Source organism: Trachypithecus francoisi, unplaced genomic scaffold (assembly GCF_009764315.1).
Source record: "Trachypithecus francoisi isolate TF-2019V2 unplaced genomic scaffold, Tfra_2.0 Lachesis_group6, whole genome shotgun sequence".
In the NCBI taxonomy this organism is placed as follows: Eukaryota; Metazoa; Chordata; class Mammalia; order Primates; family Cercopithecidae; genus Trachypithecus; species Trachypithecus francoisi.
The window spans coordinates 85,474,677-85,546,765 of NW_022681471.1; the positions used below are offsets into that span (position 1 = coordinate 85,474,677).

A 72,089-nucleotide genomic window follows, 5' to 3' on the forward strand; every position below is an offset into this window, starting at 1 on the left:
GAGATGTTTCAGTCATGGAGGCCGATCTCTCATGGTTCAGTACTATCTTTGCAATAGTGAGTGAGTTACTGGGAAATCTGGTCGATGAAAAGTATGTGGCACCCCAACTCCCCACTCTCCTTTGCTCCTGCTTTCACCATGTGACACGCCTGCTTCCCCTTTGCCTTCTGCCATAATTGTAAGCTACCTTAGGCCTCTCTAGAAGCCAACCAGATGCCAGCACCCTGCTTTCTGTAAAACCTACAGAACCTTGACCAACTAAACCTCTTTTCTGTATGAATTTCCTAGTCTCAGGTAGTTCTTGGTAGCAATGCAAGAATGGCCTAATACAAACCCAATCTTTCTTGGACCCCATATCTTCCTCTTTCTTAGTTTACTCCCTTGTAGTGGACATTGTAGTTGTTCTGCAGCATCCATTCCACTCCTCTCCCGCTGTGTAACAACTATGGGATGTGAGTGGGATTGACCCCACCACCAGCTCTAGGTGTAGGCCTTTATTGGTATAAACTGATCTGAGTAATTTCACCCTTCTAGCCACAGTGATGACTGGTTCAGGGATGACCCAATCACAATGAGGCTTAGGACTTTTATTCAGCTTTTGAGGAGGAGATGACCTATTCCCTTGGATAAGAACAAAGAAGCATGTAGCCTGGTGGCTGCTGTTAGCCATCTTGTGAACATGTGGAGGCCTACCTGAGGGTGGAGCTGAAAAATGGAGGAGGCAGAGCCAGGAGAATCACAGAAATGGAACCATATTCCGGATCATGCCATGCCTGAAGTCTCCCTGCCCGTGGACTCTTCAGTTAAGTGAGCCAATGAATTGTATGTACTATTCAAGATGGCTTGAGTTGGGTTTTCTATTGCTTGCCCCTGAAAGCATTCTAATTTATGTTTTTGGTTTTTTCACTCTGGAAAGGGGATGGGTGCATGTTTGGTTTATATGAGGTATATTTACACTGTATTCAGTGGAAACATTTTTTCAAAGTGTAAGTATGGGAGGAAGAGTATGTGTGGATGTTAGACAACCAAAGGAATGAACTCTAGTGCTCCCGAACATCCTTTTATCCTGTTTTGGGGGATTTCCCTCTAGAGTCTTGGTGAGAGGCGGGATCCCACTTCCTACTATGGAAAATGATGGTGGTCAGATACTTACTTTCCCTGACCACAAGGCAACAAGGACTGACTAATCTTTTCACGGCTTTGAATCTGGAGCCAGCAATACAAATAAACCAGAAATATTACAAAATTAACAGAAGGATGATAGATTAGGAGAATATGTTTGTGATATGCAAACCTGACAAAAAAACAATAAATAGAAAAAGAAGATAGTAAATGCAATAGGAAAATGGGCATAGGATATGAAGAGTAAGTTACAGAAGGGGAAACTTGAGTTTACACAAGGGGAGATTTGAATATATTAAGAGATTTTTATCCCTACTAATAATTTGAGAAATGAAAATTAAAATAATAGTGAGAAGTCACTACAGCAATGGTAACATGTAGAAGGTCAGATATTATCAAGGGCTGATGAGGATGTGAGGAAAAGGGCAACTGTGAGTTGGAATGTAAACTGGTACGGGTATTCCAGAGAGAGTTTGGCAGCACCCATGAAATTAAGTATGTGAATACCCTACAACCCAGCAATCCTGCTTCTGGGCATATATTCCAGAGAAATTCTCACACAAGTCCTAAGGAAATATAGTTGAGGTTGTTCATTGCAGCACTGTTTGTGGTAGTGAGGAATTGGAAGCAATCCAGGTGTTCATCACCATGGGATGGGGTAAGCAAACTGTCGTATATTCATAGAATGGAAAATTACCAAACAATTAAAAGTAATAAGCTAGATTTACATAGAGCCACATGGATAGGTCTCCAAAACCCAGTACTGAGTGAAAAAAGTGAGAAACACCGTGATACTTGTAGCATAATTCTCTTTATGAAAATGTAAAACGACACTGTGTATTTTAATGGATATACACATAAATAAACATATGAAAGGTGGGTTGAAGGTATACATATATTAATTAAACTAAGAGGCTAAGTGTAATTAAGTTGGGCAGGAGAATGAGAGTGAGGATAGGGACTGATGGGGAAGAAGAAGAATAAAACAAATAAGGTAAAAGAGCAGCCTTCAGTGAACTGGTGATAATGTGCCGTGAATTGCAGATTATGATTAACTCAACTCTGAAGTCCACAACAAATAAACCAAAACAACAGATGTCAGGACAATTAGAGCTCCTTTGCAGTGCCATGTGCTGGTAGGATAAGGTTCACTGGTAGGAGCAGTGGGGGTACCAGTACCAGCAGCAGCCTTCTAACCAGGCTGTTTCTACGGTGGGCCCTTAGCTGTGGTTCTTCCTGCCTATCTTCCCAGCTCCCACTCTGTGTTTTCAGCCTGATTCTCCAGACTTCTGTGAGCTGATAACTTCATAATAAATCCCTTTTCTGCATAAGTTAACTAGAGTCCGCTTCTGTTACTTGAATCCAAGAACTGTGACTGATGCATCATGCATTTTGTTGGAGAACATCTTTAAGTAACTTCTCTTCTTTTTCCTGTACATACATACCTATGATAAAGTAACTTCTTAACTCATTTATGCCTGAGGTTGCATTTTTAAAATTTTTGCCATCAGACTTTGGCAATGAGCTTCAACAGTACAATATAAATAATTCTCACATGCTTAGTGTTCCAAAAACGGAACACTAGGCATAAAGAAAGGTAAATTTGGGGTTCTTTGCATGTCTGAAAATATAGTTGTTATTTGACCTTCATAAGGACAGTTTAGCTTTACAATTCTATGTTTAAAATATTCTTTCATCTGAATTTTGAAGATAACGCTTTTAGTGTGCGTTGTCATCACTGTTGATTAGAACTCAGATGTTAATATTATTGTTATTGTCATTCCTTTCTTGGCAACTTGTTTTCCCCACTTCTGAAAGCTTAACATTTTTCTTGACACCTAATGTTTTGAAATGTCACAATGACCTACTCAGAACTTGGATGTTTTTTCCATTATCTGTTTTGCTGAGCACTTGGTGGGTGGACTCTTTTTATCTGAAATTCATGTCTCTACTCTGTGAAATCACTGTTTTATTTGTTTGATAATTTCCTTCCTTTTATTTACCCTGTTCTCTTTTCTAGAATTCCTATTAATGTATAATTATATACATTTAGTGTATATAATGTTTAATTATATATATTTATGTATATTAAACTGTATAATTCTGTTTTTCCTCTTTTTTTCTCATATTTTCCATGTCTTTGTGGAGGTTTTTAAAAAATTTATTGAGATAATTGTAGATTCACATTCACAGCCAGTTGCAAGAAATAATACACTTTACCCAGTTTTCTCAATAACATTTTGCAAAACCTTAATATGATATCACTACTAGAATAGTTTTTAAATTAATAGGCTTTACTTTTTGAACAGTTTTATGTTTACAGAAAAATTAAGTGGGAGGAACGAAAGGGTCGAGTGAATACAGCACCTTCAACTGAAATACCCAGGTTCTCCCATTGGGACTGATTAGGGAAATAACTGGACCCACGGAGAACGAAGAAAAGCAGGGTGGGGCGACAGCCCAACCGGGAGCAACACCCCCACACCCAGTCAAGGAAAGCGGTGAGTGATTGTGCGACCCTGGAAACCATGCTTCTCCCATGGATCTTTGCAACCTGTGGTTCAGAAGATGCCCTTGTGAGCCCACGCTTCCAGGGCCTTGGGTCTGACACACACAGCTGAGTCTGGGCAGAGCAGCCGCTCAGGCACGCACAGACCCAGGAGCTTTACATACTCCGGCCCAGGATCTCCAACAAACATGTCTGCAACTCAGACATGAGGCAGGAGACAAGGCCGGAGGTCCCCCACATACCCCTAGGAAGGGGGCAGAATCCAGGGAGCTGAGTGGCACCTCTCTCTCTTTTTTTTTTTTTTTTTTTGAGACAGAGTCTCACTCTGTTGTCCAGGCTGGAGTGCAGTGGCGGCATCTCCTCTCACTGCAACCTCTGCCTCCCGGGTTTGAGCAATTCTCCGGCCTCAGCCTTCTAAGTAGCTGGGATTACAGGCTCCTGCCACCACGCCGGCCTCATTTTTGTATTATTAGTAGGGCCAAGGTTTCGCCATGTTGGCCAGGATGGTCTCGAATTCCTGACCTCAAGTGATCCACCCACCTCCGCCTCCCAAAGTGCTGGGATTACAGGTGTGAGCCACAGCGCTCAGCCTGAGTGGCGTCTTTCTGGAGGCCCCACTTCCACTGCACCTCACAAGGTAATACTCACTGGCTTGGAATTCCAGCCAGCTACTGGCAACAGGGTGGAGCCTACCTGAGACCAGACTGAACCTTCTTGAGGATAGGCAGGCGTCATCTCTGTTGTTTGGTCGACTCAGCTGTTTCAACCTGTGGGCTTTGGAAAGCCCAAACGGCCCAGACAAGGAAGAGTCCCCAGAACAGAGCACCACAGCAGCGTTGCCAGATCGTGACCAGACTGCTTCTTTATGTGGCGCCGGATCCATTCTTCTTCACTGGGTGGGACCTCCCAGCCAGGCTCTCCAGCCACATCCACCCGCACATATTAGGGACAGAACCCTGATCTCTCCCTGGGACGGAGTGCCTGAGGGAGGGGAAGGCCGCCACCTGTGTTGGTTGAATGACTCAGCCATTCCAGCTTGCAGGCTTTGGAGAGTCCAAATGGTCCAGAGGAGGAAGGGTACCCCCAGCAGCGCGGCACAGCAGCCCTGCCAAATTGTGGCCAGACTTCCTCTTTAAGCAGGGCCCCATCCATTCCTCCTCACTGAGTGGGACCTCCCAGCCAGGCACTCCAGCCACACCCGTCCTCACGTGTTAGGCACAGAGCTCTGATTTCTCCCTGAGAAGGAGTGCCTGGGGGAGGGGAGGGCTGCCACCTGGGTTGGTTGGAGGAGGACTTAGCCCTTCCAGCCTGAGCGCTTTGGAGAGTCTAAGGTGACAGGGGCAGAGGCAGTTCCCCACCACAACATAGCTGTTTTGTCAAGGTGTGGCCAGGCTGCTTCTTTAAGTGGGACCCTGATCCACTCCTCCTCGCAGGGCAGGTCCTCCCAGCCGGGTCCTCCCAGCCGGGGCCTCTGGCCACCCCCACTCACGTTCTACAGGGCCAACAGAGCTCTAATTTCTCCGTGGGATGGAGTGCCTGAGGGGCAGGGCAGGCCACCACCTTGGCCGTCTGGGCTTCTCAGCTGGTCCAGTTTGTGGGCCTTCGAGAGCCCAAACCATTTGGGGACTGAAGGGATCCCTAACACAGCACAGGTGCCTTACCAAAAAGCAGCCAGACTGCCTCTTTAAGCAAGCCCCTGATCCTGTTCCTCCTGACTAGATGAGACCTCCCAACCGGGGTCTCCTGCCACCTCCTACAGGTGTGTTATGGCTGGCAATAGGCCAGTACACTCCTGGGACAGAGCTTCCAGAGGAAGGGACAGGGTGCCATCTTTCTTGTTTCACCAGTGATACCTCCAGGTACAGGAAAAACCAAGGCAACTAGGGTCTGGAGTGGAGCCCCAGCAAACCACAGCAGCCCTGTGGAAGAGTGGGAAGACTCTAAAAAGAAAAACAAACAGAAAACAACAACAACAGACACAAAAACCCAATCCAAAGGTCAACAACCTCAAAGACTGAAGGTAAATAAACCCACAAAGATGAGAATCAGTGCAAAAACACTGAAAACTCAAAAGGCCAGAGTGTCCGCTTTCCTCCAAATGACTGAAACACCTCTCCAGCAAGGGCTTAGAACTGGGCTCCTATTCAAAACAGCATTGGAAGTTCTGGCCAGGGCAATGAGGCAAGAGAAAGAAATAAAGGTATTCAGATAGGAAGAGAGGAAGTCAAACTATCTGTGTTTGCAAGTAACATGATCCTATATCTAGAAAACCCCATTGTCTCAGCCCCAAAGTTTCTTAACCTGATAAGCAACTTCAGCAAAGTCTCAGGATACAAAAATCAGTGTGCAAAAATTGCAGGCATTTCTATACACCAACAACAGGCAAGCAGAGAGTCACATCATGAACGAACTCCCATTCACAATTGCTATGAAAAGAATAAAATACCTAGGAATACAGCCAACAAGGGAAATGAAGGACCTCTACAAGGAGAACTACAAAACACTGCTTAAGGAAATCAGAAAGGACACAAACAAGTGGAGGCTGATTGATGAAATCACATGGACACATGGTGGGTAGCAAAACACACTGGGGGCTGCCAGAGGGTGGGAAGTGAGAGGAAGGAGAGCATAAGGAAGAATAGCTAATGGATTATGGGCTTAATACTTAGGTGATGGAATGATCTGTGCAGCAAACCACCATAACACACGTTTACCTATGTAACAAACCTGCACATCCTGCACATGTACTCCTGTACTTAAAATAAAAGTTGGAAATTAAAAAAAAGAAAAATTGAGTGGAAAGTATAGAAAGTTCCCATATACCACCTCACTCTGCTTATTTTTCCTGTTATTAACATCTTGAGTTAGTGTGGTATATTGTTAGAATTGATGAATCGATATGGATATATTATTATTAATTAAAATACGTAATTTACATTAGGGTTGATTCCATGTTGTACCTTCTATGGGTTATGATAAATGTAATGTGTAATGACATGTGTCCACCATTATAGTATCAAACCCTAAATATTATCTGTGTTTCACCTACTCTCTCCCTACTACCACTTCTGAATCTCTCTGAACCACTGAGCTTTTTACTGTCTTCATAGTTTTGCCCTTTCTAGAATATCATATAGTTGGAATCCCAGTATGTGGCCTTCTCAGATTGGCTTCCTTCACTTAGCAATCTGAAGTTAAGATTCATCCTTTTTTTATGGCTTTATAGCTCATTTCTTTTTAGTATTGAATAGTATTCCCTTGTATGAATGTACCAACAGCTTGTTTATCACTATTGAAGGACATCTTGCTTGCATCCAAGTTTTGGCAATTACGAATAAAGCTGCTATAAAAAAATCACATGTGAGGGTTTTCGTATGGATGGAAGTTTAGAACTCACTAGGGTAAATACCAAAGGGTGTGATTATAGCATCATATCATAAGAGTATGTTTAGTTTCATAAAAAACTGCCAAACTGTATTCCAAAGTGGTTGTAACATTTTACATTCCCACCAGCAATGAATGAGAGTTCCTGTTGCTTCACATCCCCAGCAGCAATTGGTGTTGTCAGTGTTTTGGATTTTAGCCCTTATAATAGGTATGTAGTGGTAATTGCATATTAAAATAACAATCAGAAACCACTACACATATATTAGAATTGGTCTATATGTCTGTTTTTATGTCAGTACCACACTGTTTTGATTACTGTAGCTATGCAATATGTTTTTGTTTTGTTTTGTTTTGTTTTGTTTTGTTTTTGAGACAGAGTCTAGCTCTGTCACCCAGGCTGGAGTGCAGTGGCATGATCTTGGCTCACTGCAAGCTCCGCCTCCCAGGTTCACGCCATTCTCCTGCCTCAGCCTCCCGAGTAGCTGGGACTACAGGCACCTGCCACCATGCCTGGCTAATTTTTTTGTATTTTTAGTAGAGACGGGGTTTCACTGTGTTAGCCAAAATGGTCTCGATCTCCTGACCTCATGATCCACCTGCCTCGGCCTCCCAAAGTGCTGGGATTACAGGTGTGAGCCACCACACCTGGCTGCTATGTAAAATGCTTTGAAATCAGGAAGTGGGAAAAAAACAACTTTGTTCTTTTTTAAAAGATTGTTTGGGGTATTTGGGATCCCTTGAAATATTAATTTCAGGATACGTTTTTCTATTTCTGCAAAAAATACTATTGTGACTTTGATACTGATTGCAATAAATCTGTAGATCACTTTGTGTACTATTGACATTTTAACAATATTATTTTCCAATCCATGAACACAGTTCAGTTCAGTTTTCTTCAGCAACACTTTGTAGTATTTGTAGTATCTGTTGCCCAGGCTAGAGTGCAGTGGCACAATCTTGGCTCACTGCAACCTCTGCCTCCCGGGTTCAAGCTATTCTCCTGCCTCAGACTCCCGAGTAGCTGGGATTACAGGTATGCCCCACCACGCCTGGCTAATTTTTGTATTTTTAGGAGAGACAGGGTTTTGCCATGTTGGCCAGGCTAGTCTCAAACTCCTGACCTCAGGTGATCTGCTCGCCTCAGCCTCCCAAAGCGCTGGGATTACAGGTGTGAGCCACTGTGCCTGGCCTTTTGATGCTATTCTAAATAGAATTTTAAAATTAATTTCCTTTTCTTTTTTTTTTTTTGAGACGGAGTCTCGCTCTGTCCCCCAGGCTGGAGTGCAGTGGCCGGATCTTGGCTCACTGCAAGCTCCACCTCCTGGGTTCACGCCATTCTCCTGCCTCAGCCTCCCGAGTAGCTGGGACTATAGGTGCCCGCCACCTCGCCCGGCTAGTTTTTTGTATTTTTAGTAGAGACGGGGTTTCACTGAGTTAGCCAGGATGGTCTCGATCTCCTGACCTCGTGATCTGCCCGTCTCGGCCTCCCAAAGTGCTGGGATTACAGGCTTGAGCCACCGCGCCCGGCCTTTAATTTCCTTTTCAAATTGTTCATTGTTAGAGAAATGAAACTGATTTTTGTGTGTTGATTCTGTATTCTGCAACTTCACTAAATTTATTTTTTAGTTCTAACAGGTATGTGTGTGTCTCTCTGTGTGTGTCTGTATGTGTAATCTTTATGATTGTCTGCATATAAGATCATATCATTAGACATAACTATTTCTTCCTTTCTAATTTGGATGCCTCTTATTTCTTTTTATTTTCTAATTGCTCTGGCTAGAACTTCCAATACCATGTTGAATAGAAGTGATGATAGTGCAAATCCTTGTTTGTTTCTCATCTTATAGGAAACGTTTTGAATCTTCCACTGTTAAGTATGATGTTAGCTGTGGGCTTTTCATATATGGCCTTTAGTATCTTGAGGTATTTTCCTGCTATTCATTCCTACTTTATAGAGTGTTTTTATCGTAAGTGGCTGTTAAATTTTGTCAAATGTTTTTCTGTGTTAGTTGAGGTGATAATGTGGACTTTTTCCATTATTCTGTTAATGTGGTTTATTACATTGATTGATTTTCATATGTTGAACCAACCTTGCATTTCAGTAATAAATCCACTTGTCATGATGTATAATTCTCTTAATGTGCTGTTGAACTCTGTTTGCTATTATTTTGTTGAACATTTTTGAATCAATGTTTATCAGAGATATTGGTCTATAGTTTTCTTGTAGTGCCTTTGTCTGGCTTTGGTATCAGAATGCTAGTCTCATTAAATGAGTTTAGAAGTTTTCCCTCCTCTTCAATTTTTTTTTGGAAGAGTTTCAGGGATATTTGTGTTCTTCTTTAAATGCTTTGTAGAATCCATGAGTGAACCCATAGGGTCCTGAGGTTTTCTTTTGGGAGGTTTTTGATAGCTGATTCAGTGTCCTTGCTAATTATAGATTTGTTCAGATTTTCTATTTCCGCATGATTCCGTTTTGGTGGGTTTGTTTTCTGGGAATTTGTCCCTTTCATCTAGGTTATCCAATTTGTTGACCTATAATTATTCACAGCAGTCTCTTAAGATCCTTTATATTTCTGTAAAATTGTTTTTTTTCTTGCTATGAATTTTAAATTTTTTATTTTTGTTCTGGAAATTTGATGTTTACTTAATCCTTATATGTAATAGAACATAATCCATTGAGCCTTTGGATAAACAAAATTTTCAGCGTTTACTCATAATATATTCTTCAAATTATCCCACACAAAACTGCTTAGAAAGAATGTGTTAAACTAGGCTGGGCGAGGTGGCTCACGCCTGTAATCCCAGCACTTTGGGAGGATGAGGCGGGCGGATCATAAGATCAGGAGATCCAGACCATCTTGGCTAACAGGGTGAAACTCTGTTTCTGCTAAAAATACAAAAAATTAGCCGGGCACGTTGTCAGGCGCCTGTAGTCCCAGCTACTCGGGAGGCTGAGACAGGAGAATGGCGTGAACCCGGGAGGCGGAGCTTGCAGTGAGGCGAGATCGCGCCACTGCACTCCAGCCTGGGTGATGAGCAAGACTCCATCTCAAAAAAAAAAAAAAAAAAAACAAGAATGTGTTAAACTATACTGATAATTAAAAAACAAGCACAACAACATAAAGAATCTTCCTCTATTTCAGGAGAAATGATTTACTGTGAAGTTATCCTTTTAACATCTTTGGTGTCAATTCTGGGTGAACCAAGATGGTCGCTTTCTGTCTCGTTCAATGATCCTCTTGCCCTGATCTTGTTCAGACGGTGTCTCTCCCGTGTACAGCACCATAGTCTCTATGGTGGGAGCCTAAAAAGGCCCCCCTTCTTGTTTCCCTATCTGTCGTCTGATTTCTGCAGTCTCCTTGTGCACTTTCTCATAGCAGTAGCCACAAAGGACATATTTCTGTTTCAGGTGACCACATTCAGGACAAACATCTGTATTGTTCTTTTTTTTTCATTTTCTTTTTGAGACAAAGTCTGGCTCTGTCACCTAGGCTGGAGTGCAGTGGCGCGACCTCGGCTCACTGCAACCTCCGCGTCCCGGGTTCAAGTGATTCTTCTGCCTCAGCCTCCCGAGTAGCTGGGACTACAGGCACATGCCACCACGCCCGGCTAATTTTTTGTATTTTTAGTAGAGACGGGGTTTCACGATACTGGTCAGGCTGGTCTCGATCTCCTGACGTCGTAATCTGCCCACCTCGGCCTCCCAAAGTGCTGGGATTGCAGGTGTGAGCCTCCGCGCCCGCCTATACTGTTCTTAACTTTAATAAGCTTCTGAGAGTTTCTTCTCCTACACAAGTTAACTTCAGTGGTGCGTCTGTTTTTGGGAGCTGCAATCCAAAAGATACTATACAAAAGGCTGGAATTCTCATTATTTCCACTGGTATCATTTGCTGGCTCTGTAAATATGCTGGGCCCTGTACTGCTAATGCTGGTCCCCACGGAGGACTAGGAAAGCCCAGCCGACTCTGTGGAAGCTTCCGCAGTAGTCGCTCCCAGTAGTTTCGAAGCAGTCCCTGGGCTGCAGGCCACAGCGGAACCGTAAAATTGGTTTTAACGTCCACTGTTTATTTCTGATTTTAGTTATTTGGGTCTTCTCTTTTTTTTTCTTAGTTAATCTGGCTAACAATTTGTCAATTTTGTTAATCTTCTCAAAGAAGCAACTCTTGATATTCTTGATTTTCTCGATTATTTTTCTATTTACTATTTCATTTTTCTCTGCTCCATTGTTTCCTTCCTTCTTCTAGCTTTCGGTTGTTTTGTTTTTATTTTTCTAGAGCCTTACAGTGTAAAGTTAGATTGTTTATTTGAGATCTTTCTTTTTTTTAGTATAAGTGATTACAGCTATAAAGTTCCCTTTCCAGTGCAGTTGCCACATCCTACAAGTTTTGGTAAGTTGTATTTTCATTTTCTTTTTCTTTTTCTTTTCTTTTTTATTTTCTTTTCTTTTCTTTTTTTTTTTTTTTGAAACGGAGTCTTGCTCTGTCATCCAGGCTGGAGTGCAGTGGTGCGATCTCACCTCACTGCCACTTTCATCTCCCGGGTTCAAGCGATTCTCCTGCCTCAGCCTCCCAAGTAGCTGGGATTACAGGTGTGTGCCACCAAGCCCGGCTAATTTTTGTATTCTTTGTAGAGACGGGGTTTCGCCATGTTGGCCAGGCTGCTCTTGAACTCCTGACTTCAGGTGATCCGCCCACCCTGGCCTCCCAAAGTGCTGGGATTAAAGGCGTGAGCCACCGCACCCAGCCTGTATTTTCATTTTCATTCATCTCAAGATATTTCCTAATTTCCCTGGTGATTTCTTCTTTGATCCATTGGTTGTTTACAATTGACTTGTTCAATTTCCACATGTTTGGTAATTTTCCAGTTTTCCTTCTGCTGCTGATTTCTGGTTTCATTCCACTGTGATTAGAAAAGATGCCGGGCGTGGTGGCTCATGTCTGTAATCCGAGCACTTTGAGTAGCTGAGGTGGGCAGATCACTTGAGCTCAGGAGTTTGAGACCAACCTGGCCAACATGGTGAAACCTCACCTCTCCTGAAAATACAAAAATTAGCTGGGCATGGTGGTGTGTGCCTGTACTCCTAGCTACTCAGGAGGCTGCGACAGGAGAATCACTTGAACCCGGGAGGTGGAGGTTGCAGTGAGCTGAGATCGCGACCCTGCACTCCAGCCTGGGGGACAGAGGGAGACCCTGTCTCAAAAAAAAAAAAAAGGAAAAGAAAAGAAAAAGAAAAAGATACTTTGTATGTTTTCAATATTTTTAGATTTATTGACTTGTTTTGTGGCTTAACATATGGTCTATCCTAGAGAATGTTCCATGTGTACTTGAGAAATATGTGTATTCTGCTATTGGTGGGTAAGTGTTCTGTTTTATGTCTGTTGTATCTAATTGGCCTATAGTGTGTACAAGTCCTCTATTTTTTTATTGATCTTCCATATGGTTGTTTTTTCCATATGAATGTGTAGTCTTGGAGCCCCCTACTATTATTGTAGTTCTGTTTATTTCTCTGTTCAATTCTTTTTTCTTTCTTCTTTTCTTTTTTGAGACAGTCTCACTCTGTCGCCCAAGCTAGAGTGCAATGGTGCGATCTCAGCTCACTGCAACCTCTGCCTCCTGGGTTCAAGCAATTCTCCTGCCTCAGCCTCCCAAGTAGCTGGGATTACAGGTGCACACCACCATGCCCAGCTAATTTTTTGTATTTTCAGGAGAGATAGGGTTTCACCATGTTGGCCAGGCTGGTCTTGAACTCCTGACCTCAGGTAATCCACCGCCTTGGCCTCCCAAAGTGCTGGGATTACAGGCGTGAGCCGCCACGCCCGGCCTTCTCCGTTCAAGTCTGTCAGTGTTTATTTTTTGTATTTAGGAGATCTGATATTTAATGAACATATTGATAATTGTTCTACTTTTTGGTGCACTGACCATTTTATCATTATTTAATGTCCTTCTTTGTCTCTTGTAACAGTTATTGCCTTAATGTCTATTTTGCCTTATATTTGTATAGCCATCTCTCTCTGCTCTCCTTTGGTTAGTCTTTGCATGAAATATCTTTCTAAAAAAAATCATTATAGTAAAAACACAGCATGAGATCTACTTTCAACAAATTTTAAGTTTACAAAATTTACAATATTGTTAACTATAGGCATGACATATAACATATCTCTACAACTTATTCATCTTGCATAACTGACACTTGATACCCATTGAATAGCAACTCCTCATTTCCCCTTTTTCCCAATCCCTGGCCGCTACCATTCTATTATCTGGTTTTATGATTTTGATTATCTTAAATACCTCATCTAAGTAGAATCACACAGTATTTGTTCTATCACTGGCTTATTTTACTTAGCATAATGTCCTCAAAGTTCATTCACGTTGTCATATGTGGCAAGATTTCCTCCATTTTTAACACTGAATAATATTCCATCATATGTACATACCACAGTTTATTCATTCATCGATTGATGGACATTTAGGTTGTTTCCATATCTTGGTTGTGAATAATGATGTGATGAACATAGGAGTGCAAATATCTCTCCAAGTTCCTTATTTCAAATCTTTTGAATAAATAGCCAGAGATGGACTTGCTGGATTATATGGTAGTTCTATTTTCACTGTGAGTATGTTTGTTGTGGGCTTTTCATTATGACCTTTATTACGTTGAGGTATTTTTCTTCTATTCCTAGTTTGCTGAAAGATTTCATCATGAAAATGTATTAAATTTTCTTTTTAATTTTTTTAAATTTTATTTTAGATCCAGAGGGTACATGCACTTGTTTGTTACATGGGTATTACATGAGTAATAGTGGGGGTTGGGCTTCTAGTGTACCCATCATCCAAATATTGGAACTTATATCTAATAGGTAATTTTTCAACCCTCACCCCCTCTCAGCCTCCCCCTTTTTGAAGTCCTCAGAGTCTATTTTCTCCATCTTTATGTCCATGTGTACCCTTTGTTTAGCTCCCATTTAATAAATGAGAAATGCAATATTTGATTTTCTGTTTCTATGTGAGTTCACTTAGGATAATCGCCTCCACTGCATCCATGTTGCTGCAAAGGAAATGATTTCATTGTTTTTTTATGATTGCATAGTATTCCATGATGTATCTATATCACATTTTCTCTTTTTAAACATTTATTTATTTATCTTGTAATTTATTTTTTGAGATAGAGTTTCACTCGTTGCCCAGGCTGGAATGCAGTGGTGTATCTCGGCTCACTGCAACCTCTGCCTCCTGGGTTCAAGTGATTCTCCTGCCTCAGTCTCCCAAGTAGCTGGAATTATAGGTGCTCGCCACTACGCCCAGCTAACTTTTGTATTTTTTAGTAGAGACAGGGTTTCACTATGTTGGCCAGGCTGGTCTTGAACTCCTGACCTCAGATGATCCACCCACCTCGGCCTCCCAAAGTGCTGGGATTACAGGCGTGAGCCACTGCGCCCAGCCCTTAACTTTTAAGTTCAGGGGTATGTGTGCAGGTTTGTTAGATAGGTAAACATGTGTCACAGGTGTTTGTTGTACAGATTATTTCATCACCCAGGTATTAAGCCTAGTACCCATTAGTTATTTTTGCTGGTCCTCTCCCTCCTCCCATCCTCCACCCTTCAGTAGGCCGCAGTGTCTGTTGTTCCCCTCTATGTGTTCATGTGTTCTCATTTAACTCCAACTTGTAAATGAGAACATGCAGTATTTGGTTTTTTGTTCCTGTATTAGTTTGCTAAGGATGATGGCCTCCAGCTCCATCCATGTTCCTGCAAGGAACATGATCTTGTTCTTTGTTATGGTTGCATAGTATTCCATGGTGTATATGTACCACGTTTTCTTTATCCAGTCTACTATCACTGATGGGCATTTAAGTTGATTCCATGTCTTTGCTGTTGTGAATAGTGCTGCAATGAACATACATGTGCATGTGTCTTTATGATAGAATGATTTATATTCTTTTGGAAATATACCCAGTAATGGGATTTCTGGGTTTTGTTTTGTTTTTTGTTTGTTTGTTTTGTTTGTTTTTGAGACAGTCTCGCTCTTTCACCCAGCCTGGAGTGCAGTGGCGTGATCTCGGCTCACTGCAACCTCTGACTCCTGGGTTCAAGCGATTCTCCTACCTCAGCCTCCCGAGTAGCTGGGACTATGCACCACCATGCCCGGGTAATTTTTGTATTTTTAGTAGAGACGGGGTTTCACCATGTTGGCCAGGCTGGTCTTGAACCCCTGACCTCGTGATCCTCCCACCTCAGCCTCCCAAAGTGCTGGGATTATAGGCGTGAGCCACTGCACCCGGCCAGTAGTTCTGTTTTTAGCTCTTTGAGGAATTGCCCCACTGCTTTTTACAGTGGTTGAACTACTTTATACTCCCACCAACAGGATATAAGCAATCCTTTTTCTCTACAACCTTGCCAGCACTTGTTATTTTTTGACTTTTTAATAATAGCCATTCTGACTGATGTGAGATGGTATCTCATTGCGGTTTTGATTTGCATTTCTCTAATGATCAACGATGCTAAACTTTTTTTTCATATGCTTATTGGCCACATGTATGACTTCTTTTGAGAAGCGTCTGTTCATGTCCTTTGCCCACTTTTTAATGGGGTTGTTCTTCTTCTTGTAAATTTGTTTAAGTTCCCTATAGATGCTAGATAGTAGACCTTTGTTGGATGCATAATTTGGAAACATTTTCTCCCATTCTGTTAGGTTGTCTGTTTACTCTGTTGATAGTTTCTTTTGCTGTGCAGAAGCTCTTTAGTTTAATTAGCTCCCATTTGTAAACTTTTGCTTTTGTTGCAATTAATTTTGGTATCTTTGTCATGAAATCTTTGCCCATTTCTATGTCCAGAATATGCCACATTTTCTTGATCCACTCCATTACTGGTGCATGCTTAGGTTGGTTTCATGACTTTACTATTGTAAATAGTGCTGCAATAAACATACAAGTTCTGGTTGTCTTTCTAATATAATGATTTATTTTCCTTTGGGGGATACCCAGTAGGTGGGATTGCTGGGTCAAATGATAGTTCTATTTTCAGTTCTTTGAGATATCTCCACACTGTTTTCTACAGAGGTTGAACTAATTTACATTCCCACCAGCAGTGTATGAGTGTTCCTTTTTCTCTACATCCATGCCAACATGTGCTGGTTTTTAACTTTTTAATAAAAGTCTTTCTGGCTTATGTAAGATGGTATCTCAGTGTGGTTTTAATTTGCAATTTTCTTAAATGCTTTTTGTGCATCTGTTGAGATAATTATGTGATTTTTTTAGCTTTTATTCTACTAATGTGGTGTATCGCATTAATTGATTTTCATCGTTAAAACATCTTTGATACATTGGTGTTGTGTGGGAAGTAAAATTTAGAAATCCTTACATCCCAGGGATAAATCCCACTTGGACATGGTGTATAATCCTTTTAATGTGCTGTCTGATTCAGTTTTGTAGTATTTTATTGAGGATTTTTACGTCTATATTCATCAGAGATATTGGCCTGTTGTTTTCTTTTATAGTAATGTCTGGCTTTGTATCAGGGTAATGCTGGTCCCATAAAATGGGTTTTAAGCATTCCCTCTTCTTCATTTTTTGGACGAGTTTGAGAAGAATTGGCATTAATTCTTCTTTAATTTTTATTAGGATTCACCAGTGAAGCCATCTAGTTCTGGGCTTTTCTTTGTTGGGAGGTTTTTTTATTACTGACTCAAAGTCCTTACTAACTATAGTTCTGCTCAGATTTTCTATTTCTTCATGCTTTAGTCTTAGTAGGTTGTACATTTGTAGGAATTTATCCATTAAATAAACTCTTCCTCTAGTTTATCCAGTTTTCTGGCATATAATTGTTCACAGTAGTCTCTTATGATCCTTTTTATTTCTGTTGTGTTTATTTTATTTCTGTTGTAATGTCTCTTCTTTCATTTATGATTTTATTTATTTGAGTCTTCAATCATTTTTAGTCAATTTTGCTTATCTTTAAAAAAATTTTTAGTTTTGTTCATTTTTTCTGTTGATTTTCTCTTTTCCAGTTTGTTTATTTCTGCTCCAATTATTGTTATTTCTTTCCTTTTCCTAACTTTGGGCATAGTTTGTTCTTTTTTTTTCTAGCTCCTTGAGTTGAAAGACAGGTTGTTTACTTGAGATATTTTTTCTTTTCTAATGTAAGCATTTCTTCCTATAAGCTTCTCTCTCAGTACTGCTTTCGCTACATTCCATTAGTTTGGATATGTTTTGTTCTCATTTTCATTTGACTTGTGGTACCTTCTCATTTCCTTTTTGATTTCTTTGACCTAATGGCTGTTCCAAAAGAATGTTGTTTAATTTCCACATATTTGAAAATTTTCAGTTTTCCTTCTGCTATTGATTTTTAGTTTTATTTCACTATCATCAGAAAACTTATCTGGTACGATTTCCTTTTTTTTTTTTTTTTTTTTTTTGAGACGGAGTCTCGCTCTGTAGCCCGGCTCCCGGGTTCACGCCATTCTCCTGCCTCAGCCTCCCGAGTAGCTGGGACTACAGGCGCCCGCCACCTCACCCGGCTAGATTTTTGTATTTTTTAGTAGAGACGGGGTTTCACCGTGTTAGCCAGGATGGTCTCAATCTCCTGACCTTGTGATCCGCCCGTCTCGGCCTCCCAAAGTGCTGGGATTACAGGCTTGAACCACCGCGCCCGGCCACTTATCTGGTATTATTTCAATCTTAAATTTGCTAAGAAATGTTTTTGACCTAACATGTGGTCTATCTTCGAGATTCTTCCATGTGCACTTAAAAAAATGTGTATTCTGGCCGGGCGCGGTGGCTCAAGCCTGTAATCCCAGCACTTTGGGAGGCCGAGGCGGGTGGATCACGAGGTCAGGAGATCGAGACCCTCCTGGCTAACACGGTGAAACCCCGTCTCTACTAAAAATACGAAAAACTAGCCGGGCGTGGTGGCGGGCGCCTGTAGTCCCAGCTACTCGGAGGCTGAGGCAGGAGAATGGCGGGAACCCGGGAGGCGGAGCTTGCAGTGAGCCGAGATTGCGCCACTGCACTCCAGCCTGGGTGACAGAGCAAGACTCTGTCTCAAAAAAAAAAAAAAAATATGTATTCTACTGTTGTTGGGTGGAATATTCTGTATGTGTCTCTTACGTCCATTTGGTCTATGGTGTTATTTAAGTCCTCTCTTTCCCTATTGATCTTCCATCTGGGTGTTTTATACATTATGAAAGTGGGATATTGAAGTATCCTACTATTATTGTATTGCTGTCTATTTCTTCCTGTCAATGTTTGCTTTATGAAATTAAGTGAACTGATGTTAGGTGCATATGTATTTGTAACGATGATATCTTTCTGGAAGATTAGTCTTTTTATCATTATATAATGTTCTTCCTTGTCACTTGTGACAATTTTTGACTAAATTATTATTTGTCTGATATGAGTATTGCCACCCCTTCTTTCTTTTGTTTACCATTTGCATGAGATTTTTTTCCATGCCATTACTTTCAGCCTCTGTGTGTCCTTAAATCTAAAGCGAGTTTCTTTTAAACAGCATGTAGTTTGCTCTTTTCTTTTTTAATATGTTCAGTTACTGTATGCTTTTCCACTTGGGAGTTTAGTTCATTTGCATTAAGGTAATTATTGATGAAGAATTTACAATTGCCACTTCGTTAATTGTTTTGTGTTAGTCCTATAGTTCTTTTGTCTGTCTTTTCTTCTCTTGTTGTATTCCTTTTTGTTTGTTTGTTTTATTTTTTGTATTGATATGATTTGATTCCTTTCTCTTTTCCTTTTGTGTTTCCTGTACAGGTATTTTTTGTGGTTGTCATTACCTTGGAATTTATATTAAAAATTTTATAACAGCCTATTTTAAGCTGATAACAACTTCAATTCAACTGCATACATATATGCTGCATTGTAACTTTTCCACCCCATACATTTTATTGTCTTATTGTCAAGATTTTCACCTACTCACATTGTGTACATTTAAATATATTTTAGTTATTATTTTTAATATTTTAATCTTTCAACTCATACTGGAATTAAAAGTGGTTAAGCCACCATCATTACAGTAGTATAATTTTCTGTATTTGTCTATATATTTACCTTTATCAATGAGTTTCATACTTTCTTATGCTATCATGTTTATGTTTAGCATCCTTTTGTTTCAACTTGAATAACTCTCTTTAGCATTTCTTGTAAGGAAGATCTGGTACTGATGAAATTTCTCAGCTTTTTTTTTTTTTTTGAGATGGAGTCTCGCTCTGTCGCCCAGGCTGGAGTGCAGTGGCCGGATCTCAGCTCACTGCAAGCTCCGCCTCCCGGGTTTATGCCATTCTCCTGCCTCAGCCTCCCGAGTAGCTGGGACTACAGGTGCCCGCCACCTCGCCCGGCCAGTTTTCTGTATTTTTCAATAGAGACGGGGTTTCACCGTGTTAGCCAGGATGGTCTCGATCTCCTGACCTCGTGATCCACCCGTCTCGGCCTCCCAAAGTGCTGGGATTATAGGCTTGAGCCACCGCGCCCAGCCGAAATTTCTCAGCTTTTATTTGTGTGAGAAAGTCTTCATTTCTCCTTCGTTTTTGAAGGACTATATTGCAAGATATAGTATTCTTGGTTGGAAGATTTTTTGTTTTTTTTTTCAACACTTTGTGTATAGTATCTCATTCCTTTCTGGGCTACATAATTTCCTTTTTATTTAAACTTTTAAATTATTAGTTGAAAAATTAGAATTGTATATATTTATGAGGTACAATATGATGTTATAATATATGTATACAGTGTGAAGTAATTAGATCAAGTGAATTGACATATCCATCACCTCAAATACTTATCAATTTTTGTAGTGAGAAAATTTGAAATTTGCTCTCTTAGCAATTTTGAAATATGCAATACATTATTATTATTAACTATACTCACCATGCTGTGCAATAGATCTCAAAAAAATTTATTCCTCCTGTCTAACTGAATTTTGTATCTGTTGACCAACATCTTTCAATTCCCCTTAACCCCTGGCCCCTGGTAACCACTATGCTGTTCTCTGCTTCTATAAGTTTGATTAACAGGTATATTAAGCTTGATTAACAGGTATATTAAGTTTTAGATTCCAAATATAAGTGAGCTCATGCAGTACTTGACTTTCTGTACCTAGCATATTTTATGTAGCATAATATCCTCCAGGTTCATCTTTTTTGTTGCAAATGGCGGGATTTCCTTCTTTTGAAATACTAAATAGTATTTCATTGTGAATGTATACATTTTCTTAATCCATTCATTTGTTAATGGACATTTAGGGTGATTCCGTATCTTGGCTATTGTGAATAATGTTGCAATAAATATGGAAGTGCAGATATCTCTTTGACATACTGATTTCAAATCCTTCGGCTGTATATCCAGTAGTGGGATTTCTAGATCATGTGGTAGTTATATTTTTAGTTTGTAGAACGTCCACACAATTTTCCATGATGACTCTACTAATTTACACTCCCATCAACAGCATACAAGGGTTGCCTTTTCTCTGCATCCTTGTCAACACTTGTTATTTTTTGTCTTTTTGATACTAGCCTTCCTGACAGGTGTGAGGTGATGCCTCATTCTGGTTTTAATTAACATTTACATAATGATTAATGATTTTGTTCATTTTTTCACGTGTCTGTTGGCCATTTGTATGCACACACATCTCTCAAGAACACATAATGATTTTCAGCAAGTCTAGTCCAAATCTGTTGGGGATAAAAAATAAATTAACTCAGTGGAAGCATAATATTGTTAGAGTACACCCAGATTTCGTCACTACACAGAACATTTAACTTATTGTTGTTTTTTTTTTGAGACGGAGTTTTGCTCTTGTTGCCCAGACTGGAGTGCAATGGCATCATCTTGGCTCCCTACAACCTGCCCCTCCCAGGTTCAAGCGATTCTCCTTTCTCAGCCTCCCGAGTAGCTGAGATTACAGGCATGCGCCACCACGCCCAGCTAATTTTGTGTTTTTAGTAGAGACGGAGTTTCTCCATTTGGTCAGGCTGGTCTTGAACTCCCAACCTCAGGTGGGAGTTCCTTGGCCTCCCAAAGTGCTGGGATTACAGGAGTGAGCCACCGCGCTCGGTCCAAAACATTTAACAATTTTTTTTTTTTTGAGACGGAGTCTCGCTCTGTAGCCCAGGCTGGAGTGCAGTGGCCGGATCTCAGCTCACTGCAAGCTCCGCCTCCCGGGTTTACGCCATTCTCCTGCCTCAGCCTCCCGAGGAGCTGGGACTACAGGCGCCCGCCATCTCGCCCGGCTAGTTTTTTTTGTATTTTTTTTAGTAGAAACGGGGTTTCACCGTGTAGACCAGGATGGTCTCTATCCCTGACCTCGTGATCCACCCGTCTCGGCCTCCCAAAGTGCTGGGATTACAGGCTTGAGCCACTGCGCCCGGCCACATTTAACATTTTAATCATAGTAGGTAATATTTTCTGAGTGCTTACTCTGTATTGGGCACTAGAATTATCTTCATTTCATAAAAAAAGGAAAGTAAGGCTTCCAGGTGTCATTCACTCAGGGTCACAAAGCTAATAAATGGAATAGGAAATGGCACCAGGACTGTCTAACCACAGTCAACCCACATAACTACATCACAGAGCTGTCCTGGTTTCCACCAGTCACATTTAGATTAATAGTGATAGCACAACTTTCTCTAAGATCAGTGGGAGTACCTGAGAGACCTTAGTTTAAGTAAAAAGACTATTCTGGTAAGTTTGCTTCCACGGTGAATTGACATCGTTTCCTCTGGAGACAGAAAACTTCTACCAGCTTTTATTTTTAAAAAATTTTTTTCATAAAACCATAACACTTAATTTTTTTTTTTTTTTTTTTTTGAGACAGTCTCGCTCTGTCGCCCAGGCTGGAGTGCAGTGGTGCAATCTTGGCTCACTGCAATCTCCGCCTCCCAGGTTCAAGTGATTCTCCTGCCTCAGCCTCCTGAGTAGCTGGGATTACAGTTGTGTGCTACTATGCCTGGCTAATTTTTGTATTTTTAGTAGAGACGGGGTTTCACCATGTTAGTCAGGCTGGTTTCGACTCCTGACCTCGTGATCCACCGCCCTTGGCCTCCCAAAGTGCTGGGATTACAGGTGTGAGCCACCCTGCCCAGCCAACACTTAAATTTTAGTTTTTATCAAAGTAATATATGTGCATCATTAAAAGAAATAAAATGCTACTAACGGGCACATAACAAAACCTAGCAATATCCTGTAGCACTTCTTCCCACTGTACGTCCTGCAGGAAACGACTTTCAACACTTTTAACTGTCTCTTCAGAATTTACCATTCCCAAATCCCTTCTCCTTTGCCACCTCCAATTCAGAGGCTAAACAACCAGCTGTTTGCTTTCTTAGTTTCCTTTGTAGCTAAGGATGGCTGTATTATCCAACTGTAGCCAATGAGATGTTTGCTGGGGGCCTTTTACTTCCTGAACAAAGACACTTACACAGCTAATGCCATCCCCTTCCTTATTTCTGCTTTGAATATAGTCGTGCTGTCTGGAGCTATAACAACCATCTTGTGACCTTGTAGGGATTAGCATGAGGATGAAGACAACATGTTAAGGAAGAAAGTCAGAAAGAGCCTGATTTCTTGATAACATCATCGAGCAGCTGAACCCATGCCACCCTTCCTGTTAACTGAAAAATAAATAAATAAATAAATAAATAAATGAATAAATAGAGCCATATGTGTTTAAGACACTGTCAGTTGGGTGTTTTTTGTTTGTTTGTTTGTTTGTTTTTACTTATGGCTGAAAGGAGTTTTAAGTGATGGACCACCATGATTCTTCATAATATTCTTCATAATACACTTATATTACTATTTTTATAACTTAGCAATTTGAGACATTATCTTTTGACATCTCCTTATGGTAGAAGAGGATTTATCTCTTTTTTATCCCCTATTTTCCCTCCATTTACTCTTTTAATAGGTTTATATTCCAATTCCTAGTAAATCAGTAGTCACTACAAAGTCAAGACACGTAGTGTAATTACCTTTAATTTTTTTAATGTTTCTGGTTTTAATAATTGCTTGATTTTTTTCCACTTGAATGTGCCTAGCCTTTGTTTTTCACATTTGCTTCATCAGTTCATTTATAAACCTATGAGCATATTTTTTCATAAATGTGCAAACATATCAGCCCACTGATTTAAGAAGAACACAATAAAATGCTGACTTGGAGCTCTGTGTAAGGGGAAGGTGCTTGTCAAGTCTACTATTGGACTTTAAGGTGACTGGATGGAGACTTGCACAATCTGTCAGAGGACCACTAAATACAGAACATGGAGGCCATTGCTCTGGGACTGTTTGATTTCTTTGGTGAACTCTCTGATATTTTGCTGGAGTGTAGATACTTGGCTCTTGTGATTTCTACCCATGAAGTAAGGGAAGGTGGAGGGAGATCAACTGTTCCAATATACACTTTCTTTTTTTTTTTTTTTTTTTTTTGAGACGGAGTCTCGCTCTGTCGCCCAGACTGGAGTGCAGTGGCCGGATCTCAGCTCACTGCAAGCTCCGCCTCCCGGGTTCACGCCATTCTCCTGCCTCAGCCTCCCGAGTAGCTGGGACTACAGGCGCCCGCCACCTCGCCCGGCTACCAATATACACTTTCAATTATCCCCTGGTTGAGCCTTTATGTCTTGCTCCCACCATCAGGATACCTTTACTGTGCCTCTCCAGGATTTGGCAGGTAGATGAGCTCTCTCCTGGTGGATCTCTTCCCACATGTGGACTCTGCTCATTCCTTCCCCTGCCCTGCTTTCTCCGTTACCACCCCCCCACCCCTTTCTGCTTGCCAGAAAGTTATTGAAATCTCTTCACCACTGATGGGAACTCCTCCAGCTTTCTTTGGAGTTGTGAGATTATACATTTGATTCCTTTGCTCTTAATTTTTAGGATCTCGAGAGTTAGAGGAGATAAATGCATTCAGTCTTCTTGAATGGAAACCCAAATCTGCCACAGACTATTTGCATATGTCAGGTCTGTAGAGCAACATCTGTGAACCACTGACAATGGAAACAGCATGTGTTTGGGAATCTTATGGATTTGAGTTTGAATTCTTACTCTCTGACCTCTTTACTCAACTCACTTGTATCCATGGACCTTAATGTTCTCCTTTGTAAAGTGAGAATAATAATGTCTAATAATAATGTCTACTTGCTGGAGTTCTGGGAAGATTTCTGCAGGTACTATATATAAAGCATTCAACAAAAGACATGGTAGATGTAGGTTTCAAAAAAACAGAAGTGATCATTTTTAATGGAAGCAAGTGATTGGAAAGATTTAAATCAAGTTTTGTGAGGGGTGGGGGGCTTGGATGCCAGGATTTTACTATTCTTGACATTGAGGAGCCTTGGCAGGCTTCTGAGCTAGAGAATGACTTGGTCCCAAATAATTTTTTGGATTTTCCCTCATCTGGTCTAAGGAGGAAGCAAGAAGCCCTTGGCCCAGCAGCTCTTGGTTAAAATCTTCATCTGCATCTGAGTTATTTGTAATGTTGTCATAGCAACCAGTTTGGCAATTGAGCCAGTGCTGCAAGCTCCTGACAGTCTGGAGTGGAGGGCAGTGAAAAAAGATGGAAGATTCAGAACTGGAGTTATCTGTAACTAGCATCTCACTTTTATTATTTATCTGAAGCTTCCAGGTTAAGATGAGGGTGAGAGTCCTTCAGGGAACATCATTGGATGTTAGAGACTCTCCTGTCCAATCAGGAGATTAGAGATACTTCTGATGTGAAAATAAGCTCTGAGAGGTCCAGCAGCTGACTCAAGGACACAACAAAGTAGGAATGGAGACAGGACTAGACTTTTAAAAAAGGGCTTAGGGTCACGGAACTGAAGCAAAATAAACCGGGAGGGGACCTTTGGAAATGTTTCGTCCACCTCCCCACCAACACACACATGCCTTTTTGTGTTGTTCATATGAGGAACCTGGACCCAGAGTGGTTCAGAACAGACTTAGCTTCACACAGCAATTCTGGTGGTGACTTGGGATCAAAACCCAGAGGACTTGGGCCTTGCAGACCTGGGTATTTCCTGGGGAATTGGTAGTCTAGGAGTCACAGTCCAAAGAAGCCCCTCTCTGCTGACTTCCAAGACAGGGCCTCCCAGGGTAACACTGATTTGACTGCCTTGGCTTCTGACTGCCTTGGCCTTTGAGCTCCTCAAATCCAGCATGCAAGTGTCCAGGTCACATTTCCCCTCACCCACGCACTCTTTTGTCTGCATGTATGTGTGTCCTCCTGCCTGTGGCATTGCTGTTGCCCAAATGGCAGCCCAGCCCCACCCCACCCTGAACCAAGCACATCCGCCACATGCTTCCCATCCATATTGCCTACAGGGCTAGACATTCCTTGAATATTCTCTTATATAATTCATTCCTCACAATTATCATTCTCCATCTCCCAGTTTAGCAGGTGGAAACCTAAAGGACCAGAGAAAGATAGTGACTGGCCCAAAGTCACACAGTGAGTCTTAGCCCGAATCCCTCCTCCTCATAATGATACTCCTCATTTTACATGTTTCTGCCCATTCTATCCCACACTGATTTCTCAGCGCTCAGAGTTCCTCTGGCACTTATTTTTGTCTTAATCACCCCCTTAAACTTGTGCAATTTCCTCTGTGTTCTCTGCCTTATGTGCAGCCTAAAATCCTCCTGTTTCCTCATAGCTAATCCACCAAGTCTAGTTGACCTTCTCCGTTCTGCCTTTCAAATCCACCTTCTTTCCTCATCCTATGCCACTTTCCTGTTTCAATCTCAAAAACCCTCAAATGAACAACCTCAAGTCCACTCTCTAGCCCCCTGCTTCCAGACTGGCCATTCACTGCATGAATTCAGGTGCATAAATGGTTGGATGATGAATGAAATTTGGATTCAGCTCTGTAATTGTGCATTGTTGCTTAAGAGAGCCTCCTTGACATCACTTGTTGCCTGCCAGTTTTCCCTCTGCTCCAGGATGTGAATTCTCTAGAAGGGGGTTTGGGTCAGTTAATTCAGAGTAATGTGACCCAACAGTCCAAATTAGATCAAGTTAGATCTTGAGCAATGAGGTGTGGTGGAAGAAAAGGCATACAGGATGGAAATTGAGAGGGCTTATGAAGCAGGTGCTATTGTTTCCCCTCGCCATTATAGGTAAGGAAACTGAGGCCCGGGGAGACAGTTCTAAGAGGAAAGTTTATAACAGTGAACACATACATGAAGAAAAAAGAAACATCTCAAATAAACAACCTAACCTTACACCACAAGGAACTAGAAGAGCAAACTAATTCCAAGGTTAGCATAAGGAAGGAAATAACAAAGATCAGAGGATAAAGGAAATAGAGCCTAGAAAAGCAATAGAAAAAAATCAATACAACTAAGAGTTAGTTTTTTGAGAATACAAATAAAATCAAATCTTTAGCTAGACGAAGAAAAAACAAAGTAGACTGGGTGCGGTGGATCATGCCTGTAATCCCAGCAATTTGGAAGGCAGAGGTGGGCAGATCACCTGAGATCAGGAGTTCGAGACCAGCCTAACCAACATGGTAAAACCCCATCTCTACTAAAAATACAAAATTTGCTGGGCATGGTGGTGCATGCTGGTAGTCCCAGCTACTTGGGAGGCTGAGGCAGGAGAATCACTTGAACCGGGGAGGTGGAGGTTGTGGTGAGCCGAGGTCGTGCCATTGCACTCCAGCCTGAGAAACAAGAGTGAAACTCCGTCTCAAAAAAAAAAAAGAAAGAGAAAAAGAAAAAGAAAGCAGAAAGAATATACATATAAAATCAGAAATGAAAGAGGAAACGTTACAACTGATACCAAAGAAATATAATGGATTATAAGAGACTTCTGTGCACAATTATATGCCAACAATTTGGATAACCTAGAAGAAACTGATAAATTTCTACAAACATACAACCTATTAAAACTGGGCTGTGAAAAAGTAGAAAATCTGAACAGACCAATAACAAGTAAGGCAATTGAATCAGTAATCAAAAATCTCCCAAAGAAGAAAAACCCAGGATCTGATTGCTTCACTGGTAAATTCTACCAAACATTTAAAGAATAATTAATACCAATTCTTCTCAAACTCTTCCAAAAAATGGAGGAAGAGGAAACACTTCCTAACCCTTTAACAAGACCAGCATTATCCTGGTACCAAAACCAGACAAAGACACCTTAAGAAAAGAAAACTGACCAGGCACAGTGGCTCACACCTGTAATCCCAGCACTTTGGGAGGCCGAGGCAGGTGAATCACCAGAAGTCAGGAGTTTGAGACCAGCCTGGCCAACATGGTGAAACCCTGTCTCTACTAAAAATACGAAAATTAGCCGGGCGTGGTGGCAGGTGCCTGTAATCCCAACACTTTGGGAGGCTGAGGTGGACGGATTACAGGTCAGGCGATAGAGACTATCCTGGCCAACATGGCGAAATCTCGTCTCTACTAAAAAATACAAAAATCAGCTGAGCGTGGTGGTGGGCACCTGTAGTCCCAGCTACTCTGGAGGCTGAGGCAGGAAAATCACTTGAACCCAGGAGGCAGAAGTTGCAGTGAGCCGAGATCGTGCCACTGCACTCCAGCCTGGCAACAGAGTGAGACTCCAAAAAAAAAAAAAAAAAAGACAAATACTGCATGGTCTGATTTATATGTGTAATCTAAAAAAGATGAACTTGTAGAAAAAGAGTGCAGAAGTATAGTACCAGGGACCAGGGACCAGGAGCTGAGGGAACCAGGGAGATATTGGTGAAAGGATGTAAACTTTCAGTTAAAGATGAATAAGTTCTGGGGACCTAATGCACACAACCTGATGACTACAGTCAATAATGATGTATCATATACTTGAAATTTTCTAGGAGAGTAAATGTTAAGTATTTTTTACCACAAAAAATAACTATGTGAGGTCATAGATATGTTATTAGCTTGATCATGATAATCATTTCACTTTGTATATGTTCATCAAAACATCACATTGTGCATCTTTATATATATATAAAAATTAATAAATGGATGAGTGAATGAATTGACTTAAAATTTTAAGAAAAAGAAAATTTGGGGCCAGGTGCAGTGGCCCACTCCTGTAATCCCAGCAATTTGGGAGGCCAAGGCGGGCGGGTCACTTGAGGTCAGGAGTTGAAGACCAGCCTGACCAACATGGAGAAACCCCGTCTCTACCAAAAATACAAAATTAGCCAGGCATGGTGGTGCATGCCTGTAATCCCAGTTACTTGGGAGGCTAAGGCAGGAAAATTGCTTGAACCCAGGAGGTGGAGGATGCAGTGAGCTGCGATTGTGCTACTACACTCCAGCCTGGGTGATAGAATGAGACTCTGTCTCGAAAAAGAAAGAAAGAAAAAGAAAAAGAAAATTTGGGGAAAACCACATCCTATCTACCACCCAAACATGACCAGTGTTAGCACCTTGGTGTATTTAGTCTGTATTCTAGACCTTAACAAATAAACAGAACATAGTTGGGATCGGTCTGTACAGTCAATTTTATGCTGCAATTTGCATGTAAACATTTTTCCATTAGAATTCTTTATAAACATTATTTAAATGACTTCAAAAATACATCACTGAATAGATATACTTATGGAATTCCTTCCTGTGTGGGTTTCGGCATTTCTTTCTTTCTTTCTTTTTTTTTAATTTGTTTGACCATGTTTTAGGTTTGATTTTCTGTGTCTTATATTGGAGGTAATGTAAAGAAGGATTGTTGTTTGAAAGAGGTTAGGAACACTACGTAGGCTTTTTGGAAACAGTAGTATTTGAGGGGAACTTTGGAGTGTGTAATACACGCACAGGATAACCTTTCAGACAACATAGGAAAGTATACAGTGAAAATTAAGTTCCTTTTTCACTGCTCACCCTCAGGTCCCCAGTTCTCCACTGGGGATCACCACTGTTACCACTTCGTATGGCCTTTGTGTGGCTACTCTAAGCCCATACAAGTATGTGTGTGTGTTTTCTTTTATATACGTATTTTGAAAATTTCAGGCTTACTCAAAATTTCTAAGAAAAGCACAAGGAACTCCTGTGTACACTTCACTCAGATTCCCTAAATTTTAACATTTTCTCACATTTGCTTTATCCTACTCCATTTATCCCTCTCTCTCATATATGTGTCTGTGTTTGTATGTTTACTTCTTTTTTTCCCCTCAACAAGCTGAAAATCAGTTGCAGACATTAGTACTCCATTACCCTTAAATACTTCTGGGTATATTTTCTAAATCAAGGGATTATCTTATGTAAACAGAGTAATTATCAAAATCAGAAAACTAAAAAATATGTAATACTATTAAATATATAATCTACAGACCTTATCAGAACTAGCCAATTTCCTCAGCAACATTCTTTATAGCAAAAGAAAAAAACAAATCATGTGCATTTAGTTGTCATATCTCTTTAGTCTCCTACAAACTGGAAAAGATCCTTGGGTCTTCTTTTTTTTTTTTTCAGATGGAGTTTTGCTCTTGTTGCCCAGTCTGGAGTGTAATGGCGCGATCTTGGCTCACTGCAACCTCCGCCTCCCTGGTTCAAGCTATTCTCCTGCTTCAGCCTCCCAAGTAGCTGGGATTACAGGCATGTGCCACCATGCCCGGCTAATTTTGTATTTTTAGTAAAGACAGGGTTTCACCATGTTGGTCAGGCTGGTCTTGAACTCCTGACCTCACGTAATCCATTCACTTTGGCCTCCCAAAGCACTGGGATTACAGGTGTGAGCCACTGCACCCGGCCTCGGTCTTTCTTTATGATTCATAACATTGTCATTTTTGGAGTTCAGGCTAGTTATTTGTAGGCTGTCCCTTAATATAAGCTTGTCTGATGTTTCCTCATGATTACACTCAGGTGATGAATTGTTTTTTTTTTTTTTTTTTTTTGAGACGGAGTCTCGCTCTGTTGCCCAGGCTGGAATACAGTGGCATGATCTTGGCTCACTGCAACCTCTGCCTCCCAGGTTCAAGTGATTGTCCTGCCTCACCCTCCTCAGTAGCTGGGATTACAGGCACCCATGACCACGCCAGGCTAATTTTTGTATTTTTAGTGGAGACAGGGTTTCACCATGTTGGCCAGGCTGGTCTCGAACTCCTGACCTCAGGTGATCTGCCAGCCTTGGGCTCCCAAAGTGCTGGGATTACAGGCGTGAGCCACCGCACCTGCCCAGGTTATGCAGTTTAATGGGACTATAACAGAAGTGATGCTGTGTCCTTTTCAGTGCATTGTGTCAGGAGACACATGATGTCTAATAGTCCTATTAATTTTGATCCTAACTTTGATCACTTGGGTAATATAGTGTCCACCATGTTTCTCCACTGTCAAGTTAATTAATAAGTATCTTGTGGATAGATGCATTGTGCTTATGTAAATATACTGTTACTCAAACATCTACCCACCGGTTTTAACATTCACTGATGATTCTCTCTGGAAACAATTATTATAGTCATGGTTGCCAAATGGAGATTTTCTTTAAAAAAAATTTTTTTTTAATTTTTGTTTTAATTTTTTTTTTTTTCCAAGACAAAGTCTTGCTCTTTCTCCCAGGCTGGAGTGCAGTGGTGTGATCTCGGCTCACTGCAACCTCTGCCTTCCATGTTCAAGCAATTCTCCTGCCTCAGCCTCCTGAGTAGCTGGGATTACAGATGCACCTACCACGCCTGGCTAATTTTTGTATTTTTAGTAGAGGCGGGGTTGTCTATTTTACAACTTCACCATGAAGTCACCATGTTTGTCAGGCTGATCTTGAATGCCTGACCCTGTGATATGCCCGCCTCAGCCTCCCAAAGTGCTGGGATTACAGGAATGAGCCACCGCGCCCAGCCAGAGATTTTCAAATGTATTCTTTTGACATGTATTAGTTAACTTTCCAGTGTAAGGGAGCACTTTCCCTTCTACATTTATTTATTTATATCCTCATGAGCTCATGGTTGTTGACTTAGTTCATTTTGTGTTGCTATAACAGAATCCCCAAGGCTGGGTAATTTATAAAGAAAAGAGGCTTACTTAGCTCCTGAATCTGCAGGCTGGAAGTTCCATGGCGTAGCCCTGGCTTCTGATGAGGGCTTTTGTGCTGTGTCATAATGTGGCAGAGAAGGTCGAAGAAGAGGTGGACATATGCAAAGAGACAAAATATGAAGGGGTGTCCTGGCTTTATAACAACCCTTTCTTGGGATAATTAATCCATTCCGGTGAGAACTCACCCAGTCTTGCCAGAGTGAGAACTCACTCACTACCTCCAAAACAGCACCAAGCGATTCATGAGGAATCTGCCCCCATTGCACAAACACCTCCCACTAGGCCTCACCTCCCAACATTGCCGCACTGGGGATCAAAATTCAACATGAGTTGTGGTAGGAACAAACAAACCATATCCAAACCGCAGCAGTTGTCTATTTTACTCAATGGGTTATAACACATTAATAAATATTGTTCTTTATTCTGATGTTCAAATACCCTATATTTGACCAGTAGGAAGCCCTCCAAACTCCTGTGTCCTTTGGCATGTCTCCATCTTACTTTGAGCACCTCCTTGATTTCTGGTACCACAAGATGCTCTAGGTTGATCTTGTATTTTAACTACCACAGTCCTGGAATCAGCCATTTTTTCAAAGAGTCCTGATTCTTTTCGGTAAAGAATAGAATTTTTAAAAAAGAGCAGGAGTAGCTATACTTATTTTAGACAAAATAGATTTCAAGACAAAAACTGTAAGAAGAGACAAAAAAAAGTCACTATATAATGATAAAGGGGTCAATTCAGCAGGAGAATATGACAATTTTAAGTATATATGCACCCAGAACTGGAGCACCCAGATATATAAAACAAATATTATTAGACCTAAGAGAGAGATAGGCCCTGATATAACAGCTGGAGACTTCAGCACCCCATTTTCAGCATTGAACAGATCTTCCAAACAGAAAATCAACAAAGAAACATCACACTTAATCTGTACTATAGGCTAAATGAATCTAATAGATATTTACAGAACATTTCATCCAATGGCTCCAGAACACATATTCTTTTCCTCAGCACATGCATCATTCTGAAAGATAGATCATATGTTAGGTCACAAAACAAATCTTAAAATGTTGAAAAAAATTGAAATAATATCAAGTACCTTCTCTGACCACAATGGAATAAAACTAGAAATTAATAACAAGAGAATTTTTGGAACTATAAGAATACATGGAAATTAAACAATATGCTCCAGAATGACCAGTGGGTCAATGAAGAAATTAAGAAGGAAATGAAAAAAAATTCTTGAAACAAATGATAATGGAAACACAAAAAACCACCAAAGCCTATGGGATACAGCAAAAGTAGTACTAAGAAGAAAGTTTATAGCTATAAATGCCTACATCAAAAAAAGAGGAAAAACTTCAAATAATCTGATGATGCATCTTAAAGAACTAGAAAAACAAGAGTAAATCAAACCCCAAATTAGTAGAAGAAAATAAACAATAAAGATCAGAGGAGAAATAAATGAAATTGAAATGAAAAAAAAATGCAAAAGATCAATGAAACAATGTTGATTTCTTGAAAAGTTAAACATAATTGACAAACCTTTAGCCAGACTAAGAAAAAAGGGAGAAGATACAAATTAATAAAATCAGAAATGAAAAAGGAGACATTTCAACTGATACTGCTGCAATTCAAAGGATCATCCGTGATTACTACGAGCAACTCTATGCCAATAAATTGGAAAATCTAGAAGAAATGGGCAAATTCCTAGATACACATAACCTGTCAAGATTGAACCAGGAAAAAATCCAAAATCTGAACAGACCAAAAACAAATAACAAGATTGAAACCATAACAAAAAGTCTCCCAGTAAAGACAAGCTCAGGACCTGATGGCTTTCCTACTGAGCTCTACCAAACATTTAAGGAAGAAGTAATACCAGTCCTACTCAAACTATTCCAAAAATTAGAAGAGGAAAGGCTGGGTGCAGTGGCTCACACCTGTAATCCCACCACTTTGGGAGGCCGAGGTGGGTGGATCACCTGAGGTCGGGAGTTCGAGACCAGCCTGACCAACATGAAGAAACCCCATCTCTACTAAAAATACAAAAATTAGCCAGACGTGGTGGTGCATGCCTATAATCCCAGCTACTCAGGAGGATGAGGCAGGAGAATCTCTTGAACCTGGGAGGCAGAGGTTGCGGTGAGCTGAGAGCACACCATTGCACTCCAACCTGCGCAACAAGAGTGAAACTCCGTCTAAAAAAAAAAAAAACAGGAAAGAATACTTTCCAAATTCATTCTACAAGTCAGTATTACCCAGATACCAAAACCAGACAAAGACACATCAAAAAAAGAAAACTACAGGCCAATATCTCTGATGAATATTGATGCAAAAATCCTCAACAAAATACTAGCAGACTGAATTCGACAATACATTAGAAAGATCATTCATCATGACCAAGTGGGATTTATCCCTGGGATGCAAGGATGGTTCAACATACGCAAATCAATTAATGTGATACATAATGTCAACAGAATGAAGGATAAAAACCATATGATCATTTAAATTGATGCTGACAAAGTATTTGATAAAATTCAACATCTGTTCATGATTTTAAAAACCCTCAAAGACTTGGTATAGAAGGAATATAACTCAACATAATAAAAGCCATATATGACAGATCCACAGCTAGTATCATACTGAATGGGGAAAAACTGAAAGCTCTTCCTCCAAGATCTGGAACATGAAAAAGATGCCCACTTTCACCAGTGTTATTTAATAGTACTGGAAGTCCTAGCTAGAGGCATCAGATAAAAGAAAGATATAAAGAAAAAAGACCCAGACCACAAAAGACCCAGAACAGCCAAAGCTATCCTAGGCAAAAATAACAAAGCTGGAGGAATCACAGTACCTGACTTCAATTTATACTACGGAGCTATAGTAACCAAAACAGCATGACACTGGCATAGCAACAGACACATAAACCAGTGGAACAGAATAGAGAGCCCAGAAACAAATCCTCACATCTACAGTGAACTCACTTTCGACAAAGGTGCTAAGAACATACACTGGGGAAAAGACAGTCTCTTAAATAAATGGTTCTGGGAAAACTGGATAGCCATATGCAGAACAATGAAAGTAGACCCCTATCTCTTGACATATAAAAAAATCAAATCAAAATGGATTAAAGACTTAAAACTAAGACCTCAAACTGTGAAACTACTACAAGAAAACATTAGGGGAAGATCTCCAGGACATTGAGCTGGGCAAAAAATTCTTGAACACAACAACTCACAAGCACAAGCAACCAAAGCAAAAATGGGCAAATGGGATCACATCAAGTTAAAAGGCTTCTGCACAGCAAAGGATACAATTAGCAAAGTTGAAAAGGCAAGTCACAGAATGAGAGAAAATATTTGCAAACTACCCATCTGACAAGGGAATAGTAACCAGAATATAGCCGGGCACAATGGTTCACACCTGTAATCCCAGCACTCTGGGAGGCTGAGGCAGGTGGATCACATGAGGTCAGGAGTGCGAGACCAGCCTGGCCAACATGGTGAGACCCCCCGTCTCTACTAAAAATACAAAATTAGCCGGGCGTTGTGGTGCATGCTTGTAATCCCAGCTACTCAGAAGAATCGCTCGAACCTGGGAGGTGGAGGTTGCGGTGAGCTGAGATTGCGCCATTGTACTCCAGCCTAGGTGACAAGAGCGAAACTCTGTCCCAAAAAATAAAAACCAGAATATATAAGGAGCTCAAAAAATGGGCAAAAGATTTGCATAGACATTTCTTAAAAGAAGATATACCAATGGCAAACAGGTATATGAAAAGGTGATCATCAGAGAAATGCAAATCAGAACTATAATGAGGTATCATTTCACCCCAGTTAAAAAGGCAGGCGAAAAACAGGCAGTAACAAATGCTAGCGAGGATGTGGAGAAAAGGGAACCCTCATACACAGTTATTAGGAATGTAAATTAGTACAACCACTATGAAGAACAGTTTAGAGTTTCCTTAAAAAACTAAAAATTGAGCTATCATATGACCCAGCAATCCTACTCTGGGTATATATCCAAAAGAAAAGAAATCATCATATCAGAGAGATATCTGCACTCCTGTGTTTGTTGCAGTACTGTTTAAAATAGCTAAGATTTGGAAGTGACCTAAATGTCCATCAACAGATGAGGGGATAAAGACAATGTGGTACATGTACACAATGGGATACTATTCAGCCATAAAACAGAATGAGATTGACTGGGCGTGGTGGCTCACACCTGTAATCCCAGCACTTTGGGAGGCCGAGGCAGGTGGATCGCAAGGTCAGGAGTTCGAGACCATCGTGGCCAATATGGTGAAACTCCGTCTCTACTAAACATACAAAAATTAGACAGGTGTAGTGGCATGCGCCTGTAGTTCCAGCAACTTGGGAGGCTGAGGCAGGAGAATCACTTGAACATGGGTGGCAGAGGTTGCAGTGAGCCAAGATGGCACCACTGCACACCAGCCTGGCGACAGAACAAGACCCCGTCTTAGAAAAAGTCTTAAAAAAAAAAAAAAAAGAGATCCTATCATTTGCAACAACATAGATGGAACTAGAGATCATTGTTAAGTGAAATAAGCCAGACACAGAAAGACAAACAAACATTGCACATTCTCACTTATTTGTGGGATCTAAAAATCAAAACAATTGAACTCATGGACATAGAGAGTAGGATGGTTACCAGAGGCTGGGAAGGGTAGTGACGAGGGAGGAAATGCAGGGAAGGTTAATAGGTACAAAAACAATAGTTAGAAAGAGTGAATAAGACCCACTTATTTGATAGCACAACAGGTGACTATAGTCAATAATTGTACATTTTAAAATAACTAAAACAGTGTAATTGGATTGTTTGTGGCTCAAAGGATGAATGCCTGAGGGGATGGATATCCCATTCTCCATAATGTGCTAATTTCTCATTGCATACCTGTAACAAAACACCGTATACAAAAATTGAAAATAAAAAGAGGAAAGAAAAAGAAAAGCACATAGAAGAAAATGAAGATAAAGTACCAAAAATATCACCAGAAGAAATAACCATATGCATCTTTGTATGATTACATCATCTTTGTATATAGTTATAGATATATTTACAAATATAAATTATGATTTTTGTAACCTGTGTTGTCACTATTAAAACTTTCACAAATGTTAAAAAATAGGGAATTCTGCAAATAAATTAGATTGTATCCATATAATGGAGGAATACTATGCAGTCATTCAAATGCATGCTAAAGGCAGACAAATACATTTGAATTGGGTTATGGTCAAAAAGAACCTTAGCCTAACCTTAAAACTTTAAAAAATTTTAAGGAGAGGCCAGGCGTGGTGACTCATGCCTGTAATCCCAGCACTTTGGGAGGCCAAGGCAGGAGGATCACGAGGTCAAGAGAACGAGACCATCCTGGCCAATATGGCAAAATTCCATCTCTACTAAAAATACAAAAAATTATCTGGGCGTGGCATGCGCCTGTAGTCCCAGCTACTCCGGAGGCTGAGGCAGGAGAATAGCTTGAACCTGGGAGGCAGAGGCTGCAGTTAGCCAAGATCGCGCCACTGCACTCCAGCCTGGGTGACAGAGCGAGACTCCGTCTCAAAAAAAAAAAAAAAAAAAAATTAAGGAGAGGCTAGTTCTATATTACTTGCATAATTAAAAATTATTTAAAAATAAGGATAAAGGAATAAGAAAATTACGCATCTACAGGCCGAGCACGGTGGCTCACACTTGTAATCCCAGCACTTTGGGAGGCCGAGGTGGGCGGATCATAAGATCAGGAGTTCGAGGCCAGACTGGCCAACATAGTGAAACCCTGTCTCTACTAAAAATGCAAAAATTAGCTGGGCGTGGTGGCAGGAAACTGTAATCCCAGCTACACGGGAGGCTGAGGCAGGAGAATCATTTGAACCCGGGAGGCAGAGGTTGCAGTGAACCAAGATCGTGCCATTGCACTCCAGCCTGGGCAACAAGGCAAGACTCCATCTCAAAAAAAAAAAAAAAAAAGCAAGAAAAGAAAATTACACATCTACATATCTTTGAAAGATATCAAACTATAGTATTAAGTGCAAAAGGAAACTGCAAAACAATAGCTATCGTGTGATCCTATTTTTGATAAAAATGTATTTCCTATTAGTGGGATATAAAGAAAAATATATACAAATATATAGTTATATATATAGTATATATAATATATGTAATACATATAACTATGTAAGTATATAGTTACATATATAAATATATACCAGATGTATATCAAATATATATTTATCTTGGAAGTGTGCGATTATGAGGGATTTTTCACTTTCTACATTGAATATTATGTAACATTCTCTCTCTCTTTTTTTTTTTTTTTTTTGAGACAGAGTCTCACTCTGTCGCCCAGGCTGGAATGCAGTGGTGTGATCTTGGCTCACTGCAAATTTTGCCTTATGAGTTCAAGCGATTTTCCTGCCTCAGCCTCCTGAGTAGCTGGCATTACAGGTGCTCACCACCACGCCTGGCTAATTTTTGTATTTTTAGTAGACATGGGGTTTCGCCATGTTGGCCAGGCTGGTCTCGAACTCCTGACCTCATGATCTGCCCGCCCTGGCCTCCCAAAGTGCTGGGATTATAGGCGTGAGCCACTGCGCCCGGCCATGTTCAAATTTTTATAACATGTATGTATTACTTTTGTAAGCAGAAAAAAATTGAAGATATATATCTTTAAATATTCTCACCCCCATATCCTTTGCTAGTCAGAGTTCTTGAATGAAAGCAACAGCAGTGACTCTGGCTAACTGTAGCAGAAAATACAATTCTTAAAAGATGTGGTAGAGTCAATTACTGTTTGCTGAATTTCCCAGTCCTCTTAGAGGAAGATGAGGCCATGTCACTAGCTTTGGCCAATGAGCCAGAGAACTGGTGCTCAACCCTCCTGCACTCTCTTCCTCTGCTATGACATTCATAAAGGCCTCGGGTACTAGATGAGATAGCCACAAGATGATGGAGCTTCCATCAGCCTGAATACCTTAGTTACATCTTGGAAGCGAGCTGTTCAGACCTGCAGTACATTTTGAGTAAGCAAGAAATAAACTTGTGTGTGTCAAGTCATTGAGATTTGGGCTTTTAAACTTATTGACCAGGCACAGCAGCTTATGTTTGTAATCCCAGCACTTTGGGAGGCCAAGATGGGCAGATGGCCCAGAAGTTCAAGACCAGCCTGGGCAACATGGCAAAACCCTGTCTCTACAAAAAATACAAAAATTAGCTGGGTGTGTTGGTGTGCACCTGCAGTCCCAGCTACTTACTTGGGAGGCTGAGGTGGAAGGATCACCTGAACCTGGGGAGGTCAAGGCTGCTCTGAGTCATCATCACACCACTGCACTCCAGCCTGGGAGACAGCATGACACCCTGTCTCAAAAAAGTAAAATAAGATAAAATATTATTATTCAAAGCATAAGCCAGCCTATCCTGACTAAGAGAAAGGGGTGTCAGGTAATCCAGGGGATCCGTGAGAGGCCTGGAGAACCAGGCAGGGTCAGGAACCAAGGATGACATGACATAACACAGCTCAGATTTCCATCATAGCCCCAACAGCAGATGAAAATACCTTCCATCTTCTCTATGTCAATCCTGGGCCCATATATTGCTCTGTCGGGAGCCACTAAAAACTCACATTCCCCAACTTCTACCGGGCCCTCTATGCTCTCTGGCAATCTTGTTTCCCAGTCAGTTCTCCAAATCTTCATGGTTGCTCTGCCAAACTCCCATTCTCCTCAGCGTTCCCACAATTCTACTTTACCTTCACTCTGAGCAGATGACCTCATCTCCTACCGAATTGAAAAGAGAAGACTTCAGACAACAATGCCTTCTACTCCTTGACATGGAGTACATACAAACTCCTGAGCATCTCTACTTGACTACTCTTTGCTCTTTCCCTCCTATCCCAAGGGAAGAGGTGCTCCTTTTCTTGTTGACTAATCCTTCCACCTGAATTCTGTGCCCCATTCCCTTCTACTTTCTCAGGAAACTTGATCTCTGAGTTCCCTCTCTCCCTCCCTTCTGTATCTTCAGCCTTTTCCTTTCTCTGACGTGGCCTTCAAACATGTTCAAGTCTCTTGAATCTTTTATTTTTTTTTTTTAGACGAAGTCTCGCTCTGTTGCCCAAGCTGGAGTGCAGTGGTGGGATCTCAGCTCACTGCAACCTCCACCTCCTGGGTTCAAGCAATTCTCTCCCTCAGCCTCCCTAGCAGCTGAGATTACAGGCGCCCGCCACCGTGCCTGGCTAATTTTTTTTTGTATTTTTAGTAGAGATGGGGTTTCACCATCTTGGCCAGGTTGGTCTTGAACTCCTGACCTCGTGATCCACCCTCCTCGGCAAAGTGCTGGGATTACAAGATTGAGCCACTGCACGTGATCCACCCTCCTCGGCCCCCCAAAGTGTTGGGATTACAGGATTGAGCCACCGCACCCAGCCTAAGTCTCTTGAAACTTTAAAAAAAAAAAAAAAATCCTTTGCCATTGTTTCTTAAAAAGTCAAAATTAAATTTACCATGTGACCCAGCAAGAGAAATGGAAATATATGTCCACACAAAGACTTGTACTTGGGTGGTTATAACAACATTATTTGTGATATCCAAAAGGTGGAAACAACCCAAATGTCATTCAACCAGTGAGTGCAGTTAAGAAAAATATGGTATATTTATTAAATAAAATACTATTCAGCAATTAAAAACAATAAAGTACTGATATATGATACACCATGACTAAACCTCAACCTCAAAAACATTATGCTTGGTGAAAGAAACAAAGCATAAAAGAACACATATTGTATGATGTCATTTATATGAAATTCTCCTATCTAAAAGGCAAATCCACAGACAGAAAGTAATTTAATGGCTGTCTGGTGTGATAGAGAGGGACTACAAGGGATGTTTTGGGGGTGGTAGAGATGTTCCAAAAGAGGATTGTAGTGATGATCATATGACTCTGTAAGCCTGCTAAAATTAATTTAATTGTATACTTAAAGTAGGTGAATTTTATGCATTGCAATTATACCTCAATAAAGATATTTAAAAATAAAAGCACGGACTCAATTCCTCATCATTCTTTAGCTTCCGCCCTATTTATCTCCTCCCTGTCAAGGGCAAATACGGATGTTCCTTGACTTTGATGGAGTCACGTCCTAATAAACCCATTTGTAAGTTGAAAATATCATAAGTCAAAATGCATTTAATGCATTAAACCTACCAAACATCATAGTTTAGCTTAGCATACCTTAAATGTGTTCAGAACACTTATATTAGCATACAGTCAGGCAAAATCATCCAACACAAAGCTTATTTTATAGTAAAGTGTTGAACATCTCACATAGGAGTATTGTACCTCCTATCACTAGCCCAGGAAAAAATAAAATTCAAAATATAGTTTCTATTGAATGCATATCATTTTTGCACATCTTAGTCAAAAAATCATAAGTCAAACCATGGTAAGCCAGGAACTGTCTGTAGCTTAAGAATATTGTTTGCAGCCGGGTGTGGTGGCTCATGCCTGTAATCCCAGCACTTTGGGAGGCCAAGGCAGGTGGATCACCTGAGGTAAGGAGTTCAAGACCAGCCTGACCAACATGGTGAAACCCTGTCTCTACTAAATGCAAAAAATTAGCCAGGCATGGTGGTGCATGCTTGTAATCCCACCAACTTGGGAGGCTGAGGCAGGAGAATCACTTGAACCCGGAGGCAGAGGTTGCTGTGAGCCAAGATTGCACCATTGCACTCCAGCTTGGGCAACAAAAGCGAAACTCCGTATCAAAAATAATAATTTAAAAAAAAATGTTGTTTGCACTATTATCCATAATTCCTCACGTCAATCCTTTTTTCGTCTGTCACCTCTTAACCCATTGTATTTTGCCTTCCACTTTTTCCTTCTTTTTTTTTTTTTTTGAGGGGGAGTCTCGCTCTGTCGCCCCAACTGGAGTGCAGTGGCCGGATCTCAGCTCACTGCAAGCTCCGCCTCCCGAGTTTACGCCATTCTCCTGCCTCAGCCTCCCGAGGAGCTGGGACTACAGGCGCCCGCCACCTCGCCCGGCTAGTTTTTGTATTTTTTTTTTTTAGTGCAGACGGGGTTTCACCTTGTTAGCCAGGATGGTCTCGATCTCCTGACCTCATGATCCACCCGTCTCGGCCTCCCAAAGTGCTGGGATTACAGGCTTGAGCCACCGCGCCCGGCCTACTTTTTCCTTCTTAAGCCACTGTCATTTGCCATCCACTCCCACTACTCCATGGAAAGTGCTCATCACCAGTGTTCTTGTTGCTAAATCTGATGGATTTAAATCAGACCTATCTGAGTAACATTTGGCACTGTTGAGCTCTCCCCTCCATTTGGAAGGAGATTTAGCCCTTGGTTTCTGTGACACCGCACTCTCCTGGCTTTACTCTTTACTCTTTGGCCACTACTTCTCAGTTCCTTTTGTGGGCCCCTCTTTCTCGGCCTTTTGGTAAATGTTTTTGTTTGATAAGGTTATGTCCAGCCCTTTCTTTCTCTTCTCATTCTGCATGGTCTTGGTAGACGACCTCACACATTCCTATAGCTTTAATAATCATCTGCATGTTGATGGTTCCCAACTCTATCACTCCAGCCTGCATTTCTTTCCTGCACTTCATATCCATATGTCCAACTGTAGCAGGACGAGCGGCAGACAAAACCCCTCAGGCACTGAGTTAAAGAAGGAAGGGCTTTATTTGGCTGGGAGCATCGGCAAGACTCACGTCTCAAAAACCGAGCTCCCCGAGTGAGCAATTCCTGTCCCTCTTAAGGGCTTACAACTCTAAGGGAGTCTGCATGAGAGGGTCGTGATTGATTGAGCAAGCAGGGGGTACGTGAATGGGGGCTGCATGCACCAGTAATTAGAATGGAACAGAACAGGACAGGGATTTTCACAGTGCTTTTCCATACAATGTCTGTAATCTATAGATAACATAACGGGTTAGGTCAAGGGTCAATCTTTAACCAGGCCCACGGCACGGCGCAGGGCCGGCGCTGGGCTGTCTGACTGTGGATTTCATTTCTGGCTTTTAGTTTTTACTTATTCTTTCTTTGGAGGCAGAAATTGGGCATAAGGCAATATGAGGGGTGGTCTCCTCCCTTACAACCTTCTCCTGGAAATCTCCCCTTGGACATTCCAGACACTTAAAATTTGGCAGGTCCAAAACTGAATTCAGTATTTTCCCCAGAAACCTGTTCCCCTTTGGGTGTTCTCTGTCTCAGTGAATGGTTCCATCATCCACTCAGCTACCTCAGCCATTAAATCCAGGCTTCCTTTCCGACCCACTCTGTCAACCATCACATACAATCCATCACTAATCATGTTGATTTTTATCTCCTAATATTCTATAAGTCAGAGATTTGACACATAGGCTCATGGATCCTGGAAGATTCCAGAGCATCCATGAACGTGCTGAATTGTAGACAAAATTTGGTATGATGATGTCTAGTGGCATTTTTCTGGGGAGAGTGTGCAGGCCATCACTTTCATCACATTCTCAGACAGGTCTGTGACTGAACAAAAGGTTTAGAACCACTTCTCTAAATGCATCCATTCCTTGTCATCCATCCTCCCACCCTGACCAGATGTAGTCACTACAGAGGACTGTGTCTCCCAATAACAGCCTCTTGCTCTCTTACAGCTGCAATGAGGGGATCTTGCTGTGGCCATGGACAGAGGCCAGCAGGGCTGGATGCTCTGGGCCCCAGGTGTGCCAATGTGGCCTGCTCCCTCCCACATGCCCACAGATCACTTACTCTTTTTTCCTTTCCCCCCTCCCCTATCTCTTTCTTCATCTTCTTTTCTCGTTCACTCATTCTCTTTCCCTTCCCCAGCTTGTCTCTTGCTTCAGTAACACACTGATTGTAGGGCACTGGGATCTTTGACACACGTAGCTTGAAGCCTCTTCAACCCAGACTAGAGGCAGCATTTACCCTGCTCATTGGCTCCCACTGGCAGAGCCTCAAACACCCTCCATAGAAGAGGAAAGGGAAGTGGGAGGGGGGCTGAGCTTGGAGGTATGGGGCCAGTAATTAGGGAGACCTCAGCCCCAAGAATAGCTGTACTGTTAGGAGGAATATGGGGGCAGCTCAAAGAATCATAGACCCGAAAATCCTTGATTAAAACTTAAAGTTGGGAAGACATTTTACATTCTCTAACCTGATCTTTCCCCCATCTCTTACAGATAGTCCTCGTTCCTTCTTTTTCTCAATTCATATTTACAACAACAAGTTCTGTTGGCTTTACCTCAAAATATATTCCACTCTGTTCTATTGATCTCTGTGTGCATCTTTCTTTAACACCGCAGTGATTATTATAAATGTATATTTGGACCGGGCGCGGTGGCTCACGCTTGTAATCCCAGCACTTTGGGAGGCCGAGGCGGGCGAGTCAGGAAGTCAGGAGATCAAGACCAGGGTGAAATCCCGTATCTACTAAAAAAGTACAAAAAACTAGCCAGGCACGGTGGCGGGCGCCTGTAGTCCCAGCTACTCGGGAGGCTGAGGCAGGAGAATGGCGTGAACCCGGGAGGCGGAGCTTGTAGTGAGCGGAGATCCCTCCACTGCACTCCAGCCTGGGCTACAGAGGGAGACTCCGTCTCAAAACAAAACAAAACAAAAAAATGTATATTTGGTCTTCCCCATTTCCTGATATACAACTCCTAAAATCCTTAAAATCTCCAAAGTGATGGCTTTTTATATGTAATGGGTTGGCTGATGGCCAACAGCCCCTAGGTAGCTTCAGGACTGGGGATTGGTCCCCAAAAAGACCAAGGCAGGATTAGAGAGTTGGGACTTTCTGCCCCATTTCCCCACCTCAGGGGAGGGGGGAGGAGCCCAGAAGGTTCAGCTGATCACAATGTCAATGATTTAATCAATGGCCTGCATAATAAGCCTCCATAACAACCCAAAAGCCAGAGCTTGGGGGATTCCAGACAGCAAAACACGTGGAGGCTCCTGGAGGGTGGCACACTCAGAGAAGCGTGAAGCACTGTGCCCCTTCCCACAGGCCTTGCCCCATGCATCTTTTCATCTGTATCCCAAGTAATATTCCTTATAATAATCCAATACCCTTTTGCTGCCTGATTGCTGCCATCATGGGTCGCATGCATGTTCCCGGTGGCTGACGTTGACTTCCGATGACGTGAAGGAGCAGATTGACAAACTGGCCAAGGGCCTGACTCCCTCACGAATCAGATAAGGATGCTAAATGCTATCTGATTCTGATAGCCGGCTTCATCATTTGGCCCGATATTATAACACCAAGTGAGTCCTCCCTCTTGATTAGGAAATATGAGTCATCCACAGCCTCTGCCCTGGTCGCATAAATTGTCTATGTGCTCAAGCAATAAAATGATTGTTTAACTAAAAAAAAAAAAAATTCTAATCAATAAGTGTTTCCTTGAATTCTGTGAGCTATTCTAACAAATTCATGGAACTCAGTGAGGGGGTTGTGGAAACCCAATATATAGCCAGTTTGTCAAAAACACTGATACAATAACCTGGAGCTTCCGAGTCACATCTGAAGGAGGAGGTGGGGATCGCGAGGGGATGTGACAGTCTTGGAGACAGCTCTCAACCTGTGATATCTGACGCCATCTCCGGGTAGTTAGTATCAAAATTACATAAAATTAGAGGACATTCATCTGGTGTCCACAACAAAACTGATTGCTCATTTAGTGTGTGTACTCCCACACATCTGGTCACAGAAACCTTTGTTGATTGTTCTGTCAGAGCAGAGCAAAATCAGTTTGTATTTTTCCACATTCAATCACACTGTCTTCTGTACTGTAACTTTATAGTACTGTGGGGTCTTGACATTAGATAGTGCGAATTCTCCAACTTTGTTTTTCAGTATTGTTTGGTTTTGCTACGTCTTTTGCTTTTCCAAAAGCTTGAGAATCATTTCGTCTATGTCTACAATATAGCTTGCTGAGATTTTGACTGAAATGATATGGAATGTATACATTAAGTTGGAAAGAATTGACATCCTAAAAGCATTGAGTCCTCTTTGTCATGAACATGGAATGGCTCTCCCTTTATTTAGATTTCTTTAATCTGTGTTTTGTAGTTTTCTAGATTTGGGTCCAGTGTATATTTTGTTATATTTATTCCTAAGTATTTCATTGTTTTGCTGCTGTTGAAAATAGTATTGCTTTCCTAAAAATATGAAATTCTAATTGTTCATTGCTGGTATATAGGAAAGCAATGGATTTTTTGTATACCGACCTTGTACCCTGTGACCTTGCTATATGTATTTTCATTAGTTCTAGGAGTGGTGCCCCCTCCCATAGATTATTTGGGATTTTCTATTATCCCACAAATTTTAATAAATTGCGGTTTTATTTTCATTTAATTTGAAATACTTAAAAATTTATCTTGAGACTTCTTCAACCTATATGTTATTTAGAAATTTGTTATTTAATTTCCAGATATTTGGGGATCTTCCAGCCGTCTTTCTGTTACTGGTTTCTATTTTATTTCTACTGTGGTCTGAGAGCATACTTTGTATGATTTCTATTCTTTTAAATTTGTGGGGTTTTTTTTTTTTTTTTGGAGACAGGGTCTCAATCTGTCACTCATGCTGCAGTGCAGTGACACAGTCATAGCTCACTACAACCTCGAAATCTTGGGCTCAAGGGATCCTCCTCCCTCAGCCTCCTGAGTAGCTGGGACTACAAGTGTGCACCACCATGCCCACTTAATTTTTTATTTTTAATTTTTTTGTTGAGACAGGGTCTTGCTGTATTTCCCAGGCTAGTCTTGAACTCCTGGCCTCAAGCGATCCTCCTACCTCAGCCTCCCCAAAGTGCTGAGATTACCAATGTGATCGCCACACTCAGCCTTTTGAATTTGTTAAGGTGTGTTTTATGGCCCAGTATATAGTCTATCTTGGTGCATGTTCCATGTCAGCTTGAGAAGAATGTGTATTCTGCTGTTATTGGATGGAGTATCTATAAATTTCAATGGGATCAAGTTGATTGATAGTGCTGCCCAGGTAAAAATCTATTCCAAATCTGTCCACATATCTTTCTCCACAATCACTATCCTAGCCCAAGCTATCATGGTCTCTTGCCTGGACTGTCTAACTGGTCTCGTAACTAGCTTCCTAGATGGCCTTCTTGTTTCCAGTTTTGCACCTACTAAAACCCATTCTCCATACACCAGACAGAGTAAGCTTTAAAGACAAAATCAGATCATGTCACTCCCAGCTCAAAACCCTCCAGTGGCTTTTCATTTTACCTGGAATAAAAGCTAAAGCCTTCCATGGCTGTCATGGCCCTACAACATCTTACTCCAGAACTTCTTTCCTACCTCATCTAGTACCAGTCTTTCCTCTTGCTGTCTCCAGTTGAACTTCTTTCTGAATTCCCTGAATACACCAGCTCATCTCTCACCCTGGGATCCCATGCCTCTGGTCCTCATGAAATGACTGATGACTTTCTTGTCATTCAGCTCACCTCAACTCTCACCTCCATGGAGAATCCTTCCCTACTAACCTATTTCATCTTGTTCTCCATCCTCACCCCATTACACTACCTTTATCTTTTAAAAAAAAAATTGTTTGTCAAGTATTTTTGACTTTGCGAAGATTTTGTTCAGTATTTATTTGGTTGTTTGTGTCTGTCATCCTTTCTCTAAAATGTGAGATCTAGAGAGCAGGACCTTCTTCACCACTCAGTAGCCAGCACCTAGAACAGTGCCTGACACCTCACTTTCCTGATTTAAGACTGAACATAGGTGAGGCAGGGAGAATGAGAGCAAGTCTAGTTCCAGGCAAGTAGAAAGTGGCCAGATCAGGGAAGAAAGAATAGCAGAGGAAATGGGAACACATTCTCATTCATGTTTTTGCCACCATTATCATCCTGTAGGCCATTACTATAATGAATGAACTCCCACAATTTTCAGTCTTTCCTTCAGTATATTGTTAATTAAATTCCAAGCAATTCTAGATATACCTACCATTTTGCTAGGGCTGGACAGATCCACTAAGCAGTTCGCCACCTATTTTTCATTATTGCCCCCTGAAATGTTAAATCACAGGCATATTATATATTTAATAACTGTTTGCATATTTACACTTTATACCTAGAAAGAGTAAGTATAAAAGTTACTCTTTTTATTTGATACAGGGTTAAGAATAACCAAATAAAAGTTTTTATTAATTTAGAAATATAAAAAACTATTAACATTTAATTTTATAACTGTATCTGCCAAGCAACTTTAAATATAACTTACCTATATAGATTTTGATGTGTCAAATTATATATGTATATTAGCAACTTGCCTAACTACATAATAACAATAACATTATAACTTAAATTTTAAAAATTATCCCTAGTTTTGTTTTTCTGGAAAATGTATAATAATTTTAAAATGTATTTCTTTAAAATTATTGTTAGTAAAAGTAACTTTTAACTTTTGCTTGTTAGAAAAATAACTTTTAAATAAGGCCTACTATTGATGGTATAGCAGGGTGACTATAGTCAATAATAACTTAATTGTACATTTAAAAATAACTAAAAGAATGTAATTGGATTGCTTGTAACTCAAAGAGATAAATGCTTGAGGGGATCGTTTCCCCATTCTCCCTGATGTGCCTGTTTCACATTGTGTGCCTGTATCAAAATATCTCCTGTATCCCATAAATATATACCCCTACTATGTACCCACAAAAATTAAAAATTAAAAAGTTTCTAAAAACAAATACTTTTAATATAACTAGCTGCAGATAGTCATTCATGTATTGTTGACATTCTTTCTGTTCAGTACTTAATTAGTGATGAACTGAATGATTTTTGTGCAATTAAATTTACTCTATTTATATTTCATTCTCAAAACTTGAGTAACAGATAAAAACACTGAGGATCAAACATAAATTAGGTAATGGCAGACAATAGGCAGCAGGTCAACTCTTGCAATAGGACTTTAAGAATGAGTAATTGAAAGAAAGTCCTCCAATCGGAATCATTTATTCAACATGGCTCTATATCAGTGATCTTTCATACATTTAGCATATCTTCATAAATTCAATATCAGTGCTGTTCATGTGATACCCAGGAAAACCCAGCAAGACAACTATATACTAAGGAATAAGATTTCTCATGAAGGACAAACTTTCACTTGCTTGGGATGATATAACCTACGTTGAAAATGAATGCCCTAGAGTAGTATTTTGCCTTGACTGAATAAAACAAGATAGAATATGAATAATGAGTAGCCAGAAGACAAAAGGAAGGAAAACAAGAAGTACTTAGTAGAGACCAGCCCTTTATGAGGGCAAAATAGATAACAAACTTTCCCTAAATTAACCCTTCCAAAAGTGCCTTGTTCCAACATAATGCTATTAAAGTATATGTAATCACTATTCACTCCTTCTTGAAAGGATATTATCTCAAATCTTATCCTCTATTATCTCTGGCTCTAAGTCCAAGAATTTGGGTGATATCGTTTCCTCTTCTAGTCACCTTGCGATCTCTTCTAGATATGCTGCAAGCTATAAACTAAGTTGTACGTTGAACCACTACTCACACACTATATTCTACAATATATAGTGTGAAGATGAAGAAAGAGAATGGAAGTAAATGTATGTATATGCATACACACACACACACACACGCACAGAGCAAAGAAGGAAATAAGGAAACTGCTTGTAGTCCTCATTACATCTTGTCCGGAGACCAGAGCTAGTGTCTCTGACTTCCCTTTCTCTCTATTGAATCCATGTGTTCCCCTTGCTTTAACAAGTACCTTAGCTGGTCATGGTTATTTTCTCGGTAAGGTGAGGCTCTTTGTGGTCCTGTATGTTATGGCTACTGTATTCTTTGGCTAACCTTTATCACTGGATGTGGTGGGAATGAAACCCCCCGGGTGATTTTCCGGGACTCATAAAAGGTACATTGAGCCCTTCTCCACAGGCCCAGTAATCTTGAACACGCCTTGTTCAAGTTGTGTATTATGCTCGTAAGGGACCCTAGACGTTGTCTCCACAATGATTATGTGGAATCTGAGCTTTCAGAAGTCCCACCTTTATTGAGTCATTAAAATCTGTGTGAACTTTTGCCATTGGACATGGCAGAACTAGGATCACACAGTGAATCTCCTAGGTCCCAGAAAATGTTCTCCCCAATCCTGTTGTATAGCACACTCCCCATTTCCCCTTGATAATTAAGATCACTCATCCCAGCCAACACAGGAACCTCACTCTCCCCATTTTTGCCCATTGATTCCATGGCATTAGGAACTCCAGATGGCCAGATGGAAGCCTTACTTCCTATGAATCAAAAGTTTTGCAAGTTTTACTAACCGAACTGGTGTCAGGTGTTACTCCCATTTCTACTCTTTGGTTTCTAGACATAATATTTCTGTTTATGGGAGAAAAAGCAGCATATATGGGTTTTTAATCCAGAGAACATACTGAATTCTATAGAATGGCATTTAGATCTCACAAACTATTTCCTAATTGTCACCATAACCAATATTCCATAGGCCATTCCACCTTTCTGTAAGAGCAATTGTTTATAGGGGATTGTCTATGTCATATGAACAGAGAACCTCTTAGTCGTGAGACCATTATCTTATCTCTTTCACTGTGAAATGTGTTCCTTGATCAGAAAAAATATTGCATGGATAGTACAATGGTATATAAGCTGTATACAGTAATTAAAAATTGAAAGATGATGGTGCTGATAGATGCACTATAGGAATGGAAGGCAAATACATTCCAGATACATTCCTCACTGAAATACTATTTCAGTGAGGATAAATTAATGCCAGTTCCACGATGGAGGGGATCCAACGTAATGCCCCTGTCATTCAAAGACTTGTTGGTCTCTCTAGGGAATGGTGACATATTGGGGTTTCTGCTGTTGAGAGATTGGGGCACTCAGCAGTGTTAGTAGCCAAGGTAACCTAAGTGAAGGTAAATCATGTTGATAATGATAATGATACTACTATGATAATTTTGTTCATTGGCTCTTTGAACAAGCACCGGGTGTCTGGAGAAGAGGTTGACAGATTTCCACGGGCTGTGTAATCATGCTCCTTTTGGTGAGCACTCACATGGGACACAGATACCCCCACACAACCCATCCTGAGAGATCTGTCCACTTGCTCCTCAAATATATGCAGGCAAAGCAATTAGAACTGTGCCTTGCACATAATGAGTACTCTAAGTAGTTTATTACATGGTCATTATTGCTATCAGTTCTCCAATCTTGTTCCTTCCAAGTTTCTGAATATCTGGCCAGACACAATCTGTATTGATCAGTGCCCCTGGCCAGGTCACTTTCTGGACAGAGATCAACCACATGCACGGCTGTTTTGACTCTGAAGAGGATTTCCCTTCCTTACTTCCCATTAGGGTCACACTTGATTATTATGCGTGTCATTTGCAAACCATGCTCCCGGGCTTTTTTCCTTCTTTGGGAAGCTGGTTGTTGGTAACTTCACACAAGGCCCTCGGTGTGAGCGGAGGGAGGGCAAGCCATGCGGCAGGAGAAGGTGCTATGGGGAGGGTGAGCCTCCCGTAACTCACTTGTGCCTGCAGGGCCTGCTCGGGTCTGATCTCCTGTGACCACTGCCCTTTGGTGACAAGCATTGTCATTGCCTGCCCGACTTTATGATTTGGTGGATAAGATGGCACAGGCCCAGGGTGGGCAGCTCAGGTTGCATGGTCACTTGGGGTCCCGTGGTTAAGTGCTCATACTCTACCAGGAGCCAGTAGTTCGACCTCGTTGTATTAATCATCAGGTGCCAAGTGCTGTTTCTCAAAAAGTGAGCGGTTATTTGATGAAGAGAGCATGGCTTTTGCTCCAAAATGCTAGAAGCTTGTGCTTTGATTCTCTGGATTGGCTTGTCACAGGCTCCACACAGCATCCCAGTCTGTCAGATACTCAACTCATTCAGACATTTATTTGTTCCTTCAACTGCCATGTATAGTGACTGCAGGGTTCCACGTAGTGAGCACCCTGTGCTGGGTGCTGGGGTGTTCCTGTTCTCAAGACACGGCCAGTCCAGTGAGGGAAACACTGGCAGCACCGAGGGGAACCATAAAGGGCTGTGGGAGGCCAGAGGAACTGGTGATTCAATCCTCTGTGTATAGGTGTGTTGTTAACCGCTGATGGCATGTGTTAGGAACATCTGCACAAGTGCGTAGGTCCAGGCACACATTTCTATATGCAGATATAGGCGTTTCATACATACATTTCATTATGGACATGAGTCAGCAGTCAGCGTGCTCTGGTGGAAGGAGCCCTTGACTGGGAGGTAGAGCCGTAGGGTAAACTCCCTCAGCACCCTTACATGGTCCCTTGAGCCCTCGGACATGTCCCTGCCCCTCTCTGGCCTCATATCCAAAGAGCATTGGCTCACCCGGCCTGCTCTCTGGGGGCCGCACTTTAGACAGTGGGTGGGGAGCACCCAGTCCGCGGCCTGGTACACAGTGGGTGCTGCGCAAGTGAGAGCTACCTCGACAGGGAGGTGCTTTGTAAACTGGGCCTGGTGCTCTGTGATGAACGTGAAGGTGGCACCGGCTGTATGCATGCACACACACGCTTGTGTGCAGGGAGGTATGCCCTGTGGAGACAGCCACATGTCCATCTGGGCTCCGAGCTGTGTGGGCAAGGCCGGGCTGGCTCCAACCAAGATGGCCCTGGCTGCAGGGGCTGCAATGGGCCGGGGTCACACCTCCAGCGGCCTCTGACTCTGCTCTGAGGAGTGGGCCATGGGGGAGTCACAGGTCAGAGTCTACCTACAGAGGAGGCTGTCAGTCTGGAGGTAACAGAAAGGGAGCTACTAGGACGGGGCCATCGGAGCAGCGCCTTGCCCGGGGCACCCCCACCTCTCCAGTAGGGGAGCTGAGGGCAGGCGGGTAGGCCCAGCTTTCAGTCTGGGATTTGTTTTGTCCCGGCCACCTGCCCTGGGGCTGCTCTCTGCTTCCTCATCCATAAACCGGTGGCAGGAATGCCCACTCCATGGAGCTGTGGTGAAGATGAAATGAGCCACACATGCGGAAGCGATTGGCACCATGACTGTGTATAGGTGTCCAATCAATGACAATTGTGACAACAACTGTCCTTCCTGCACTTCATTTCCCACCTGTCCCACCCCCAAGCAGTCCTGCCAGCAGGAACAATACCTGTGCTAACAAGCTGAGGCACAAGGCCAAATGCTGTAGTAATGGATCCCTTTATTCAGCCAGCAATCAGAACGTGCAGGTCACTGTGCTGGGCTGGGGAGAAGAGACTCGGGCCAAGAGAGTCACACATGGGCCAGATCTGGGAGAGCTGGAGCCCAGGGCATGGCAACCTGCCTGGGAGGGAGGGGAGGATGGGGAGGGCTTCCTGGACCACACCATGGAGTGGGTGCTGGGCCTTGGAAGGAAGTTGGGGGACAGGCAGGAAGGACACAGTCACGGATGAGGACAGGGGCTACCAGTGTGACACCTGTGTTGGGGTGAGGTGGGGAGGGCAGTATCTGCCCTGTGTTGGGGAGAAGAGTGATTCAAGGGTAGGTGTCTCAGGGCAGCTGTCTGTGTAACCAGTGTTGGTCACCACTGACAGATGGAAGAGGGGAGGGCCGTCTAGTGGGGAAACTGCACCAGCAAAGGCACAGAGTTGTGAGAAAGATGAGGGGACCAGTCAGGCAGGGCCAAGTGGGTCACTGTCAAGGAGCAGCTGACTTTGGGCAGGCCTTGAGTTCCAGGGCCAAACTCTTAGACCTGCAGAGCAGGTGGCATTGGGAGCCATTCGGCAGCTGAGGCAAGACTGAGTGGCTAACAGGTGGAAAAGCAGGAGTGACGAAATCTGCTTCTACCGCATCCCTGGGTGGCCCACCTCAGGACCCAGAATGTGGCCACCCCTACACCTCCAGCCCATCTGGGACAGGCCAACCAACCCTGGAAGGGTGTGTGTGGCCCTTCCTACCTGCTTGCCTCCAATGCGGCCTCTGAGGTTGAGTTTGCTGTCACCATGCTGGTATAGGTAGATGGAGTGGGGCATGATGGGATGTTCATGAGGTAGTAGACTGTGTGGCTCTGGATGTGATCCTGCCCTTGGTTACCACGTAGCATGTGCCCACATTGAAGATCTTGAAGTGGGACAGGTGGTTGGGCCAGACCCAAGCAGGAGCAAGGGCAGCTCAGGGGCTAATGGTGGGGGCTTTCTTTGTTACTCCCCACTTGCTCCTCTAAATCCACTCCCCATCTATGCCTGTCCCGCTCTGTGCTTCAGGAGACTGACCCTTGCTGATTGCATCATCTGGGCTCCTTGTCCTGCAAGTGAGAGACAATGGCACCCGATGTGCGGAGGTCAGAGCAAGATCTTTTGGGTGTTTATCCCTATGCCTCCCTATCTGCTGGGTTGTGCTTTAGCTGTCACGAGGCTCCCCTACCTCTGGCCATCAGCTCCCATGGGCAGCTCCTCTTCCGTGGCTAGGACTCTTGCCACTTTCTTTTAACTGCCATTGCAGCTTGACCCTTCAGGGCTTTTGCAGATACAGTTCCTCAGTCTCTGCCCATCCCTTGTGGGTCCTCTAATGCCACCCACCTCTGTAAATTATGTCCTCATGAGTTCACCGTCAGTTTGCCCATGGAGTTTGCCATGCGTTTCGGGACAGCAATCTGTCTGACACAGAGAGTGAATATAAGTGTAAAAAGGAATGAATAAATGTGAGTGAAGGAAAGAGTGGGTGAAAGTAATGCCAGTAAATGCATGAATGAATGAGAAAATAAGTGTGAATCAGGAATTTTTGTGCGAAACTTTCCGTTTATTTTGCTGAGATTGTAGAAGCCACACTGTCCAAATCGTGCTTTTCCCTGAATCCCCACTGAGAATGGCAGGACAGTGAGCGCACAGCAATTGCAGGCTCTTTGAAGGACACCGTCTCACACCCTGGAGGGAAGAAGAGTCCTGCCTCACAGACTTGCTTCAAATTTCACCCAGAGGTTTTGGAAGGCCAGACTGGCTACATCAGAATCATGACATGGGCTCCTAGAAATGCAGATTCCTGGAGCCCAACCTTCAGGATCTGGTTCAGTAGCATGGAGGTGGGGCCCAGGAGGCTGTGTCTTTAACCAGTCTCACGCGACCTTGATGTCCATCCAGGTTGAAGAATCACGAAGCAGGCCTCCTCACCTCATCTGAGATGAGAGGACAGACGCAGAGAAATCCCTGGCTCATGTGGCCGCCCCTCCAAAGCTGTACAGCATAGGAGGTCCCAACTCATTCAACCCTGCTGACACAGAGGTACACAGACAGACACACAGACTGGATCCAAATCCCAGCGTTGACACTCCCTTGATGTGGAACTATCAAAGCCAGTCACTCCATTGCTCGACTTCACCTTTCCCATCTGTAAAATGGACGAGATGCCATCTACAGCCCAGGACCATTGTGAGACTTTGAGAGAATTCCTCCCTCCCAATTACGTGGTGCAGAGAAGATTGCATGATCATTGTACCCGTTAGGACTAGGTGGCACTCACTGAGATGCACGTATGGCTGCAAACGCTTTACATGAATGGCCTCATTTATTTTCCACAAGCACTGCCTATGAAGTAGGAGCTGTGGTCATGCCTGTGCTGTAGATGAGGAGCCAGAGGCTTAGAGAGAATGAGTCGCTTGTCCAGGGACACACAGCAGCAGCGGGGAGCTGGGCCCACAGGCCATTTGAGTCCCTGCAGCCTGCATTCTTCAGCCCTAAGCTATAAATGGCAGGTCCCTCCCCCATTCTCCTTAAAGGTTAAAACAGAGGGTAGAACCAATCCTGTGGGGGAGAAAACAGAACAAAAAGTTCTGAGAGGAAGGAAGCCAAGGGAATGTATGTGAGCAGGCGCCTCAGAGAGTATGGGGCTCAGTGTGCCCCTGAGCTTCCTGACAGCTGTAGCAGGAAGGAGGGGGGGCAGAATTCCCAAGTTTCCATTTTCTGGGAAAAAAAAAAAAAAAAGGACAGACTTTCTTTTGTTTTGTTTTCTTTTTTTCCTTTCTTTTTTTTTTTTTTTTGAGAGAGAGTCTCGCTTTTTTGCCAAGGCTGGAGTGCAGTGGCGTGATATTGGCTCACTGCAACCTCTGCCTCCCAGGTTCAAGAGATTCTCCTGTCTCAGCTTCCCAAGTAGCTGGGACTACAGGCGTGCGCCACCATCCCGGCTAATTTTTGTATTTTTAGTAGAGATGGGGTTTCACTATGTTGGCCAGGCTGGTCTCCAACTCCTGACTTTACATGATCTGCCACCTCAGCCTTCCAAAGTGCTGGGATTACAGGCGTGAGCTACCATGCCCGGCCAGGAGACATTTCTAAGTGGAAATTTGCCTTGGAATAAAATTCCAGGGGAGTTTATCTTGTGGCCAGCTCAACAAACATCCAGGACCAGAAATTCCTTTGTGGTTTCATGAGACATTAAAAGAGGTACTCACACACATAATTCTGAGCATCTCCCTTTGAAGGCAGAGAAAATATGAAACTCTAGCCCAAGTCTCTGCAGCAGTTTTGCCAAATCCCCATTCTCTTCAGCCTTCCCACACCTCTACCTCACCCTCACACTCACTGTCATCTCACCTTCTCTGCGTTGAAAATAGAAGACAACAGACAAGAATGTCCTCAACTCCTTGCAACAAACTACTTACAAACTTGACCATCCCTACCTGTCCTGTACTCGCTCCTTCCCCCTGACACAGTGGAAGAGGTGCCCTTTTGCACGTCGGCTACTTCTTCTACCAGTGTTATGTGTCCTATTCCCCACTACCTCATCTGGAATCTTGATAAACTCTCTCCTTTCTCTATCTTCGGCCTCTCCCTTTCTCCTGACTCAGCCTTTAAACAGGTTCAATTATCTTACATTATTTTAAAAATATATGGAAAAGATGTGAAGTCCACTTCTAGGACAGTATGAGATCCATGGACCCACACCCTAGCATACAAGCAAAACTGATGAAAATGATGGAAGAACAGCCATTCTAAATGTCTAGAAATTGAGCAAATGAAGAAACATTCATTCAAGAAAATTCACTCAAACTTGATAAGAACAGTAAGAGTCTGTGGCTTTTGAGTTACAACCCACTCACTCCCTCCTTCCTCATTTTCCCACTCGACTTGGTGGAAGCTCCACTCCAGGTGGGTGTGGCCAAGAAAGATGGGCTCCCTCTCTTCTCAGCACCCAACCAACAATTACCATACCTCACCTGGAGGGACAAGCCACTAGAATTTCTCATCCTTCCAACTCTGAGTTGAAGAGGCTAAATTCCTGGCGAGTGCAGTCAAAAGGCATGGGGGCTCCCATCCCCCACTTAGCTCCTGCTCATAGGGCAGAGGCTCTACCCCAGGGATGAAAGTCCAGGAATACAGGTGGCCCAATCAAGTTCAGTCCAGTTCAATCATGGAACAGAGGTTCCACTCTGGAAGAGGCAAGCTGAGAAGACAAGGGTCTACTGCCTTGCTCAGTGCCCCAGTAGGGGCTCAGAGATTTTTTTTCCTAGGGGGAAAGCAAACGTATAAGAAAAGGAGCTCCTGGCTCATGCCTGTAATCCCAGCACTTTGGGAGGCTAAGGCAGGCAGATCACCTGAGGTCAGGAGTTCGAGACCAGCCTGGCCAACATGGCAAAATCCCATCTCTACTAAAAAATACAAAAATTAGCCAAGTGTAGTGGTGTGCGCCTGTAATCCCAGCTACTCAGGAGGCTGAGACAGGAGAATTACTTGAACCCGGGAGGCAGAGATTGCAGTGAGCCAAGATCGAGCCACTACATTCCAGCCTGGGCAACAGAGCGAGACTCCATCTGAAAAAAAAAAAAAGAAAAGGAGCTGCAAAGTGCTCCCAAAAGAACTGACTTTGTCTGTAATAAAGTGTGAGGAAGTCGAAAACTGGAAACACTTGAAACAATAGCTCCTCTTCATTAAGAGCAACGAGCAAAATCATAGGCCAGCTAGTTCACCTGACAGAAACAGTGAACTATACAGCTATGAAAAACCCTGCTGGGATTATAACAAACTTCATAGCCTGGGCTTAAAAACTACCCCTGCCTGAAACTCACTGAATCGGACTGTGGAGCAAATTATGCCCCAGAGCATTGTCAAATATAATAGAGCAGTCCACTAGGAAGTAGTGGAGACTGACAGCTGTGTGTGATACCAAGTGAAGTAGATACTTTGACAGAGAGATCAGGGAAAGAGACTGTCAAAATGAGCCCTGCTAAAAGCACTGTCATCTCATGGGGACTGTGCACATGCCCAAGTCAGAACCCTGAGGAGCAACACCAGAGGTTTCATACTGTGGGGAGATAGCTTTCAATAAAATAGTCTAGTTAAACTACCAAAAAATACGCAGAAAACAATGACAACAACAACAACAAAACAAGCAACTACATAAACAAACATTGGACAGAGGGGAGGCAAATCAGTATCTAGAGTTGCTACAATACATTACCAAAGAAAGAGGAAAGTGTGACCAACAACGGAAAAAAAAAATCAGGCAACAGAAGCTGCCTAGAGAGGGGCCAGATATTGGATGTAACACAACAGGCAGGCTGATCTCCAGGCTCAGAATAAGCCTAATTGGTAAGGATGGCCTCAGTAGAGGGCCAGTCTGCAAAGATTAGGATAGGTGGTTGATCTCTTTCTCTTTCTCTCTCTTTGGATTTTTTTGTTTGTTTGTTTCTCTGTTTCTATCCCTGGAATTCAGAGGAATTTCTATCAAAATATTAGCTGAACACAAGCTAAAGGAACAGAGATTATAGTGAGTACGTGTGACAAGAAATAGTCTTTGAAAAATAGTTTGGAAAGATCTAAAAGCAAACAGACTCCTACAGCCTTCAATTAAAAAAAAAAAAACAAAAAACAAAAAACAGAAAAACCTAGGGAAATGGGAGAATTTGATTTCCAGAGTTATTACATTATAATAATAAATGCTCAATTTTGAACAAAAAAAGTCACAAGGAATACAAAGAAACAGGAAAACATGGTTCATTCAGATTAAGAAAATGAATTGACAGAAACCGTCCCCTTGTCATTTTTTTCAGAAATAGGAAAACTTATCCAAAAAGTCATATGGCTTTTAAGAGATCCCAATACTCAAAACAACCTTGAAAAAGATCAGCATTGGAAGATTCACACTTCCTGATTTCGAAACTTACCACAAAGCTACAGTAATCAAAACAGTGTAGTACTGGCATAAAAACAGACATATAGACAAATGGAATAGACTTGAGAGCCCTGATATGAACCCTCACACATAAGGTCAATGATTTTTGAGAAGGATACTGAGACTAGTCAATGGGAAAATCTTTTCAACAGTTCGCGCTGGGAAAACTGGATATTCGTATGCGAAAGAATGAAGATGGATCCTTATCCTCCACCATGTACAAAAGTAAAATAAAAATGGATCAAAGACTTAAACATAGGAGCTACACTTGATCTTAGCAAAAGACTGAGAGGTGATAAACAGGGAGCTAAAACTGCAAATCTCTTAGAAGAAATAGGAGGAAATTTTTATGACATTGGATTTGGCAATGATTTCTTGGATATGACACCAAAAGCACAGGCAAAAAGATAAATAATAAATAAATTGGGCTTAACTTTCGTGCATGAAAGGACACTATCAAGAAAATGAAAATTGCCTGTAATCCCAGCTACTTGGGAGGCTGAGGCAGGAGAATCGCTTGAACCCAGGAGACAGAGGTTGCAGTGAGCGGAGATGACACCACTGCACTCCAGCCTGGGTGACAGAGTGAGACTCTGTATCAAACAAAAAAAAAAAAAAGAGAGAGAGAGAGAGAATGAAAAGTAACCCATAGACTGGAGGAAAACATTGCATCTGTTATGGGCTGAATTGTGTCCCCTCAATGTAACTGTATTTGGAGAAAAGGTTAAATGAGGTCATTAGGGTGGGTTGTAACCCAATTTGACTGGTGACCTTATAAGAAGAGGAAATTAAGAGACGGATAAACACAGAGGAAAGACCATGTGAAGACAGGAGAAAATGGCCATCTACAAGCCAAGGAAAGAAGCCTCAAAATGAAACCACCCTTGATCTTGGATTTCTAGACTCCAGAATAATGAGAAAATAAATTTATGTTATTTATGCCACCTAGTCTGTAGTTTGTTATGGCATCCCTAGCAAACTAATACAGGGAATACTACCCATAATATGTAAGGAACTCCTACAACTCAACAACAAAAAATAATCCAATTAAAAACTGGGCAAAGGACTTTACACATTTCTCCAAATAAGATATACTCGCGGCCAATAAGCACATGAAAAGACCTTCAACATCCCTAATCATTAGACAAATGCAAACCAAAACAAACATACCAAAAAAAGAAAGAGAAATGACAAGTATTGGTGAAGATTTAGAGAGATTGGAACCCTTGTGCATTATGGTGGGAATGGAAAATGGTGCAGCCACTGTGGAAGATAGTATGGTGGTTCCTCATGAGATTGAACATAGAATTATCATATTATCAAGCAATTCCACTTCTAAGTACATACCCAGAATATTTCAAAGCAGGAACTAGAACAGATATTTGTAACTAATATTCATAGCAGCATTGTTCACAATAGCCAAAAGGTGGAACCAACCCAAATGTCCAGCAAAAAATGAATGGATAAACAAAATGTGGTATATACATACAATGGAATATTATTCAGCCTTAAAAAGGAAGAAATTCTGATAGATTTTGCAACATGGATGAACCTTCAAAATATTATGCTCAGGGAAATAAGCCAGACAAAAAAGGACATATGTTGTATAATTCCACTTACATGAGATACCTAGATTAGTCAAATTCGCAGAAACAGAAAGTAGGTTAATGGAAACTAGGAGGGAGGGAAAAATAGGAATTTATTGTTTAATAGCTATAGAATTTCAGTTTGAGATGACAAAATAGTTCTGGAGTCAGATATGGTGATAGTTGCACAACAGTGTAAATGTACTTAATGCCACTGAATTGTACACTCTAAAATGATTGAAATGGTAAATTTTAGTTTATGTATATTTTACCAAAATAAAAAAATTAGCAAAGTATCTGCATACATATGTATCCAGGCAAGATATACAAATGGTCAATAACCACATGAAAAGGTGCTACACATCATTAGTCATTAGGGGAATACAATGAAAACCACGATGAAATACCATTTCACACCCATTAAGATGACTATAATTTTTTTTTTTTTTGAGATGGAGTCTCACTCTGTCACCCAGGCTGGGGTGCAGTGGTGCGATCTCAGCTCACTGCAACCTCCGTCTCCCGGGTTCAAGAGATTCTCCTGCCTCAGCCTCCTGAGAGGCTGGGACTACAGGCGTGTGTCACCACACCCAGCTAATTTTTGTATTTTTAGTAGAGACAGGGTTTCACCATGTTGACCAGGATGGTCTCGAACTCCTGACCTCGTGATACACCCACCTCAGCCTCCCAAAGTGCTGGGAGTATAGGCTATAATTTTTTTTAATGGAATATAAAGTGTTGTTGAAGATATGGAGAAACTGAAACCTTTGTACCTTGTTGGTGAGAAAGCAAACTAGTGCAGCCATTGTTGAAAAAGTTGGGTGGTTCTTCAAAAAGTTAAACATAGAATTACTGTATAATCCAGCAAATTCCACTCTTAGGTATACGTCCCCCAAAACTGAAAGCAGGGACTCAACTATTTGTATACTCATGTTCATAGCAGCATTATTCACAATAGTCAAAAGGTGGAAACAGTCTAAATATCCCCTAACAGATAAATGGATAAACAAAAGGTGGTATATACATACAATGGAATATTATTGAGCAGCAAAACAGAATGAAATTTTGACATATGCTATGACACGGGTGAACGTCAAAGACATTGTGCTAAGTAAAACAATCCAATCCCAAAAGGACAGATATTGTGAATGTAGTTAATGCTGTGGAATTATAAACTTGAAAATGGTTAAAATGGATTATTCTAATTTGCTCATTACACGTTACATGTATCAAAATATCACATGTACCCCATAAATATGTACAATTATTTTGAATCAATAAAATGTTAAAATGGCAAATTTTATGTTATGCATATTTTATCACAATAAAAAAGTAAGTAAAAATAAAATAAAAAGAATAAGGTAACAATCAGTGAAATCCAAATTGTGGAAAATCTATAGTGCAAACAACCTGGTTTCTTCAAAGGATAATTTCAAAGAAAAAAAAATAGGTGGAGGGGAAACCTATAGAGCTAAAGGAATGTGAGAGATATATCAACTAATCACAATGTTCAGCTTTATTTATATCCTGATTCAAGAAAGCAAACTATAAAAACAAAGTATGGCATATATGAGACAGTTGGAAGTTGGAATACTGATTGGGTATTTGATGATATTAAGAGCTTGACTATTTCATAATGTTTTAAACTTGTTCATTTTTGGGCATGGAATGGATACTGTAGTTACTTTTATAACAAATGAGTCATCTTTAGAGATTAATACTGAAATATTTACAAATTATGGAAAAAAGCAGGTTGAAATAAAGACATTTTCAGTCAAACATAAGTGAATTTGCCATGAATAAACCCTGATGAAAGGACATCTTTTAAAGAATGTATTTCAGGAAGAAGGAAAGTGATCCCAGATAGAAAGACTGAAGATGAAAGAGGAATGAAGAATGAATGTGGTAAACATTAATGTCTTCAGGAGTTAAAAACAAACAAGATAAACTAAAATACAGGACAACATGGCACCTCTTAAAAGTATAAAAGGTAGGTTTTTTATTTTTATGGAGTCCAATTTATATATTTTTTTTCTTTTGTGACCCTTGCTTAGTGTCATATTTAAGAAACCATTGCCTAATTCAAGACCATGAAGATTTATTTCTGTATTTTCTTCTAGAGTTTTACAGGTTTAGTTTTTGCATTAGGTCTAAAATCCATTTTGAGTTAATGTTTGAATATGATGAGATATGGATATATAGTTGTTCCAGTACCATTTGTTGAAAAGGTTATTGTTTTCCTCTGAATTGTCTTGGCATCCTTGTCAAAAAATCAGTTGGCCATAAATGGAAGGGTTTATTTCTGAATTATCAATTCTCTTCCATTGGTCTATATGGCTACCTTTTTGCCAGTAGCACACAGTCTTGATTACTGTAATTTTGTAGTAAGTTTTGAAATAGGGAAGTGCAAGCCCAAATTTGTTCTTAATTTGCCAAATTGTTTTGGCTATAATTGTGTATATTTAAGGCATACAATATGATGTTTTAAGATATATATATATATATATTACAATGGCCACCATAGTGGAACAAATTAACGTGTCCATTATATCACATTGTTACTCACATTTATCCCCTGTGGCAAGAGCAGCTATAATCTACTCATTCAGCAAAATTCTGAGTACAGTCGACTATTACTAACTATAGTCTTCATATTGAAAGTTAGATATTTTGACTTGTTCATCCTAATATCTGCTACTTTGTGTTTTTTGACCTACGTCTCATTTCCTCCCTCTCCACTCCTCTGCTAGTAACCACTATTTTATTCTCTATGGCCTTTTTAAAAAAGATTCTACATATAAGTGAGATCATGCACTATTTTTCTTCCCTTATCTGGCTTATTTCACTTAGCATAATGTTCTCCAGGTTCATGCATGTTCTGGTAAATAGCAAGATCTTCTCCTTTTTAAGACTGAATAATATTCTGTGGTATAGACATGTATATATGTATACACTCCCCCCAACATGTATGTGTATATATGTGTATGTACACACACCAGTTTCTTTTTTCATTCATCCATTGATGGACACCTAGGTTGTTTCCTTATTTTAGCTATTGTAAATAATACTGCAATGAACATGCGAGTGCAGATTTCTTCACAAGATGGGGATTTCCTTTCCTTCAGTTATGTACACTGAAAAGGAATTGCTGGTTCATATGGTATTTCTGTTTTTAATTTCTTTTCTTTTTTTTTTTTTGAGATGGAGTTTCAGTCTTGTCACCCAGGCTGGAGTGCAATGGTGTGATCTCGATTCACTGCAAATTTTACCTCCTGGATTCAAGCGATTCTTCTGCCTCAGCCTCTCGAGTAGCTGGGATTACAGGTGCCCACCACCACACCAGGTTAATTTTGTATTTTTAGTAGAGATGGGGTTTCACCACGTTGGTCAGGATGGTCTTGAACTCCTGACCTCAGGTGATCCACCTGCCTCAAACTCCCAAAGTGCTGGGATTAAAGGTGTGAGCCACCACACCTGGTGAAAGCAATACACATTCAGTAGAAACCATAGTTTTTTTCTTGAGGAAAACTACAAAATAGTGGTGAAATAAATTGAAGAGGACACAAACAAATGGAAAGACATCCCATGCCCATGCATCAGAATTAACATTGTTAAAATAACCATACAACCCAAAGCAATTTACAGATTCCATGCAATTCCTATCAAAATACAAAGATTATTTTTTACGGAAATAGGAAAAACAACTCTAAAATTTATATGGGAACATAAAGGAGCCTGAATAGTCAAAGCAATCTTGAGCAAAAGGAACAAAGCTGAATGCATCACACTGCCTGACTTCAAATATATTATGAAGTTATTGTAACCAAAACAGTATGGTATTGGTATAAAAACAGATACATAGACCAATGGAACAGAATAGAGAGCCCAGAAATATACCCACCTATTTACAGCTGATTTTTGATAAATGTGCTAAGAACATACACTGGGGAAGAACACTATCCTCTTCAATAAGGGTGCTGGGAAAATTGGATATCCATATGCAGAAAAATGAAACTGCACTCCATTCACCATATACAAAAATCAACTTCAGATGGATTAAAGACTTCAATGTAAGACCTGAAACTATAAAACTACTAAAGAAAACATAGGTAACACTTCAGAGCTTTATCTAGGCAAAGATTTTTATGGCTAAGACCTCAAAAGCACAAGCAACAAAAATAAAACTAGACAAATGAGACTATATTAAACTAAAAAACTTCTGCATAGCAAAGGAAACAATCAACAGAGTGAAAAGCCAACCTGCTGAATGGGAGAAAATATTTGCAAACTATTCATCCAACAAGGGACTAATATCCAGACAATACAAGGAACTCAAGCAACTCAACAGTAAAACAAGCGAACAATCCCATTAAAACGTGGCCAAAGGACATAAATAGATATTTCTCCATAGGAAACATACAAATGGCCAACAGGTATATGAAATAATGCTCAATGTCACTAATCAGGGAAATGCAAATCAAAACCACAATGAGATATCATCTTATCCTGGTTAGAATGGCTATTATCAAAAAGACAAAAAAAAAAAAAAAAAAACAGATGCTGGTGAGGATGTGGAAGAGAGGGAACTTTTATACATTGTTGGTGGGGATGTAATTAGTACAGCCAGCATGCAAAACAGTATGGCGATTTCTCAAAGAACTAAAAATAGAACTACCGTATGATTCAGCAATCCCACCACTAGGTGTTTAGTCTAAGTAAGGATATCAATATATCAAAAAGATACCTGCACCTCCATGTTTATTGTAGCACTATTCACAACAGCAAAGATACAGAATCAACCTAAGTGTCCATTAATGGACAAACGAATAAATAAAAATGTGATATATATGCATAATGGAATACTATTCAGGCTTAAACAAGAGTGAAATCATGCCATTTGCAGCAACATGGATGGAACTACAGGTCATTATGTTAAGTGAAATCAGCCAGGCACAGAAAAACAAATATTGCATGTTCACACCTATATGTGGGAGTTAGAAAAGTTGATCTCGTGGAGATAGAGTAGAATGACAGCTCTACAGCCATACCACCCTGAATGCACCTGATTTCATCTGATCTCAAGGGTAGAATGACAAATATCACAACCTGGGAAGGGTGTGTGGGTAGGGTGGGGGAAGATGAAAAGTTGGTTAATGAGGCCAGCTGCGGTGGCTCACGCCTGTAATCCCAGCACTTTGGGAGGCCAAGGTGGGCGGATCACGAGGTCAGGAGTTCGAGACCAGCCTGGCCAACATAGTGAAACCCCATCTCTACTAAAAATACAAAAATTAGCCAGGCATGGTGACGCGTGCCTGTAGTCCCAGCCTCTCGGGAGGCTGAGGCAGGAGAATCGCTTGAACCCGGGAGGCGGAGGTTGTGGTGAGCCGAGATCACGCCACTGCACTCCAGCCTGGGCAACAGAGCCAGACTCTGTCAAAAAAAAAAAAAAAAGTTGGTTAATGGGTACAAACATACACCTAGACAGAATAAATAAGTTTCAATGTTCGATAGCACTGTAGAGTGACTATAGGTAGCAATAATGTATTGTATATTTCAAAGAGCTGGAAGAGAGCACTTGAAATGTTCCCAACACATAGAAATGATAAACTCTTCAGGTGATGGATGCCCTAAATACCCTGATTGATCATTACACATTCTACGCACATCACAAAATATCACATGTACTTTATAATATGTACAAATATTATATATCAAGGAAAAGTTCAAAAAAACTAGAATGAAGTAGGAAGGTGACCTTTTTACCATATAGCCAAGATTTATTTTAAAGCTATGGTGATTAAAACAGTGTGAGTCTGGTGCAGGAATCGTCAAATGGATTACTGGAAGAGAATAGAAAACCCAGAAACAGGTTCATGGAACTTAGAATATTATAGAAGTGGCATTTCAAACACTAGGGAAAGGAAAGAATATTCAATAAGTGATGTTGCAACAACATATTTTTACATGGAAGAAATAAAATTAGATCACTACCTATATCTTACACAGAATAAATTCTAAATATATTAAACCTCTAAATGTGAAAAGCAACATTTTAAACCTGTTAAAAGAAAATATATGAGAATTTATGACCTTGGAGCGGGAACAATTTTCTTATCCAAATTATAAAAAGCCCAAACCATAAAGGAAGAGAATCGGTTTGACTTTATTAAAATTAATATTGCTGTAAAATAAAAGCACCATAAGTAGATTAATAAGACAAGTGACAGTCTGAGAAAAGATACTCGCAACACATATCTTAGACAAAAAAAAAACCTCCAGAATTTATTAAAAATTCCCTTAACTCAATAAGAAAAGACAAACGAAACTCAACAGAGAAAGAAGCCAAGTAAATGAAAAGACTATTACAGAAAAGGAAAACCAAATGAAAAGGTACTAATACTCACTGAATATCAAGAAATGTACATTCAAATAATGAATATCATTTCACATTTATTGCACTGGCAAAAATTTAAGTCTTTTGACACAGAATATATAATAACAGAAACCCTCACACACTGCTAGTGGACGTCTAAATTGAGACAATCACTTCAGAGGACAATTTGAAACTATTTAATAATATAAAAAGTATATTTACCATATTACCCAGTAATTTTACTCCCAGTTATTTTCCCTACAAACCTCTCCAACATGTGTACCAGGAGAATGTACTAAGATATTCATTCGGGAATTGTAATAGTATAATATTGGATAATGTGGCTGGGCGTGGTGGCTCACGTCTGTAATCCCAGTACCTTGGGAGGCCGGGAGGGGGGCGGATCACGAGGTCAGGACATCAAGACTATCCTGGCCAACATGATGAAACCCCGTCTCTACTAAAACACAAAAAATTAGCCGGGCATGGTGGCATGCACCTGTAGTCCCAGCTACTCCAGAGGCTAAGGCAGGGGAATCACTTGAACCCAGGAGGCAGAGATGACAGTGAGCCAAGATGGCACCACTGCACTCCAGCCTGGTGACAGAGCAAGATTCCATCTCAAAAAAAAGTTGGATAATGTGTAAATGTTCTGAATATGTAAATAGATAAATAAAATGTGGTACACTCCTACAGTCAAATACTACACAGCAGTTAAAAGAGATGAACTGGATCTATATATATTATCAACATTTGAGTGGAAAAGCAAGTTGCACAACAATATATATTATGCATATGTATAGTCTGAAAGTATTTTTGTAAAATTAAAAAGTACATAATGCAATACTTTATTGCTTACAGAGACATAAATGTGTATAAATAGTATTAAAATATGAAAACCAAATTCACAATAGTATTTGCCTTCAGATGTGAAGAGGGAAGTAAGATGCTTCAACTTAATTGCTTAATTGTTTTCATCACTTATAATAATGCAGATTTGAATGTGTTATGAATGTGTGTAAATGTGATAAAAGGTTAACAATTAAGAACCCTGGATAGTTTCTATTGGTGTTTCTTATATTATTTTTTGCATTTTTCTACATTTTTTGCATTTTTTAAGTTATAAAATAAAGTATGCCATACAAGGCAATATTAGAGGCTCTTCTCAAATGATGCTGACAGAGGGTCACATTTTAGAGCCAATTCCAAGATGTTTGTGCTGAGTAGCAACCAAAAGTGTAAAAGGAACAAAAGGAAAAGAAGATGATATGCATAATCACCACACTGTTCCCATGGACACGCTACTCAAATATTCTTGTCTATTTGCAAATCATATTAGTCCTCCCAAAGCTTAAAATGATATGATGAGATGACTCATACACCATTAATATTCCTATGTGTTCTATGAGGAGAAGCTTCTAAGGCTTTGGGCAGCAACTCTATAAAATGTTAAATTTTATAGGAACATAAAATATAGATGTACAAAGTTATTGAAAACCTTGCATATTAAAACAAGATTTCTAAAGGGGGGACTTGGTAGAGTAGAAGCCCTCTTATCTGATACAGCTAATGGAAAAAGTCAGTAAAGCAGGGAGTAATAGATATGATATATTAATACATTAAAATGTTAAGTTAAAATATATAGATGTGCATTATTCACTTTTCTTTTTTTTTTCTTTTTTATTTTTGAGATAGTCTCTCTCTGTCACCCAGGCTGGAGTGCAGTGGCATGATCTTGGCTCACTGCAACCTCCACCTCCTGGGTTCAAGTGATTCTTCTGATTCAGCTTCCCGAGTAGCTGGGATCACAGGTGCGCACAACCATGCCCGGCTAATTTTTTGTACTTTTAGTAGAGATGGGGTCTCACCATGCTGGCCAGGCTAGTCTTGAACCCCTGACCTCGTGATCCACCTGCCTTGGCCTCCCAAAGTACTGGGATTACAGGCGTGAGCCACCACGCCCAGTCTTATTCACCAATCTTTAAGATCAAGGCATTTTCTTTGTGTGTACTTCCACTGGTTGGCCTTTGGTCTCATTTTTCCGACATAAACCATACCCACAGTGCATTATCTATGAGATACAGTTTCAGTCTTTAAAGTGGAGCAAGAATTTAAAGAGGATTCTGAAGCAATCTGAGAGCAGGATCCTTTCAGAATTTTAAGTTCTGTAAGTGTAATGATATGGAATGTCTTTTCACATGCTTATGTGTCATCCATATATCCCCTTCCATAGAATGTCTCTTCATATCTTTTGCCTATTTTCCAATTGGGTTGTCTATTTTTCACTATTTAATTTTAAAATTTCTTTATAAATTCTGCATTTGTGTCAATCGTATTTAATGACTCAATTGTAAAAAATGGATTTGCTTTTATCAGGTCTTCCCAAAGCACTCAACTTAGTTTTTAAAGAAACTACAACTCTCATTTTTTCTGCATTTTTATTTTATCAGTTTATGTACTATTTAACCAAATTATGTTATTACCATTCCAAGTGCAATGGCATCAATAGGTTTGAGAATAATAGAACTGATTCTTAGTAATCATACAATCCATCTTGTGAAAGCAGAAGTGTGGGCATACTCGAGAGGAGCCTACTAGCTGTTAGAATTCTTTGTATTAGGTGCATCAATTAGTACGCTTTTATGGAAGGGCTGTAGAGATCTAATGGTAATTAAGACAGCTTCCTTTGTAAATGACAAATGAAGTATGACAAGCCAGTTGGGGAGGGAATGGGGTTTTCAACAATGGTACTGAAAATGTTGCCTAATTATTTGCAGGAAAATAATAAAATTCACTTGTTTCCTCTCTACCTGGAAAATATGATCAAGAAACAAATAGGTCTGAAAAGAGCCCAAGCAGACTTTCTAGAAATTAAAAATCTAATAACTGAAATTAAAATGTATTGGCTAAAAAATGTATAACCTGAATATAGTTATGAAAACACATTAGACAACCCCAGAATGAGAGACGTTCTACAAAATATCTGGCTTGTACTCTTTAAAAATGTCAATGTCATTTTTTTCCTATAAATGACATTATTGGGTGGTAAAATTTGAGTGAGATCTGTTGATTAAATGATAGCGCTGTATCAATATTAACTCTTGATTTTGATAACTGCACTATGGTTATGGACACTGTGGATGCTCTTGTTTAAAGGAAATACACTGAAATATTTATGGATAAAGGGGCACTAGGCCTGCAGTTTACTCTCAAACATCCTAGAAAAAAAAAAAAATATATATATATATCTCTCTCTAAAATCACACATGTATATATATAAAATCACACATGTATATACAGGAGTCCCGAACACCTGACCTCGGGATCTGTCCTCCTAGGCCTTCCAAAGTGTTGAGTTCACAGGCGTGAGCCACTGTGCCTGGCTGACTGATGGTGTTTTTAGCACATACTGAGTCCTTGAAAATCAATAAAATCAGCTAGGCGCGATGGCTCACGCCTGTAATCCCAGCACTTTGGGAGGCCAACGCAAGTGGATCACTTGAGTTAGGAGTTCGAGACAAGCCTGGCCAACATAGTGAAACCCCGTCTCTGCTAAAAATACAGAAAATTAGCCAGGCGTGGTGGTGGGTGCTTGTAACCCCCAGCTACTCTGGAGTCTGAGGCTGGAGAATCGCTTGAACCTAGGAGGTGGAGGTTGCAGTGAGCTGAGATTGTGCCACTGCACTCCAGCCTGGGTTATAAGAGCAATACTCCGTCTCAAAAAAAAAAAAAGAGAGAGAAAAGAAGGAAGGAAGGAAGGAAGGAAGGAAGGAAGGAAGGAAGGAAGGGAGAGAGAGAGAGAGAGAGAGAGAGAAAGAAACAAAGAAACAAAGAAAGAAAAAGAAAGGTAACAAAATAAGTGCAAGACTTGTACACTGAATGCTACGGAACATTGTTGAAATAAATTTTAAGAAGGCCTAAGTAAATGGAGAAAATGCTGTGAAGGATTCAGCTTAAAAAGATAGAAATTTTCCTAAAATTTATATACAGGTTTAGTGAAATTCTTATCAAAATCCCAGCAGGATGATTTGTAGATATAGACAAGATTATTCTAAAATTTACATGGAAAAGCAAAGGAACTATAATAGCTAAAACAATTTTGGAAAAGAAAAATAAAGTAGGAGGACTCACTTCACCTAATTTGAAAACATATCATATGGCTACCGTAATCAAGTCTATGAGTTATTGGTAGAAGAATAGACACACTGATGAATGGAACGGATAGAGAACCCAGAAGTGGACCCACACAAGTCTCAGCAATTGATTTTTGACAAAGATGTGAACATAATTCAATGGAGGAAACAGCCTTTTCAACAAATGGTGCTGGAGCAATTGGATATACATAAGCAAATAAATAAACCTCAACCTAAACCTCAAACCTTATACAAAATTAACTTAAAATTAACTATAGATTGAAACATAAAATGTAAAATTTTAATCATCTTAGAAGAACACAGAGAAGAAAATCTTCAGAACCTAGGGCTTGTTGAAGTGGTCTTAGACTTGACACCAACAGCATGATCTGTAAAAGGAAAATATCAACAAATTGCACTTCATCAAAATGTAAAAATTTTTCTCTGCAAAACACCTTGGCAAGAGGATGAAAAGGTAAGCTATGGACTGGGAGAAAACATTTGCAAATCACATATCTGTTAAAGACATATCTAAAATTTATAAAGAAATCTCAAAATTCAATTGTGCAAAATAATGATTCAATTAGAAAGTAGACAAAATATATCAAAGGAGATTTCACTAAAAAGGATATATGGATGGCACATAAGCATATGAAAAGACATTCAACGCCATTAGCCATTAGGGAAATGGAAATGAAGACGACTACACACCTATTAAAATAGCTGAAGTAAAAAAAATAGTGACAAACCCAGTGCTGGTAAGGATATGGAGAAACTGGATCTCTGATGGTGAGAATGCTGATGGGAATGTAAAATGGTACAGCCACTCTCAAAAAGTATGACAGTTTCTTATAAAACTAATCATGCAATTTTCATATGATCCAGGAATTGTACTCTTAAACATCCCAAAGAAATGAAAAATTATGTTCACACAAAAACCTGTACACAAATGTTTACAACAGCTTTATTTCTATAGAAAAAATATTAGAAACAACCAGAACATCTTTCAATGAATGAATGACCGAACAAACTCTAGTACATCCATACAATAGAATCCTACTCAAGAACAAAAAGGATTGAACTATTGATGCATGCTACAATTTGGAGGATCTCAAGGGCATTATGCTAAATGAAAAAAGCTAATCACAAAAGGCCACACATTTATGATCTATTTACATAATATTCTGGAAAGACAAAAGAATAGTGATGTAGAATAGATTGGTGGCTGAAAGCTTTAAGGATACTAGGGGATGGGAAGGGCTGGGTGTGAATAAAAAGGCATAGCACCAGGGGATCATTGTGGTTATGGAATAGTATTGTATGTTGGCTGCAGTGGTGGTAACACATATCTACATACTTTATACTAATGTCAATGGGGGAAACAGGGTAAGGATATCCTTGATCTCTTTGTACTATGTTTTTAACTTCCTGTGAATCTATAATTTTTCCAAAATAAAAGTTTCTTTAGAAGACAATACAGGTTGCTTACAAATCAAACTGACCTTCCCTGTAATACTAAATTCCAAAAGACAAGAGATCTATGTCTATAGTTTTTAATGGAAATGGTTGTGACCCAAGAATTTTATGCTTAGAAAAATTCTTTCATATGTGAAGTAAAAAAAAAAGATGTGTTCAGTTTCATTCATTTATTCTGTAAGATATTTGAGCTCCTACTCCATACAATGTGCTAGCCACGGGAGATAAAACAGTTCACAATGCAGATGTTTCCTGACCTTGTGAAGCCCAAAAAAGTCTTGTGGGGTAGAATAACAATTAAAAAGTAGGCCAGGTGCGGTGGCTCACACCTGTAATCCCAGCCCAGCTCTTTGGGAGGCCGAGGCAGGCGGATTACCTGAGGTCAGGAGTTCAAGACCAGCC

General features: G+C 40.8%; 1 pseudogene; it reads right to left on the reverse strand.

Moving 5' to 3' along the window:
* Positions 1 to 10,098: 10,098 nt before the first annotated feature.
* On the reverse strand, positions 10,099 to 44,099 carry LOC117077768 (annotated as a pseudogene).
* Positions 44,100 to 72,089: the final 27,990 nt, after the last annotated feature.